We start from the raw sequence: 72,089 nt of genomic DNA, 5'->3' as shown, positions 1-72,089 counted from the left end.
AAAAAGGGGAGAAATAATGTAGTTCACACTACAAATACATATGGTTTTTAGATCATTGTGTAAGGGGGAGTGGTTTCCATGATCGAGATGGAGTATTGACTAAGGGGGAGTGATACATATCACCATAGTATTGTTGTTAAAGTCGTGATGCAGTTGGACTTTGATGTTACATAATGATACTATGACACTGTATAATAATGATCGAGAATCTCGATTTCTCTCATTGTTATAGATACGGATCTTCAACAACGGTGGTGCTAAACTTACAACCTTTGGGATCATTGAAGTACTTGGAAGGACGAAAATTTCAAGGAACGTTGAAGATTAGACTATGTAATAGGAGCCACTAAAGTTTATCTTTTTTATATATTCCATATGTATTAATAGTTTTGTCACTAAAATTGACAAAGGGGGAGATTGTTAGAGCATAGCTCAGTAGACCTTGCATGCGTTGCTATATCAAGCATGTTTGTCAATGTTAGTGATCAAAACTATGAGTCTTGATTTCTAGTCTATTATAGCTAAGTCTCGGACTAGGATAGAAAAGTGTAGTTGAGCTCAAGGACTTCATGGCGATTCATCTTACAACAACGAAGATCTACTCAAGGAACCGTGGAACTTCATCAACAAAAAGGTATGTGGAGACTTGAAATTATCTATCACTCAAAAGTCTACTCTATCTCCTACTCTTGATACAATAGTCGTATAAGTATGATAGTTTTCATACATACACATTTTCTATTTCGAGCCGAGTTTACTCGCCTATCTTTTTCTCGAAATGTGTTGGTAAGATTTTGCTTTAACCACTTTCATATTTACCCGTGACGAAAGTCATGATGATGTTTCAATCTTGAAAATATCTTTGATGACGATAGTCGTGAATAACGATTGTTATAACATTATAGAAGAATGTTTCAATGATTGAAATGTAGAGTTGAGATTACCAACTACGGATATAAGCATATCTAGTGTGTTCGCACATTAGTGTATAAATCCATGTGCTGGAAACCAAGTGTGTGCATATGTGTGCATACGGTATTGGTGAAGGAGACAGGATGGGTACGCGTACCCGTATGCGTACCAGCGGAAGTTTTCAACCGAAAATTTCTGCTGAGTTTGTAGTTTGCAAACTAGTAAACCAGTCACCTTAGGTAAGCATACCCGTACGCATACCCACGGAAGTTTTCGGACCGAAAATTTCTGCTGAGTTTGTAAACTCAATTCCGGTAGCTAAGGTACGCATACCCGTATGCGTACCCAAGCTGGTTATTTCTCAAATCGGTAGTTCATGAACTTAAAACAATAAATTATAAGGAATGCAATCTTTGCCAACCGTGGGTATATTGTTCATGAATTGATTCAAATGGACCAAACCGATTTTGTTTCAATTGTGTCTATGAGTAAAGACCTAAGCAATTGAACAACTCTTCAACTAGTTCTTATGAGTCATTTGAACTAGTTATGAGAAAGATGAATATGGTTAATATGAAAGTGCTCATATGGATAACCATTGGTTAACTATTTGCGAACCAACTAAGTGTACACATTTAGGTACGGTTACTCAAACCTAAATGAATACATTTCATTTGTGTGTGACAAGCTAAGTTTCGATCTAGCGGTTGAAAGATATCAGCTTGAATGAATCAGGTTTTTCATCTAACAGTGAATATTGAATGCTTTGTTACTAAGGTAACTTGGATTGCAAACCCTAATTTGAAAACTATATAAAGGAGACATCTAGCAACTGGAAAAACTAATCCCCTCACCTCCTATGTGATACTAGTTGGTTTTGCTAGAGTCGATTCTCCTTTAACCTTAGGTTTCTTCTTGAGACCCTGTAGGTTAACGACTGAAAGACTTCATTGGGATTGTGAAGCCATACGAAACTACTTCTCTTGTAGTTGAGCAATCCGATCTTGTCATTTTCTATCCTACGAGTTCAATTGAATAATTGACTTGAGATTATATCTCCGATAGGGCAAGATAAAAAGAAATCACAAACATCTTCATCTCATCGTTTGTGATTACGCAATATCTAGTTTCGCTACCGTACGATTTAGATTATTGTGAGGTGATTGATAATACTAGGCTGTTCTTCGGGAATATAAGTCTGAGTTATCAATTAGTTCCTGTTCACCTTGATTTATCAAAAGACGGAACAAAAACTCATATTATCTGTGGGAGACAGATTTATCTATTATCGTAGACTTTTATGTGTTATACAAATTTGTTTATTAAAGTCTTCGACTTTGGGTCGTAACAACTCTTAGTTGTGGGTGATATCATCTAAGGGAATCAAGTGCGTAGTATCCTGCTGGGATCAGAGACGTAAGGAGCGCAACTATACCTTGAATCAGTGTGAGATTGATTAGGGTTCAACTACATTCCAGACCGAATTTAGTTTGTAGTAGGCTAGTGTCTGTAGCGGCTTAATACATTGTGGTGTTCGATATGGACTAGGTCCCGGGGTTTTTCTGCATTTGTGGTCTCCTCGTTAACAAAACTTCTGGTGTCTGTGTTATTTCTATTCCACATTATATTTTGTTATATAATTGAAATATCACAGGTTGTGTGTTGTATCGATCAATTGTGAAATCCAACCTTTGGTTGTTGATTGGAAATTGATTGATCCTTGGATATTGGTCTTTGGTACCATACAAGTTTATATCTCTTGTATTTGATAAAGACTCACATATTTCTATTTGTTTGAGTATAAATAAAATCGAGAGATAGAGATATTAACTCCTTGATATACTTTTTATTAAGATTGAGTCTGACTGTCTAGTTGATTTTCTTAAAAGTATATTAGAGTTAGTCCATACAGATTGCTAATAAAAATATTGGGTGAGGTTGTTACACCCCCGCATTTTCAATTGGTATCAGAGCAGGCAAACACGTTCAAGACCTCAAAAGTCTGTGTTTGTAGCGATATGACTCTATGGACAATAGTAATATCTCTGACTTCGCAAAACCAGATCAGAATCCTTTTGATACAGTTCAGAGTTCTGAGACTTCCAAGAATTCTATCATATCTTTGCCTCTGTCAGAAACTGATGTCAACTGGGAAAATCGCCTACATGTACAACTGGATGAACTTTCAGATGAAAGTGACTCAGACGAGGGACCAAGTATTGATGAAGAAGTCTCACAATATATCATACTCTTTGACGATATCATAAGAAAAAGGATATACTGCGCCTACCTGGCAGAATATTTGTTTCCTCTCTGTCGTGAAAACATGAAACTAAAAAAAGTCTTTAAAGGATATGATAGTGGTTATAAACTCTTACAATCAATCCTTAAAGATAAAGATGAAGAAGTCATTCAAAGATTGCTGAATGTGAAAAACTTCAGAAGAGTTTTCGTGATTTGAAAGAAAGACTTGCTGAATCCGAGGCAATGTATGACTCTCAACGAAAATACTTTAACGACAGAGAATGCCTTTTTCTTGCCAAAGAAAAACAATTTAAGGATGATCTATCTACAACTGTCAGCAAGGTAAAAACATTATAAGAGAATCTGAAGAGATTCAACACTGGCTCCACAAAATTATCTTCCATGTTAGGAGCATGTAAAGAACATCTTGATACACGTGGTCTGGGCTATAAAGGAATAGACGCTCCAAATACTGGGAAAATCAATTTTGTCAGTGCTAATAACAAGTTGCTATGTGAAAAATCACCTATTACAGCTGATGTCCCTGTAAACAAAGATAATCATTCTTCGAAAACAAGGCATAGGAGAACCGTGAAAAACACTACCTTCAACTGTTACTATTGTGGAAACAAGGGTCATGTTGAACGAAAATGTCGTTTTCGGATAAGGAACGAGAAACTTCATAACATTCTTATATGGATGTCTAAGGAAGTAATCAAGCCTGTTTCTCTCCATACTGAGAACATCCTTGTCTCAAAACCGGAAGTGTACTGGGATAAGTCTTTTCTTAATAAGATGTATGATACGAACTCCTTCTACGATCGTAGAGGAAAGAATGTCATATGGACTACTAAGACAGTTGATGTTCCAGTAAAAAGAAAAAGACGTCAAAGGAAAAAGAATGGTTCAATTGAGGAAGGAATATCTTCTAGCAAAAATTACGTTATGACCAAAATATCAGATTTCGATCATATTCACATCAACAATCATGCCTCAGATTTAAGAACTAGTGTGAATAATCTCAAGCGGAAAATCAAAAAATTAAGGAAGAAAGCATCTTCAGGTATGTCTTGTTCTCCTTTTAATAATTCTTTTGAGATTAATCCTGCTAATTCTCTTTGTGATTCAGTGAAGAAAGACGATGATGAGCTACATGATCTGTATACAGCTTGACCAATTTTTACTGTACATTCTCGTTCCAATCTTATGAGAATGCACATAGAAGTAAAGATGCAACTCGTCTTGACAAAAATAGTTGTTGTATTTTTCGTTTGGTTCTTTAATTCCTTCTAAGTAGAATTCTACTCTAGACTTCTTTTCATAATGAAGCATAGTTGATTCATAAGAACTCTTGAGAAAACCATGACTTGTTAAAACACTGAACTTTTCAGTGCTCCTTCCTGTTTTTTAAAGATCATTTACAAAGTCTTTACAAGACCCCTTTTCCTAGATGGTTTTTGAACTTGGTTCATAACTGTGAACGTTTGCGTACCTGGCCCATTACCGACTTTTATTCGTGAACCCTAGGGTCCTAGGGTTTTCCTATATGTATCTCATACATACATATATGTATATATACCATGAAATTTTTTCTTGGTATCTACTAGTTCGGTAACGGAAATAGTCTCCTAAGAGATAATGGTGCAAACTATGGAAGGGTGCAAGAAGGAAGTTGAGAATGAAAGAAACAAGTTTGCTGAGTTTTATGAGAATCATGTTCTTATAAATTGCTATCATGCAATTAATCATTTAGACAGGAAACCAGTTCAACTGTCACAACAATTGGTTGGAAATCTTCTTCAAGATTTTAAGGTCCTAAAAGAACAGTTCGTGATCGCTAAAAAGAATCTCGAGTTCATGAGGATCAAGCTGAAGGAAGCCAATGGGGAACTTGTTTGTGTTCGAAATCTTATAGCACGACTTGGATAGATGTGTTATTTTTGTCTAGTAAAACTTCTTAAGAGAATTTTTATTCTTGTTTTTGATTAAGAAGGATAACTAGGGTTTGGAATAGCCATTATTGTGAGTACACATAACTATGTCCAACGTTTTCATCTTCATGTTTTTAGATTTATTTATTTAAATTCTAAAGTTGGATTGGAAGATGATTTTTGCAGTATTAATCTTTATGGTTTTTTATATATTGCAATATGCTATGGGATATGTGTGTTTGCGTCCGTGAACTATTATTGTCCCATACGATGTCAAAAGTTATCTCGTTTATATGTCGATATGCATGTATTGATACAAGATCGATGAACTTTTGACAAACAAAAGTTAAGCCTATTATATCATTTATTGATGGAAGATAGGTTAAAATATTTTGTTTACGAGGATTATGTCTATTGTATGTCATTGTGCAAATAATGATGGGAAATAGAATGAATCCTTGTATATTCCGCAGTATTGATCTTCCCTGATCCATATTTTATGTATATACTGTGCGGCTCCATAAGTCTTCTTGTGTGAGCATTTCCAACTAAACTAATCATAGATTCGTTTGTTGTTATTTTGGTTGTGTATTCCGATTAAATTAATCATGAGTTCTCTTGTGATCAGTTTAATTGATATTTTTGGATACAAAATCATTTCCTTATGGTTTTTGGTGTCCAAATAAATCCTTCTTTTCTTGTAAAAGTAAGGTCGCTCTTGTTGTTATTTCGGGAATGACTTTAAATGGGGGAGAGTTCTTTTGAACTTGTGCTTAATTTCCACATCTTTGTGGGGAGTGCGGCTGTGGAATATTTGAGGAGTTATCTTGTATCTTTATAAACTCCATGATGAATGCATTTAGCTTCGGCTTTATGATTGCACTAAACAAAGTTAATATGTACTTTTCTTTGGTCTTGAAGTGTCTCCATGAAAATTTCATTAGGATCCCGTTTTCATACCTTTGCCAATTTTATTGACAAAAAGGGGGAGAATTAATATGTAGTTCACACTACAAATACATATGGTTTTCGGATCATTATGTAAGGGGGAGTGGTTTTTATGTTAAGACGAAGTATTGACTAAGGGGGAGTGATACATATCACCATAGTATTGTTGTCGAGGTTGTGATATGAGAACTTTGATGCTGTGTAATAATACTATGATACTATATGACAATGATCTAGAGCTTTGTTTTCTCATTGTTATGGCTACGGAACTTCAACAACTATGATGCTGAACTGAACATCTATGGAATCATGGGAGTACTTGGAAAAGACGAAGTTTTCGAGTAATGTTGAAGCACAAAGGAGATCAAGCATGTGGACAAGAAGCTACAAAGTTTTATCTATTTTGTAATTCATATGTACTGATAGTTTTGTCACTAAAATTGACAAAGGGGGAGATTGTTAGAGCATTGCTCGGTCGAACTCGCATGTGTTGCTATCTCAAGCATGTTTGTCAATATTAGTGATCAAAACTATATGTCTTGCTTTCTAGTTTAATTATGACTAAGTCTCGGTCTAAGATAGTTAAGTGTAGTTGAGCTCCAGACTCCATGGCGATCATCTTACGAAGACGAAGAACTACTCGAGGAACCAGTGGAACTTCATCCGACTAAAAAGGTATGTGGAGACTTAAACTTATCTATCACTCAAAAGTCTACTCTATCTCCTACTCTTGAGACAATAGTCGTATAAGTATGATAGTTTTCATGCATACACATTTGCTATTTCGAGCTGAGCTTACTCGCCTATCTTTTTCTCGAAATATGTGTTGGTAAGCTTTTGCTTTAACCACTTTCATCTTTACCCGTGACAAAAGTCATGATGACGTTTCAATCTTGAAAATAACTTTGATGACAATAGTCGTGAATAACGATTGTTATAACATTATAGAAGAATGTTTCAATGATTGAAATGTAGAGTTGAGATTACCAACTATAGATATAAGCATATATAGTGCGTTCGCACATTAGTGTATAAATCCATGTGCCGGAAACCAAGTGTGTGCATATGTGTGCATACGATATTGGTGAAGGAGACAGGTTGGGTACGCGTACCAGCGGAAGTTTTCAACCGAAAATTTCTGCTGAGTTTGTAGTTTGCAAACTAGTAAACCAGTCACCTTAGGTACACATACCCGTACACGTACCCACGGAAGTTTTCGAACCAAAAATTTCTGCTTAGTTTGTAAACTCAATTCCGGTAGCTAAGGTACCATACCCGTACGCGTACCCAAGCTTGTTATTTCTCAAATCGGTAGTTCATGAACTTAAAACAATAAATTATAAGGAATGCAATGTTTGCAAACCGTGGGTATATTGTTCATGAATTGATTCAAATGGATCAAACCGATTTTGTTTCAATTGTGTCTATGAATAAAGACCTAAGCAATTGAACAACTCTTCAACTAGTTCTTATGAGTCATTTGAACTAGTTATGAGAAAGATGAATATGGTTAATATGAAAGTGCTCATATGGCTAACCATTAGTTAACTATTTGCGAACCAACTAAGTGTACACGTTTAGGTACGGTTACTCAAACCTAAATGAATACATTTCATTTGTGTGTGACAAGCTAAGTTTCGATATAACGGTTGAAAGATATTAGCTTGAATGAATCAGGTTTTTCATCTAACGGTGAATATTGAATGCTTTGTTACTAAGGTAACTTGGATTGCAAACCCTGATTTGAAAACTCTATAAAGGAGACATCTAGCAACTGGAAAAACTAATCCCCACACCTCCCGTGTGATACCAGTTGGTTTTGCTCAAGTCGACTCTCCTTTAACCTTAGGTTTCTTCTCGAGACCCTGCAGGTTAACGACTGAAAGACTTCATTGGGATTGTGAAGCCAGACGAAACTACTTCTCTTGTAGTTGGGCGATCCGATCTTTCCATTTTCTATCGTATGAGTTCAATTGAATAATTGACTTGAGATTATATCTCCGATAGGGAAAGATAAAAAGAAATCACAAATATCTTCGTCTCATCGTTTTTGATTCCGCAATATCTAGTTTCGCTACCATACGATTTAGATTATTGTGAGGTGATTGATAATACTAGGATGTTATTCGGGAATATAAGTCCGGGTTATCAATTAGTTCCTGTTCACCTTGATCTATCAAAAGATGGAACAATAACTCATAGGTTTATCTGTGGGAGACAGATTTATCTATTATCATAGACTTTTCTGTGTGATACAGATTTGTTTATTAAAGTCTTCGAATTTGGGTCATAGCAAATCTTAGTTGTGGGTGAGATCAACTAAAGGAATCAAGTTTGTAGTATCCTGCTGGGATCAGAGACGTAAGGAGCGCAACTGTACCTTGAATCAGTATGAGATTGATTAGGGTTCAACTACATTCCAGACCAAAGTTAGTTTGTAGTAGGATAGTGTCTGTAGCGACTTAATACAGTGTGGTGTTCAATCTGGACTAGGTCCCGGGGGTTTTCTGCATTTGCAGTTTCCTCGTTAACAAAATTCCGGTGTCTGTGTTATTTCTTTTCCGCGTTATATTTTGTTATATAATTGAAATATCACAGGTTGTGTGTTAAGATCAATCAATTAGAATATCCAACCTTTGGCTGTTGATTTACATTGATTGACATTTAAACATTTGTCTTTGGTACCGTTCAAGTAACTCCTCTTATATTCAACCAGGCTCGCAGATTTCGATTTGCTGATTGCGGATTGAATTAAGTGTTAGAGATATTAAATTCTTTGATATACTTTATTCTAGGTTGATTCTGACTGTCTAGTTGATTCTCTCGAAAGTGTATTGGAGTAAGTCCTCTCAGATTTCCAAACGAATTGTTGGGTGTGGTTGTTAGACACCCGTATATTTCATCTTTTGCTATTAAACTCGACCAAGTATAGCTGCAAGTTAGGTAAGTTAATTACTGCAGGGTTTCAATAGTTAGGGTTTATCTTTCAATAGTTAGGGTTTATTATGTTAGATCGACAGTTAGGTTTAGATATTCTTTTTAATGACTTTCACTTATATTGTTGTAGGAGGAAGCACCATTGTGAGGGAACTTGCTAAGCGTAATTAACCTAGGTATGGTTTATCTTTCTATTCTAGTTTCATGTTTTGAGTTTAATTTTAGGTCAATACATTGTATCCGAGATTTGGTTGATAATTTATTTTGATTTTTTATGAGTTGGGTGTTTCTTATTTTTGATTTTGAATGGTATTTGGGTCAGATTTGATGTTGATTTGGGTGTAACCTAGAATTTAAACCTAAAAACTCATATTCTCTGCATAAAGTTTGATTTGCTTGGTTAGTTCTGTCAAAATTACAAATTGTTAGCAGTTTAATGTGAGTTTTAGTTTTGTGAAAACTTATTAAGTTATAACTTTACTAAAAATCAGATTAAACTGCAGATTTAGTTTGTAACTTGACAAAATATTTGTATGGGTAGACTTAAAGTAGATTCAGTAATTTTTCATTTGATGTGATCCAGATGTACTGATAGATATGATTGCTGAGTTTTATAAAGATGTTGGATATATATATTGTCTAAATTTTAACATAGATGTTGTCTTTAGGAATCACAATTGTAGGGTATTGAAATGTAATTGATACCTGATAAGAAGTGGATGAAATGTGACAATAAATCAGAGCAGTATATAGAAGGTGTTAGGTCATTCATACAGTTTTCTAGGGAAAAATGTGGTGCAAATGCGTTGTTCTCATGCCCTTGTGGTCGCTGTAAGAACAATAAATGATTGGTGACGCTTACTGAGACTTCATATCATTTGCTGAAGTATGGTATTTATCAGACGTATACAACATTGCCCTTTCATGGGGAAAGCTCAAAAGTAGAAACACATGCACATAGGGATAACTCTACTGAGGAAAATATAGGTGACAATGTAGCTGAGAATGTATCAAATGTAGGGATAATGTAGGAGTTGTTGTTGAGGATGTTGATCCTACTGTAGGTGTAGATGAGAATGTTGGGCTAGATAGTAGGTCTCATGTTGATACTGGAACCAGCAGAAGCAAGAAAAAGAAATTTTTATATGAGCATGCTAGAGCACCTCAACTATTTTTGCCGAATGCAAGGGTTCTTCAGACGATCATTATTGAAATTTCATCTGATTCTTTCGAAAACTCAGAGAAGAAGAAACATTCGGCAAAGGATGTAGAAGTTCTCAATAAGAAGATTATGGAGCAGTTATTGAAGTCTAAATGGGCTTCAAAAGATTGTGTGATTAAGTTATCAAGCTCACCATATTCTTATCAAAACCGATAAATTCTTATCGTTACAACTGTATGATCCTCTTTCCATTGTGTGTGAATGTGATCAGGTTGAGAGATTAGGCTTTAAATGTTTTTCAGAGTTATTACACTGCTGTTCAGTGTGATCTAACTTGGTCAAATTTTAGATATCTAGATGCTTACTTGCTCATGTGAATTCTATAGAATGCTTATTTCTCTGTATCCAGCAACATTTCTCTAGATTTCACCTAATTTTTATGTTCATTCGAAAGATGATGTCAGACTTTTGTGCCCTGTCGTATTAGAAGACCCTTATCACTTTGGTCTTATAAAATTGAACCTCTCTCTTTTTTTCATTGTTTATATTCTATAGTCCATATTACAAACTTTTGCATTTTTACGGGTCCTCATACACATAAAATTGTCATGTTGTTGTGTTTGACAAAACCACATCTCCCTTGGCAGGTGTCACATGCCCATTAATCGCCTAAAATTTTCATGGGATATGACTGGCGATGATTGTGGTTCAGTGAATCATCTTCATCCACAATCACTCAGCCTTGCATACTTGCATCAAAGTACGCATCTGCCTTCACTCATAAGGCATTGCACAACGGAAGTCTTTTCTTCTTTCTCTCTAACTCTTCATGCCCCCATAAGCATAAGAGGTTCTGCCATGCATCAAACCAATTGATCAACTCACACAAATCAGCAACATAATGAACACAAATATTTTTGCAACAAACCCATTTTATTGCACTAAAGGAAGATTACAAAACTCGTCCATCACATGGACCAAAAAAGACCATTCACCCTCTTGGTGAATGCCTAAAACTCTTTCTACATTAGCGGTTCTTTTCTCAAACGAACAACACTAACATTATTGATTCCTAAGCTATTTATACATGCTAGGATCAGGTCGAAACTTCTGTGCAACCGCTTGCACATCCTACAGACAGCCACATGTCCACATGTAGTTTTCCTAACCGCCAATCTCCTTTTCAACTGCCACCTTTTGTGTTGTCATGCAGATTTAAGCCACACTTGTCTTGAACGGTTAGGGACACTCTAATAAGGTTATGAACTCATTTCATAACCCTTCCAACTTGTCTCACACCTTTGACACCTCCTAACCATCACTTGAGCCGTATTGCACATTTGATGTTCCATACTGGATTATGTCTTGCACCAACGTTCAGCTCTCTTGGCCCTGAATATTTATCATTCCAAACTCATGCACGAACAATCCTTATGCTTCAAACATCGAGGCCAGCTCCTTAAGATCACTCTAGTTACTCAGCCGTCATATATGCTTCACTTCGCCAATTAGCTTGACAACAACAATGCAACTCTTGCATTTCCAACTTGTTTGCATTGTTCAAGCTTTGGCCAGCCTTGAACTAATGCATAGACTAATCCTTAGTCTATTCTACATGCTTGCATCGTCCTTGGGTTTGGGTCAACTCAATTCCACGGACATGCCAACATGCCGCTTTGTCTTTCCTTTCTCTCAATGAAGCTTCATTGTGTCGTACAACAAGATTCATTACTTAGAAAAATGTATTTATAATGTAGCGCCACTCTTGCGCTTCATCGGCCCTGCAGGGTTATGCCATCCTTAGCACCTGACAGTTTACGCAGTGTTGCGCCATTCTGGCTTCACACTGACTTGGCCTGCAACTCTGTAATGCGTAATCATTGTGCGTCACTTGCATCCCTGTTATAGACCTCCCCCACCTAATCCGTTCAACGCCCTCGTTGAACGCAACCAAGAATACTCACTATACTTGTTCTCCGGCCTTGTACGCTTCTGAGCCACTCTCAGAATTCAGCAAACTTGCTTGGCCCTCATTCTTGCCAAAAATTTTATGCCTAGTACCAAATGCCATCACTTAGATTTACTGATTTGCCATTGATCCTACTGACTTGCACTGTTGTTGTCACGTTGGCCTACGCTCCAACTCCCACTACAATCGCATATCAATACCCAATTGCTTTTGTGATATATCACGCCATGCATTTTCAAAACTCTTTCTGAAATATCGACAGTACTAATCTTTTGGCTAACCCTAAACCAATGGGCCTCATTCGATTGCATCAGCATCACAAATCTTTTCTCCGAGCTATTCTGTGCCTAAGTGTACACGCCAAACAACCAACATATCACCATGATATGCATAACTTAGCTTACTGCCTTCAATTCCAACTGACATTGCGCTCTTGCAATTCAACAGGCCTTACTGTTGACTAAGTGTTCTTCAATCGTGTGCACCTACGCCAAATCATGCCATGCCTTCAGGTATGCATGGTATGATTCCATACCACTCTGGTATGCGTCACTTGCATCCCTGTTATAGCAGGCGTGCAGCCATCTTCTATGGCATTGTCTTCTTCTTAGGTAACTTCATGAATCATGATCACCTAGTATTTTTTTCCTTTACCACCCGATTCCCAACGTCTGAACTCCATAGTACATTCACATGTCGTTGTTTCCCCACCTCCTTGGCCATCCCACAACATCAGTTTTCATTCCCATAGTACACTCCCAAACCACCCCATTCCCAAAGTCTGAACCCTGAACTCTTCATCCATCCATCCCACCACATCAGTTTCACCTTCTCGCACCTCGTCAACAATCCCCCCTTCACCCAACTTATTTCAAAGGTCCAAGACCAGATCACTCTCAAAAAACCCTAAGCCTGAGTCCAACAGATTCTATCAGTTCCAGAAAACCGACCGCCGTGAGTTTCCCAGAATAGACAAGTTCAATTTCCACTCCCAGGTCGATCGGAGGGTGGTTAACACAACATCCTAACCGTGACTTGGTATTCAAGTTTTCCTAAATTTAGCATACTTATCTTTCCCAAATCCTAGTATTTCAAGGTTTATTATCTTACTCTCCACGTTTTCTCTACCATATAAAAGTAGTAGTGAAATTCACTTGTAAATTTCAGATTTTCTTTCTTACAGAAACCCTAAGACAGTTTTCTCTCTATATATATATCAACTCTCTCCGTAACCTACACAGACAGGCAAAAAAGAACATACAGACTGAAAAAAGTTTTGAAGCAGATGCAGATCAATGGAAGCATATGCTGAAATTTCAGCTCTCTGCAACACAATCAATGGCGACGCATTGTTAATGACAATGGTAAGTTACTAACATCTCTATCCCTAACTTTTTAAGGCACTATTTTTCTAGAATGGGTTTATGATCAATATTCGAACTCTATCAGGTTGCAGCTCTGGGTTTGGTGGCTGCTTTAAGGAAGGTTAGAATGATGAAAAAGAATAATACCAGGCCGATGCCACCAGAAGCAGCAGGTGCATGGCCAGTAGTTGGTCATCTCCGTCTCTTAGGAGGACCAGACCTTCCACACAAAACCTTGGGTGCGATGGCTGACAAGTATGGACCAATATTCGTCATTCGTATCGGTTCAAGTCCAACAGTTGCAATAAGTTCTTCGGAGGCAGCTAGAGAAATTTTCACTACCAATGATAAGATCTGGGCATCAAAACCAACGGTAATAGCAGCCATGAAACACATGGGTTATGATACTGCAATGTATGGGTTTTCACCATATGGACCATATTTTCGTGCAATCAATAAGATAGTGGTGCAACAGCTTCTTTCTAACAGGAGGTTAGAGTCCATAAAACATGTATGGAGCTCTGAGACCAATACATCCATAAAATAACTCTATGAGAAAGTAGTCAATGGTGGTGAGACTTCTGTGGATATGAAGGAGTGGTTTTCTGTTTTTACAATGGGTATGTCTCTTAGGTTGATATCAGGGAAGCGATGTTTTGTTGGAGATGAGGATGAAGTTAGCAGGAGGTATCAGAAAGCACTTTCCAACTTTTTTAGGTTGGTGGCTGTGTTTGTGCCTTCAGATGCAATACCAATTCTTCGCGGGTGGATTGATCTGGGAGGCTATGAAGGTGAGATGAAGAGAACCGGAAAAGATCTTGATAGTATACTCAGTAAAATGTTAGATGAACATAAAATTAAGAGGCAAAAGAGATCAGGAGAAGAGGCGGTGGAAGAGGACTTCATGGATGTGATGCTGTCCATATTTGAAAAGGATCCCAAGTTAATGTCAGACAGTAATTTTGATGCCGATACAATAATCAAGGCTACATGTCAGACTATGATGGTGGCTGGAAGTGACACTCTAATGGTTACTCTAGTGTGGGTTCTATCTTTACTAGTGAACCATCCAGACATCTTGCAGAAGGTCCATGAAGAGATGGACATCCACGTAGGTAGAGAAAGACAAGTCGACGAATCGGATATCAAGAACTTGTTATACCTACAAGCCGCAACCAAAGAAACACTGCGTTTATATCCTCCTGGTCCTATTATGACTAGAGAATCTACTGAGGACTGCACCCTTCTTGGATACCACATTCCAGCAGCGACTCGACTAATAGTGAATATCTCGAAGGTTCAACGTGACCCCCAAGTTTGGACCAGCGCATCAGAGTTTAAACCAGAAAGATTTCTAGCCGGTGGGGAGGTGGATGTTAGCAGAGACCATAGTTTCCAGTTCATGCCATTTGGTGGTGGTAGAAGATCTTGCCCTGGCACATCACTTGCTCTTCAAGTGGTGCACTTGGCATTAGCTCGTCTGATTCATGGTTTTGATTTTAAAACACCGTCAGGCGAGCCGACCGATATGACAGAGAGTCCTGGGCTAACTAATGTCAAAGCAACCCCTCTCGACCTTTTGGTCACCCCACGCCTTTCTCCTAAGCTGTATACGTGCTAAAATCTCCTATTCCTCTTTGGCTCTGTTTAAATGTGTGCAGAACCTAGTGGTTGTGGGTTCGTGCTGGTTTGATTGCCTTGCTTCTGTATAATGGTCGTCAAAAAACATACATCTAATGTTAGATTTAATACCTCTCACTCTCACCACCAAATTATGAGATTATAACAACTACGAATTATGATTTCAAAGTAAGGTTGTTTACAAGTATTTTACTTCATAGTCCATGATTCACCTTCATATCTATTTCTAAGACCACATTGTACCAACAGGAACTTACGACTTACGACACAGGAATATGGTCACACACCTTGGGCCTAATGTACATTTTTTGGGCGTAATGTGTAGGTGCACCATGAAGTCTTAAAACGAAGAAATTGTTTTAGAATCATTTTTTTTTGGGCACCATTCATTTTTGTGGGACCATGAAATGCTTAAACCATTTTCCCGACATCTGTTTCTTAAAGTGAAAAAATGACTAACTTACCCTTCACTCTATTTTTATCTATAACTAGCGTGATAATCACATAAATCTAATCTTATGTATATCTAATATGATAAAAGTTCATTAGCGAAAAAAAATTGTAATCGCTAAACTAAGAGTAATCAAATTTTGATTACTAGCCGAACTTTGTGAAAAAACGCTAGTCGAAATAGCCGAACTTGATAGAAATGAAGAACATGAAGAACCATTCGCATATTTAGGAGGAAAAAAATTCCTACCCGAACTTTCTAGTTTCCTAGCCGAAATTTCTATAAATGTACGTTCGGTTAATATACAAAAATAAAATTTTATCCGAACTTTTTGTAAATATATGTTTTGATTTTATCTTAGGTTTGGCTAGGAATGTGTATATAGTAGTCTCGTCATTGTTGAACATATCTGTAAAACACGAAATGAAAATTCGGCTAGCCGTTCTTGAGTTTTCTAAGCCGAAACTAGTGCACACACCATAAAATTTTGGCCTCCAAAAAAATGGAGTGCCCAAAAGATCGTTTGGTTCTTGTTTTCATAGTGTATTTACATCCATAAGAAATTATTTTAGTAGTTGTTTTCTTTTGCTTTCTCCAATTATGATACTCTATTTCTTTTTTGTTTTAATGAATAGGTTTATGTTTGGTTTTTTAAAAGTAGAAGGGGAGTCAGACGAGGTGTCACACCTCTTCTATTCTCTTCAACATTTCCATTTAGAGCTTCTCCAAAACATTGATAAAGCTGTCAACCTGAAATTATTTACTAGTTTTTCGGTTTCAGACAAGGGTATTGAGATTAATTACCTGCATTGTGTAGATGTTGCTATGCCATTTGTTGATAGCAAGAAGGATGGATATCTTAACTTTTTCTTCGTACATTGTTTTAAGTTTATTGTATGCTTAAAAATTAACTTCCAAGAAAAGACTCATCCTGATAGGTGATGTGCCAGAAATGAACTCATGGGAAACTGAACTTGGTTGTGAAATTGATGTGTTACCTTTCATGTATCCAGGCATTGCTTCTTATGGTTAAATCAAATACATAGCAATACCGAATCCGATTTTGCAAAAATTTGATATTAGACTCTTAGCTTGGAAACAAGATCACTTCCAAAGGGTGAAAATTTGTACTCCCTCCGTTCTAATTTAGTTTCTATACAGGTTTTGTTATCTTGTGCACCCATGCACAAAATTGTTAATCATTGGTGAAAAAGCGGGGGTCTAACAACAACACCCTATATTTCGCTTAGCAATTTGTATGGACAAACTCCAATATACTTTTAAGAGAATCAACTAGACAGTCAGACTCAATCTTATAAAAAGTATATCAAGAGTTATATCTCAATTTCTCGATTCAATACTTACTCAAGCAAATAGAAATTTGCGAGTCTAATTGAACACAAGAGAAATTAACTTGAACGGCACCAAAGACCAATGTTCAAGTATCAATCTATTTCAATCAACAACCAAAGGTTGGATTTACCAATTGATCGATTCAACGCAGAACCTGTGATATTTCAATTATATAACAAAATATAATGCGGAAAAGAAATAACACAGACACCAGAAGTTTTGTTAACGAAGAAACCGCAAATGCAGAAAAACCCCGAGACCTAGTCCAGTTTGAACACACACTGTATTAAGCCGCTACAGACACTAGCCTACTACAAACTAACTTCGGTCTGGACTATAGTTGAACCCCAATTAATCTCACACTGATCCAAGGTACAGTTGCGCTCCTTACGTCTCTGATCCCAGCAGGATACTGCGCACTTGATTCCCTTAGTTGATCTCACCCACAACTAAGAGTTGCTACGACCAAAAGTCGAAGACTTTAATAAACAAATATGTATCACATAAAAAAGTCTACAGGAATAGATAAATTTGTCTCCCACACAAATACCTACGAGTTTTGTTCCATCTTTTGATAAATCAAGGTGAACAGGAACCAATCGATAACCCGGGCTTATATTCCCGAAGAACAGCCTAGAATTATCAATCACCTCACAATAATCTTAATCGACTAGCGAAACAAGATATTGCGGAATCACAAACGATGAGACGAAGATGTTTGTGACTACTTTTCTATCTTGCCTATCGGAGAAATTAATCTCAAGCTAATCTTACGATTGTACTCAAATACGATAGAAACAACAAGATCAGATCAGGCAACTACAGAGAAAATAGTTGGGTCTGGCTTCACAATCCCAATGAAGTCTTCAAGTCGTTAACCTACAGGATCTCGATAGAAACCTAAGATTAAAAGAGAATTGACTCTAACTTATACAACTAGTATCACACATGAGGTGTGGGGATTAGGTTTCCCAGTTGCTAGCGTTCTCTTTTATATAGTCTTCAAATCAGGGTTTGCAATCAATGCTACCTTGGTAACAAAGAATTCAATATTCACCGTTAGATGAGAACCTGATTAGATTCAAGCTAATATCTTTCAATCGTTAGATCGAATCTTAGATTGTTATACACACATGAAATGTAACTTCATTTAGGTTTGAGTAACCGTACCTAAACGTGTACAAGTCATTGGTTCAACGGTAGTTAACCATAGGTTAGCCATATGAGCACTTTCATATAAGCCTTATTCTTCTTTACCACAACTAGTTCAAATGACTCAAATGAACTAGTTAGAGAGATGTTAAATTTCTTAGATATCATATAAGTATACAAGACATAATCGAAACAAAAACAGTTTTGATCCACTCGAATCAATTCATGAACATTATAGCCACGGTTTGTAAAGATTGCATTCTTTAAAATATAAATGTCTTAGTTCACGAATTAAACTGTTTTTAGAAAATAACCTACTTAAATACGCATACTGGTACGCGGACTTAAGTACCCGGATTAAGTTTGTTTTCATTTCACAAACTCCAGCAGAAATTCACGGGATGTGAACTTCCGACAGTACGCATACTGGTACGCGGACTTTAGTTCTGGTTATCCTGAGCAGCAAAGTACGCATACTTTGGTTCAAGGATATTGGACTTACACACATATGAGTTATCTCACAATGTTTATATCCAACCATGGTTATGTATTCTAAACTCTCATTTCAATCATTGAAACATTCATAGAGGACGTTATATAGTTGTTTTTCACAAACTATTTTTCGCCAAATCGATTTCAAGTAATTGAAACTTAATATGACTTTCGTCACTAGTAAAGATGAACTTGGTCAAAGCGAAAGCTCACCAACACATATTTCAAGAAATAGATAAGCGAGATAAACTCAGCTCGAAATAGTACATGTGTATAATCATAGTCTATATAGCAATACGACATTTGTCTCAAGATAGGAGATAAAGTAGACTTTTGAGTGATAGATAAGTTCAAGTCTCCACGTACCTTTTTGTCGATGAAGTTCCACCAGTTCCTTGAGTAGTTCTTCGTCTTTTCATGATGAACACCGTGGAGTCTAGAGCTTAACTACACTTTCTATCCTAGTCCGAGACTTAGCTATTAGTAGACTAGAAATCAAGACTTATAGTTTTGGCAACTAAACTTGACAAATAAGATTGAGATAGCAACACTTGCGAGTTCGACCGAGCAGTGCTCTAACAATCTCTCCCTTTGTCAATTTTAGTGACAAAACTATCAATACATATGGAATACAAAATAAATAAACTTTGCAGCTTCTCTTCCACATGCATGATCTTCTTGGTTCTTCAACATTACTTGAAATCTTCGTCACTTCCACGTACTCCAATGATTCCAAAGGTTGTAAGTTCAACATCATCGTTGTTGAAAGTCCGTAGCCATAACAATGAGAAAACAAAAGCTCACAATCATTTTTACACAATGTCATAGCATTATTACACAACATCAAAGTTCAATTGTATCACAACTTCGACAACAATACTATGGTGATATGTATCACTCCCCCTTAGTCAATACTCCATCTCACATGGAACCCCCCCCCCCCCCCCCCCCCCCACACACACATAATGATCCAAAAACCATATGTATTTGTAGTGTGAGCTACACATTAATTCTCCCCCTTTTTTTTAATAAAATTGGCAAAGGTACGAAAACTAGTTGGATCCTAATGAAATTTCCATAGAGACACTTCATGACCAAAAGAAAGTACATATCAACTTTTTAGATGCAATCATATAGCCAAAGCTAAATGGATTTATCAAGGAGATTATAGAGATACAAGATAACCCTTATAATATTCCACATCTGCACTCCCCACAAAGATTTGGCAATTAAGCACAAGTTCAATTAAGAACTCTCCCCCATAATATGTCATTCCCGAAAGAACAACAAGAGCGACCTTACTTTCACAAGAAAGGAAGGATTTCTTTGGACAACACAAATCACATAAGAATATGAATTTGTATCCAAAATACTCAATTAAATTAATCACAAGAAAACCCATGATTAATTTAATCGGAAATGCTCAACATAAGACAACTTACGGAGCCGCACAGTACATACATAAGAAATATGGATCAGGGAAGATCAATACTGTGGAATAGGCAAAGATTCATTGTATTTCTCATCACCATTTTCATAATGACATAGACATAATATTTGTAAACAAAAGCTCAACCTTTCTTCCATCAATATTCTCATAATGACATAAAAGGCTTAACTTTTGTAAGTAAAAAGTTCATTCAATCTTTTATCAATACTTGCATATCGACATATGAAGGACTTAACTTTTGACCACGTAAGGGACAATCATAGTTCACAGACGCAAACACACGTATCCCATAACAAATTACAATATATAAAACCATAAATATTAATACTACAAAAATCATCTTCCAAACAAACTTTAGAATTTAAGCAAATAAATCTAAAAACATTAAAGATGAAAAAAGTTGGACATAGCTATGTGTAATCACAATAATGGATATTCCAAACTCTAGTTATTATTCCCAAAACACAAGAATGAAATTCCCATAAGAAGATTTCCTAGACAAAATAAAATCAACAAGCTAAAGAACAAGGACATACTCTTAAACCATCAAAACCAAACACGAACTAAAATCAAATAGACGTTTCGGAATCCTCACGAGCCTTGAGGTCTTTGAGCTTGTGATTAACAACATCTACTTCTTATTCAGAGAAGATATCCTCATTGAGAAGACCTTTAACATGTGTCTTTATGAGACCAAGGTCTAACCTTTTTCAACTCAGTTCTTAACACATCAAGACTCTTCAAAGTATCAACGAGCTGCAGTTTTGCAACTTTTGCTTCCTCAAAATATTTAAGAAAATCATGAACCACTTAAGCAGAAACCATATCCTCATTCTCAACATCTTCATGTGTATATGAATAGTAACATGAGGCATTAGGATGATCATCTTCTACTAGGGTTCTTTTCTTCCTTCCCTTGGACTGGAAACCAATACCTCTGTCAAGAAAACCATTTGCATAACCGCTAGAGTTAGAAGAAGACATTCTTGACAAACCACAAAATAACCCAGAGTATACGTACGAGACTCAAGGGTTTTGGTTTTTAAATGGTTTCTTAGGGAAGGTAACTTTTAGGGTTTTTAAAAATTGATTCGTGACAGTAACACGGGTACTCGTACGAACACAATCTTGACCCAACAACAAAGGTAGCAACCGGTCGTGTTTTTTACGACAAGACAGAATTTCTGTTATGTGAAAATTATCACAAGATTTTTTGGCTCAATAAATTTTATATCTCTATAGAGAAATAATCTAGAGCAAACAACATAGTTGCAACAAAAACAAAAGAAGAACAACATCAGACACAACCAAAACTTTAAGCAAAGATATCAGCAGACAATAGTTCAGCTATGGACAATAAGAAAATAACTCAACTAAACAGAAAGCAATTTTGCCAACAGTATACCTGATTATTAACACATCTTACTCAACAGGATTTTTATGAGTAAGTTTTCAATCCTTGTGATTGATTGACACAAGTATGATCTCTAAGCTCATTAAATGAACTGTGTTTACGGTTGGGTCTCGTTTTCCTTTCGAATATAGAAAAGAATTCTTTTTGATGTGATAAATTATCATAAAACTTACTGTCATCATAATACGAGACAAGGTTTGAGTTCTTACCAGAAGAATTTCGACTGGAGGAAGTTGACAGTCTGTTGATGATTTCCTTATAACCTTTAATTATTACCTTTAGGTTATTTCTCATATCATCATTTTTGCTTCCTTTTTTTGAAATCTTGTCCACATCAAAAGTAGCCATATCTCCCTTCTTGACAGAAGTGAATTCCGGATCTATTCTTAGACGATTTTTATTGAGTCGTCTGTTATGTTTCTGAGCATTTGAGGAAATCATTGAACTGACTTTCATGGTAGAATACACAGGGCGAGTACTGAAACCAATTGGTTTAGACGTACGAATGTCAGTTACACCTTTGAGAATTAAGTCTACGGTGTGTTGAAGTCGAACACAGGAATTGTTATTCAAACTAGAGTTTCTCTTTTGCTTAACATGCCCTTTTGAATCACAAAAGAGACATACTTTATGATCACGAGGGTGATTAGATAGTACAAACTTAACATCATCGTTTGAATATTTCTTACTTCCATGTGATGTGGAACAACCTTGGTTAGAGGAAGTTATAGGCACATCTTTTCCGATAGGAATCCGATAGGAAGGGATTCCGATTTTACTTCTGGAACTGGAACTTTCTCAGTTGCAAAAGAAGTATATGGTATAGAGGACTTTTTGGAACATCCTTGAATCGAGAGTTTACTCAAGCTATGTTCAATTTCCAAAGCATCCTTTTTGAGACTTGCCTCAAGTAAGACACGTGAAGACTAAACTTCAGCATTTTTGGAAACATAGTCTCTTACTATACCGAGAAGAACATTGACAATATTTTTCAACCGATTAAATATACTGCTTGGATTATAACAAGATTTAGAATCAGTTCACTCTCTTCAGTTGTTTCCCTTTTATCATCGGAGATAGACTCTTTTGAAGGGTAATCAGAATAACACATGTCAGTGTATATCTGTCTCGTTAGAACACTGGGTTCTTCAATATTTGAGATTGACGAATATTTCTCTTTAATAGACATTGTCGAGACAGAGTTTTTATTTCTGGTGACACGTTTTACAGAGATATTATTGTCATCCATATAGTCAGACCGCTACAAACACAGACTTATAAGGTCTTTAATGTGTTTGCCTGCTCTGATACCAATTGAAAAAGCGGGGGTCTAACAACCACACCCAGTAGGACTCTACACACTTGATTCCCTTAGCTTATCTCATCCACAACTAAGAGTTGCTATGACCCAAATTCGAAGACTTGATAAACAAATCTGATTATATAGATAAATATGTCTCCCACGGATAAACCTATGAGTTTTGTTCCGTATTTTGATAAATCAAGGTGAACATGAACCAATTGATAAACCGGTATTATATTCACGAAGAAAAACCTAGTAATATCAATCATCTCACAATAATCTTAAACGTATCTTAGCGAAACAAGATATTGTGGAATCACAAACAATGAGATGAAGATTTTTGTGACTACTTTTTATCTTTCCTATCGGAGATTAAATCTCAAGCAACTCTTAGAAAAGATAGTAGTCAATCACGATAGAAAATAGCAAGATCTGAACACGCAACTACATAGAAAATAGTTGGTCTAGCTTCACAATCCCAATGAATTCTCTAGTCGTTAACCTACAGGGTTTCGTGAAAAACCTAAGGTTAAAGGAGAATCGACTCTAGACGCAACTAGTATCACACATGAGGTGAGGGGATTAGGTTTCCCAGTTGCTAAAGTTCTCCTTTATATAATCTTCAAATCAGGGTTTGCAATCAATGTTACCTTGGTAACAAAGCATTCAATATTCACCGTTAGATGAAAACTTGATTAGACTCAAGCTAATGTATTTCAACCGTTAGATCGAACTTAGCTTGTTATAAACAAATGAAAAGTGGCTTCAGTTAGATATGAGTAACCGTACCTAAATGTGTGCACCTTTGTTGGATCAACAATAGTTAACCGAAGTTAGCCATATGAACACTTTCATATCAACCTTATTCATCTTAACCATAACTAGTTCAAATGACTCAAATGAAACTAGTTCTAGAGTTGTTCAACTGTTTATATTCTCATAGAAGTATACAAGACACAATTGAAACAAAATCGATTTTCATTCACTCGAATCAATTCATGAACATTATAGACACGGTTTGCAAAAGATTGCATTCCTTATTATATAAATGATTAGTTCATGAAAAAACCGATTTTAGAACATAACCCACTCAAGTATGCAAATGGGTACGCATACCTAAGTAGCCGGACTTGGACTGTGTTTGCCAGTATGCAAACGGGTACGCTGTTGATAGGGTGAAACGTGGGAATAAGGAACTAGCCCTAATCACAGTGGATTAATTGAAAAAATGGGGGTACAACAACCACACCCAATATTTCGCTTAGCAATCTGTATGGACAAACTCCAATATACTTTCTAGAGAATCAACTAGATAGTCAGACTCAATCTAGATAAAAAGTATATCAAAGAGTTTATATCTCAATCTCTCGATTTGATATATACTCAAGCAAATAGAAATCTGCGAGTCTTTATCAAATACTAGAGAGATAACTTGGATGGTACCAAAGACCAATATCCAACTGTCAATCAATTTAAATCAACAACCAAAAGGTAGGATATTCTAATTGATTGAAAAACGCACAACCTGTGATATTTCAATTATATAACAAAATATAATGCGGAAAAGAAATAACACAGACATCAGAATTTTGTTAACGAGGAAACCACAAATGCAGAAAAACCCCGGGACCTAGTCCAGATTGAACACACACTGTATTAAGCCGCTACAGACACTAGCCTATTCCAAACTAACTTCAGTCTGGACTGTAGTTGAAACCCAATCAATCTCACACTGATCCAAGGTACAGTTATGCTCCTACGTCTCTGATCTCAACAGGATGCTACGTACTTGATTCCCTTAGCTGATCTCACCCACAACTAAGAGTTTCTACGACCCAAAGTCGAAGACTTTAATAAAGAAATCTGTATCACACAGAAAAGTCTACGATAATAGATAAATCCGTCTCCCACGAATATACCTACGGTAATACGTATATGCAAGTACGCATACTATGCTTTATCCAATCATGGTTAAGTGTTCTAAACCCCATTTCAATCATTGAAACATTCTCGGAAGACGGGAATAACTGTGTCACACAAACTATTAGCTTCAAAGAAATTTTCAAGTGATTGAATGATCAATACGAAACATTTCGAGTCTACATCAAATGATTGTTTCACACAAATCATGTAAGATGTTACCAGGTGATTTTCACATGATCATCTTTTGACTTTCGTCAAGAATATAAGATGAACTTGGTTAAAGCGAAAGCTTACCAACACATATTTCGAGAAATATGTAAGCGAGTTACACTCAGCTCGAAATATCAAATGTGTATAATTGAAGTCTATATAGCTATACGACTTCTGTATCAAATAAGAGATAGAGTAGATAGAGTTTTGAGTGACAGATGAGTTCAAGTCTCCACATACCTTTTGTTGATGAAGTTCCACAAGGTCCCCTTAGTAGTTCTTCTTCTTCAATCGATGAACGCCGTGAAGTCTAATGCTTAACTACACTTTATATCCTAGTCTGAGACTTTGCTATAAGTAGACTAGAAATCAAGACTTATAGTTTCGACAATTAAACTTGACAACAAGCTTGAGATAGCAACGCTTGCGAGTTCGACCGAGCAGTGCTCTAACAGGTTAGGAGTTATAAACCTCAAACTGATAAAACAAGCAATCTTGGCTAAGTGGTGATGGATATTTGGAGTGGAGAATATTGATATGGATATAGGATATTATATTATCCAAACTTATAAATATCTTCTCGACGCCAACTTATGAAATTTGCATAAAAACTTATTCAACTAGGGCGATTGGAGTAATTTATCAAAATATAAGGGGGGTAATTTTATCAAATGTAGATACTTTGAGCCAAATTTAATAACTAACCAAATTCTAGGCCAGACAACTTTTTTCCCTGGTCCCTATATATATCATCGTAAATAAGTGTGGTTCTAATTACTCGTTCTAGGTCCTCTGTAAAATTTCTTCTACTTATAGTGTTTTATGTTAGAGAACAAATTCTGAAACAAAACATATAACACGTGACCTTTTTTTCTCAATCTGCAATCCGGTATAAATGATTCTTTTTTTCATGATAACTGGTATGGTAACTTGCTTTTATCAGATGTTTAGTCTATTTAAACTGTAACTATAAAGTTTCTAGAGTTGCAGATCATGTTACATCAGATGATAACTGGAAATTGAACTTTAAGAGAATTTTGTGTTGCAACGAAAAAAATAATATTGCTGATGTTATCCTTCATATTGGTTCTTCTACGCCTCTCATCGGTTCTTTACTAGATATAAGAATATAAACTTTGAAAAACTTAGCCACATTTCATTTAAGTCACTACATGCTAAAATAATTGTTGAAGTGGGTATAAATGATTTTTTTAGAGATTTCATTTAGTAATCTGCTATTCCTTCAAAATTTAGCTTGTTAATCTAGTACTACTCGATACATGGAAATTTAAATTTAATTGACATGTTTCTATGTAAAATGATGGAAATGTAAAACTCATGTGTTTTGTGGTAACGATAGAAAAAAACTAATGATGATTTGTTGCTACATTGCAAAGTTTCCACAAAATATAATATACATTAGTGCTTAAGAATTGAACATGGAGGTATACTAAAACTAAGTAGGCAGTAGCTAGCTAAAACTTAGTTTTATCCTATTGTATATCAGTGTCATGAAGAATTGTTTGGGAGCTGATCTCATCTGCTGTTGTATTGTCATTACAATTTTTTGAAAAAAACTCTAGATTTAAAATTGGTAAAGATTTTAACGTAAAAGCTACGGATCTTGTATAAGCTTGAGAATCTCTAGATGGAAATCGAGTTCAATTGTACTTAGCAAGTTCAGGACTCAATTAGGGTATGTTTATATAATTTATGTTGTTTCGCTTCCTTTGCTAGACCCTTTGCACATTCTTCTTGTTTGTCTATTCATTATTTTCATCAAAAAAAGTAGTATTATCATTTAAAGTTACCAACATAGAAAATATGGCTGACAAGTTCATCTTCAGATTTAATCTATGAAAAAATTTCAGCATTCCAAATGGAATCTCCAATTTAGACGATTATGAAATGACAAAAAGCATATTAATGTATACTATTGTGCACTCATGTGCAAAATTAGCATTAATTGATCATTTTATCATAATAGGAGGTATGAGGTGAGTGAAGCATCATTTTAAACCAATATGTTCTTTCATCACTTTTATTTGTTTCATTTATCTTCTCTTCTGCAATGCGGAAACCACATGCTAACAAAAACTACTCTGAACCTTCGTCAGTTGAGTTCTCAACCCCACAGGGAAAGATGCGTGCTCATGATAACGATTTATTGGTCAGATAGTAGTAAACTAGTAGCTATTGTTTCTATGATACAATTATTATTGTGATTAATATTATGTGCTAAATAGTTTAGTTTGTATTAGTATTTTCATTTCCCTTCTTAATTGTCTTATTTTCGAGTTTAATTTTTGCACACTCTTTAAAGTGTCTGCACATGACAAATTAACCTTATTATTGATTCTTTAAAACAAAATAACAAATCTTTATTTATTTAATAAAAAGCAACTATTATTGTTGTAATTTAGTGTTAATCTCAAACTTTAACAATGATATTTCACATTTATTAATTATAAAAATATAGCGTTTTTGGGCTACGAAATAGATAACTAATCGCACCGATATGTCTCCCACCAAAGAACATGTCCATTATTATTCTTTTGATATGATCCCTTGTGATCAGACGACATTGTTTTCTTTGGAACGAAGAATATGCAAACCAACAAAGTTCATATTCTTATTATATTTTTCTTAATATTCGCGTTTTGATTTGGAAATAAGATGATAAGATATGACTTAAAGGAATATATATAGTTCAAGAGATGTGTTCTTAATTAATTAAGCTTCTCTTTAAATATATCCAGTTAGAGAATCTATACCCAACACAAAGAAATTTCAAATCCCATAGACTCGAATAATATAGTGGCTTTCTTTATCAACGCACCAAAACTGTCTGCGTGCTTTTTGTTAAAATTATATCCAATTGAATAGTTTGTATCCAGCATTGTGAATGCAATCTTGATCAAATTGATCGACGCCCTTGGATTTCTGGTTGAGCAACTGTAAAATAGAATTAATCAATTTTGACTGATCGTTAATATTTTATTCAAGACTAATATCAAAATTAAATCGATAACCAATATGATTTTTTATTACGTATACATTATTCAAAGGAGAGTGCATAAAATTGGACTCTTCTGTTTCTCCTCTCCTTATAAGTTTACCTTTTCTTTTTCTCCTTGAGGTCTTGTTGTAAGGAAGTTTATTTAAGCATGATGAAAAAAGCACTAAGACAGTTCCTAACACAGTTCCTACATAAGATTTGTCAATATATACCGTGCTTTATTTTAATTGGTATCATCTAGACGAATTTATTATAAATTATATAATGAAAATAACAAAACATTAAATGAAAAAATCTTATATGTGATACCACACATACCACATATATATGAGAACTTTTAAAATTAACGACAAAGAAATAAAAGATTAATTAATGAAATAAAGTTATTTTAAATAATATTAGAGATGATATTACTAATTAATTATTTGCTTAACTCATCATCTTAGATCAAAAAACAAAAAAATAATAATACACAAGAAATTAGATGAATCAAACTGGTTTCAAAAATTATTTGGTGTTTATTTCAAACTGAGGTATTGATGTGTTAGTAGTTGTTTTTTAGGCCTTAGGGTCAAATAGTTAATTCTTCCCATCACTCGGTATTTCCTATTTCTGCATCTATGTGTAATCGTCATTCAAGTCATTTGAACTTTTCTGATGAGTACAAACATAAAGAGCTTACCAGTTGTACACGGAGTCTCAGGCTGAGGCCAAAATCAATGTATAATCATACATTTTCTTGAAAACTAGAATGTGCTACATCTTGCATCTCCATTGCAATAGTAAGGTTCCACTGCACAACCATTATGTAGCCATTAAGTTCTTGTAATTTTTCAATTCTCAATCGTGCGCGTCCAAGTTATCTCTGAATAAATATTCTTCCCACTGATCCACGTGGATAACTTAATTAGTACAAAAAGACAAAACCACGTACAATATATTTGTTTTATATGTTTTTCCTCTCGTTGATAAAGTTCCTCTTTGTTTCTCTCCTTTCTTCTTTTGTATTCTGCGAGATTCTATTTTCATTTCCTCAACTAAAATTTTAGCATCATGTTTGAAAACGCCGGGGGTACCAAAATACACCACCAACTTTTTCTTAGGCAATCTGTATTGACAAACTCAACACAACTCCGAGAGTAAAAACTCAATCAATAAAGTTCTTAAAGTTATATCTCTCTATCTCTCTCTCTTGTTGTTAGAACGTTTACATAATTGAATCCGTGAACCTAACTACAAAGAGAGTTCTTGGACGGTACCAAAGACCAATGTCCAAGGATCAATCAAGTCTTATCCAGCAAACAAGGTTGGACCTACCTACTGTGATTGATCAACGCACAACCTGTGATATTTCAATTGTAAAGATAAACAATATAATGCAGAAAAAAAAATAACATAGACACCAGAACTTTTGTTAACGAGGAAACCGCAAATATAGAAAAACCCCAGGACCTAGTCTAGATTGAACACCAAAGTCTATTTAGCCGCTACAGGTACAGTCGTGCTCCTTACGCCTCTTGAATCCCAGCAGGACTACGCGCAATTGATTCCCTTAGACGGTCTCACACCAGCTAAGAGTTTCTTCAACTCAATTGAAGAATTTAAACCAAATCTGCCTCCCATAGATTAAACCTATTATTGATTTCCTGATTTACGATCTAAACGGATGATCAGATCAAACGATGGATTCATGTGATGACAATCGATAACAACTTAGACAAAAGTCTGGCTATCCTCAAAATCTGGACTTATGCAACCTGAAGTGCATCCTAGATTATTATTCACCTCACAAGTATAAAACTTGTGAATCAACAAAGTATGAAGAGACTTTGTTTATTACTATCTATCTTGATTGATGGAGCAAGGCTCTACAAACAATCAAGATCAGGATACTCAAGTTATCAAGATAAAAGATAACTAGACCTGGCTTCACGAATCTCAATGAAGTCTTTGTAGTCGCTAAACCCTAAAAGGATTTCTGGAGAGGATGACTCTAGATACAACTAGGACACACCAAAAAGTAGTGTCAGGATTCAAAGATCCAGTTTATAAGATTTCCCCTTATATAGACTTCAAAGCCTAGGTTTCTTTAGGTTTAAGCTAAGATAGCTTTGGAACCAAGCAAACAATATTCACTGTTAGATGAAAGCTTTGAATCTTATTCACGTATACAAGATATACACTATGGTTAGGTAAACCGTGACCGAACCGTGTACAAAGACTATGTTTAACATGGTTAGCCGAAATTAGCCGATTTGAACTTAAAAGCTGAACACTCATTTTTCATGTTCACAATACATTAATATCCAGTCACAATCATGTGATCAAATGAGTCTAGTGTTAATTAGAGAATTTATCAAATGCAAATTACTTCAAGGAAATAATTTAATTGCAATTTAATCATAATCGACATAGTTTTTAAATGTACAAAGTACAATTACTTGAACCGTTCGTGAAACGGCTGAGTCACGGTATGCAGACCAGTTTGCAAACATATATGCAATAACCGAGTTCCGGAGTCAACAGAACTTCTCAGTTCATAAACCGGTTTGCAAACATATATGAAATCACCGAGTTCTGGAGTCAACAGAACTTCTCAGTTCATAAACCGGTTTGCACACTTATGCAATCACCGAGTTCCAGACTCTACAGAACTTTTCAGTTCACGTACTGGTTTGAAAATTTTACAGTAACTCAAAGTTCTGGAGTTTATAGAATTTTTTATTTCACGTACTGGTTTGCAAATTTAGGACATTTTCCGGTTCCGGAGTTCACGGAACATTCAGCTTGCATGCGTACTGGTTTGGGTATGAAACTGGTTCTAGAACATAAAACATTTTTGGCTCGCATATCAGTTTGATTATTTTAACCCGGTTCCCTTACCACAGTTCAACAATGGTTTGTATAAGAGTATACATACCGATTCGGATCACAAAACAAACATATTTTCCCATGATGTGCATACGAATATTCATATCACACAAATATGAAATTCGATATATAACTACTCCGCTACGTCTACGAATACACGTAATACGGCCTCAGACATTTAACAATTTTCTCAGTTTGTAAAACTGATAACACTGTCTTGTATTCCGAATACAGTAGTTCTATATTTCTCTAAATCGATTCGAAACATTCCTGAATAACGTCAATGACACATATCATTGTTCCAAGCTATTTTCTAATGAAAACTTTGAATCATTATTTTATTCCGAACAATAAATCTTTCTCCACCAAATTTGATCAAGTATGAACAAATGTTCATTAAGCTTACTCATTTTATTTCGAGAAAGTCGTAAAATAAATAATTAGTTCTCGACTCGAAATTCTTATCTATGCAAGCTCGTTTAATTAGTTATCTGACAATCATCTCAAAAATAGAAAAGTGAATATAACTTGAGAAATAGGTGGTTTAGTCTTCACTTACCTTTTATTGATGAAGTTATCTAAAATCTTCGGTTAATCTTCTCCTTCAAACTGTAGAACGCAAATGATGACTGGTTCATTTCTCAAGTACACTATCCTAAACCGAGACTTAACTAATTGTAGACTAGAAATCAAGATATAGTTTTGACAACTAAATTTGACAACAAGCTTAATATAACAACACTTGTGAGTTCGAATGAGAAATTCTCTAACAATGTTAATGAAAATCATCTCAGAATTGTGTTAACAACATTGTGGAAACAAAACTAAAGACTGTGAATTGAGTTTTTGTCCCATTTTTTGGTTTGGCCTTTTGGATAATAGAGGTTTACCCCCCAAAAAAAGGTGAATAATCTTGAAGAGAACCCTAAATTTCAATTTTTAGTTGATTACCTGCCTCATTACTTAATTATTATTATTCAAACTGAAAATTAATTTTCCCACAACTTCCTCCTTCTAACCCATTTTTTTTTCTCGTTTCCCTTTTTCAACATCAAAACCATATTTTCAATCACATCAAAAAAATCGAACTCTACGTCTATATTCTAGTTCACTTGTAATTTCTGTCTTCCTTTAATTTTTTTAGTTTGAAAAGTGACCGATTAAGACTCTATTATTCAGAGATTCTTAATGTCAAGACAAAACCTTTATCAATGAATATTGATACATAGTGTAAATCAGGGTTTGTCTTAGATTTTGTATTGCAAAATTAAGATTCAAATTATGATTTTTGGGTTAGTATTAGTTTCTTATTGAAGATGATTAGTTCATAGAAGATTAGTGAATTAACCTTTAGAAACAATTGATTAAACTGCAGAACATTATTCTATCATATGAACAATTCATTTTCTGAGATTTTGAATGGAAACTGATGATCAGAAAACTGGAGATTAAGAATAACTTTTGATGAACAAAAAGTTGGAGAGATAAAAAGAAATATTACTACAAAGAATGAAGTGCGACAAAAATTATCACGTGGACTTCCACGTCGACTAGTGGGAAGGATAGAGTGTTATTCAGAGAGCCGAATAGCATTTCTACTTGGTTTATTTTAAATAAACTTAATGTATGACATGTACATCACCTTTTCACAAGAGAATATGTTTTTTTTTTGAGGAATGAGGAGCATGAAATCCCCAAACTTCATTAATAATAAAATATAATTACATAATATTCAATTACATCCATGAATCAAACACTTGATTAGTACAATAAACTTGAACCGAAAAAAATCGAAAACAAAATTATGTATTAAATATATGTAAACCGACTGGGGAATTAAAATCTTCTACTGGTTTATCACCATTTTGTTGGATATTCTCCGAGAAGATATGATGCTTCCATAAATAAATAATATTCCAAAATTCAACATCGAATTCTATAATCTTTGTTCATCACGTTTGTAGATGGTTGAATAAAAGATTGAACGAAATTGAAGGCCCTCCAGGAGGTATGAGAAACCGTAATGGCACAAACTTGCCATACGTATCACAAATAAAATATATTACGGTGTCAATTGTTATACTGCATCTTGTTTTATTTAAACATATATTACATAAATAATTCTACCAGGATATTAAACTAAATTAAAATACGGACAGAAAATTAGAAGATTGTTTTAAAAATAAATGGAAAAGATGAAGATAACTACCAATGGATGAAGATAATCGTAATGGCACAAACTTGCCATACGTAACACAAATAAAATATATTACAATATCTATTGTTATATTGCATCTTGTTTCATTTAAATGTATATTACATAAATAATTCTACCAGGATATTAAACTAAATTAAAATCGGGGCACAAAATTAGAAGATTGTTTTAAAAAGAAATGTAAAAGATGAAGATAACCACCAATGGATGAAGATAACTACTCTCTGTCGGAGATCACTTTCTATGTAAAAGATAAAGTTGCAGAGCAAAACAAAGAGAAAGAGGGTCAAAAGATAAAATGCAATGAATTACAAGAAAGAATTATTGAGATTACTAGGAAAAGGTGGGTCTTTTAGTCATAACCATGGTTTTTAGACTCTTATGTTGAGTCTAAACACGTTTTATAAATCATGGCGTCCTGTATATTTGAATCGAACTCCATCTGAATCATGCCAAGTAACATTGACTCGTTGGGGTTCAAACCCAAACCCTAACTCGTCGGGCGTCAGTATAATAGAGCTAAGCGTTTCACACGACATTTTTTTTGATGGATAAAGAATTTGGTGTTGAATTCAGGTTAGTGGTATCATTTCCCGTTCCTATACTAGTGCTTAATTAAACCCGACACAATTCTTATATAAAGGTTTTATCTTGAAATTAATAATTGTTGAATAATAGAGTCTTAATCGGGCCATAATTCTTTGATAAAGAGTTTATCTTGCATATTTTTTTTTCATGTTTTTCTCTTTTATTTAGTAATTTGTGTCAAATTATAGTAGTATTGTTGTTTCCACTTTCGATTCTTTAGTTGTTTCCATTTTGTTTTAATTATAGTAATTTTTCAAATTTTGGACTATATGACAAACATCTTGTTTCATTTAATTCCATTGTGTTTGATAAAATTCAAGTGGAAAAACATCTGGACCTGGTGAAATCCAGGGTTCCATGGACATAAGAGTTTCATAAGATTCTTCTACTTCTTCTAAAATATGAAGTATCTTCATTATCCTGATCAAGGATGTTAAATCGTGAATCGCATCGCGTCGCGAATTACTTTTCATTTTTATGAATCGAGTCGTATGTTGAATCGTGAATCGAAGATTCATGGTAAATATCTAAATATACATGTATATTAGAGTTATAGATTAAAAAGTCTAAATATATATTATTTATATTATAAATATAAATAATGAATAATATATAATACAATTTGGCGTCCATATCAGTGTTTGGCACTTAATTAGTCGGACATGGATCTTGAGTTCGACTCTTGTGCTCTTGTGCGAGTCAAAATATCTCCAAAAAGACATTTTTAATAAATCAGAAAGCACATATTTAGACTTGTCTAATTTATGAATCAATGTGAATCGCACATGTCAATAATGTAAATTGTAACATTCACAATAGTTTTGATTAATAGTTGTCATTCGAATCGTTTGTGGAAATTTCGTAGCGAATCGTAAGAGTCGAATCGTAATCCCTAAGATTTTATAAACTATGGTTGTTCAGAAATACATTGACTGATATGTTGGATGAAATTATAGCTATCAACTGGATAAGAAGAAGTACTATTATTTTTTGGAAATGATTGGTAAACAAATTTTCAATATCTTTTCTACTTTGACATCATGACCATGCATCTTCATCTTTCGAATGCATAATTCTTTTTTTAGACTGTCTCTTGTTAGCTATGATGTTGAAGTATTTAGTGTTCATATCCATATTATTGGATAAATGATCTTTACCTTTTTTTATCCAAAAGTTAGACTCTATTTATTGAACATCCCATTTCTTAACTCTATTTGTTGAACCTTAGAAGTATTACCTCCATTGACATCTGAAATTTTACATAATAGTTAGGTTTTTCTTTAGATCAATTATAGTTCTCTGGATATGCCCAACCACATTTTTGTTCCACTTAGCTAGTTGTCTTTTAGTATTAGTAGGCTTGTTAGCAAACATTAAAGCCGCGGAACATTCCAAACATTTTTATAATTTCTATAGCATAATTATCTTTATTTAATAAGAGATGCATACACAACTAGGCCTAGTATTCAATCGGGTAGACAAAACTAGGCCCATTTTTTGCATGTTGCAAAACTAAGCATCCATCCATGTTTCCATCTAAATTTGTCATCTCGGTCAATTCATCGCGAGTTGTGGCGATTTCTCCTCTAATAAGAAGATATAATGATGCACAATTTACTATATTACCCTTATACACGTGTTAGAATGATTGAGCGTCTATCTCATCAATATTAAATCTCTATGAAAATGAACGCCTATATTTAATTCCTCAAATCTTACATATCTAAGACATGTGTATGATCTATTATACGTAAATCTCGAAAATAATCAACGATATAGATGCGATGGAATAAAAAGTTGTGTTGCAAAGCAAATTAATTTATCATCTATCTATGATTATCTCGAAAAATAATCAACAATCTTAGTAAACCACCTTTATAAACCCTAAAATCACAAAGCGAACTTAACATTTTGTCTTCTTCACAGTGCCTCTCTAGGTAAGTCAGCAATATTATGAACTTTTAATTCTCCGAAACCAAAATTCGATTCAATCTTCATCATTAAAACCTAAATTTTGGGTACCAGTTAGCACTTGTTTCAGCAAGATGCAACATGCAAACCTAAAATTTACATCAACTACATCCGTTTTTCAAGAATATTTGATAAGGTTCAATACAAGTTTAATCTCCTACTATACTTTCAAACCATTCAAAAAACTTGATTAATCGATTTTGAATTAGTCTGCAACTTGTAAAAACTGATTTTTTAGAATCTAAAAACCTAAAACTTTGATTTATTTATTAATCTTCTAATTGATTGAAAATCAGAAATTAAATTAGAATTCAACATACTTTAATCTCGATTACCCATCAATTTTATTTAATTTGGGTACCACTTAAAAGTTCGTTATTGGCTAAGAAGAGTGAGAATTGTAATGCTTGTTAGTTGTAAGTTGTTTGACTGAATGATGCAACTATGTAATATTCTCCAGACTGAATTAATATTTCATGTGATAAGAGGAACTAAATTTTGGAATGCACAACAACTGTTTATAAAGTCTTTTCATTTTACCCTAACAGTGACAAAAAAGTGGATAAGTGTCGTTTACCATAATATCAATAAAATGGTCAAAACTGGCCTATTTTTACAAAGTGCAAAAAAACGGGCCTAATTTTGTAACCCTAAAAAAAGATGCATATTTCTATTTTTCTAACAAATTCTCAAAAACTTCCAAATTTTGACTTTAGATTCAAAGTGGTCATACAGATTCATAAGATACAGGTGTGTAACTAAAACCAATTCTCAAAAAACTTCGAATTTTTACCTTTTAAGTCCACATGGACGTTGCGCATGGTTTTTGAGAACATATTAATCTCTAAAAAACCAAGGTGATACTCTTTGAGTTACCCAAACACTAGCTACATTAGTGAGGCTAAATGAAAACCATATCCAGGAAAAATGAAACAAAAATCCCATTTCCATTTAAAATTATTGAATTTAGTTTTCATTATTTTATGTATTTCCAAACCTGCCCATTATTGTATATATTCGTATAAATCTTTCTTCTCCTCTCGTGATTTCATTTCTTTTCACCGTCGCACCACCAGAAAACCACTACCACTTCCAGATCTGATACCAACACTTCATCCTCTTCTTCCTCCTTCATATCAACCAACACCTCCTTCTTTTATTCTCCACTGCCATTTCACATATCCACCAACAACATATCTGCTGCAACCAAACCGGTTACGATGTTCAGATCTGACATCAACACCATCTCCTCCACCTTCACCACCAGCAACATCACCTTCTCCCCCTACTTTTATACCACCAGCACAACCACAACCATCTCCACCAATACCGCCTTCTTGTCTTCTTCCTCCAACCAACCGGAAGCACCTCCTCCTTTTTCTTCGCCACCACAACTAATAATATGAATCAATTGATAGTAATATAATGGAATTTGAATGTTATTCGAAATGATTCAGGTATTTGATTATTTTTACGAACTCAATTAGAGAAACCAAGGTAGTAATGGTGGTGAATTGATCTTATAGTGGAAATGAACCACGGACGGAGATTCAATTTCATTTGGGAAAAATGATAAATTTTAATGGTAATTTGAATTTGGTAAGGAATTAAAAATTATTTCACTGATTTTTTTAATTAAATTTGATACTAAATCTTGTTTTATTGTGAATTTTGTTGTATTTTGAATTGAAAATCAATATTTTTGGTTTCATCTAATTTTGTTTTAACTTTGTTTTCATTTAAGTACTGATACCACATTATGGTGGTGAATGATTGAGTGACCGATGTAGGTGGTCAATATTGAATGAGCAGTTTTGGTGATTCATCAGTAAGTGATGATGGTGGTGAGTGGGTACGTTGTTTCATTCATTTTTTATTAGATTATCTAAGTGCATTTTTAGCATTATACTTTACTTGATAATTTGGCCAAGTTTATGCCTCAGTAGTTTGGAGTTTTCATTGTTGGCGGGTCAGAATTGCGAGTGGAGTTCGAGGAGAATTGAACAAGCAACGTTTTGTGTCTTGTTTGTGAGTTGTGTTAGCTTGTCGTGTTTATATCAAAAACTTATAACACGATGTTATTTAATAGAATCCACCCTAGCAGTATTTAAATTCCACAAACCACAAATGCACGAGACTGTATAGTTTGAGGTGTTGGACATTCTTGTTTTCATTAAACTATTTTAATCATCATCTGGACTTGTACAATACCTCTACTAATTTCTCCTACAGGTACACAACAAGTACACATTTTTTCAGTGGAGATGTTAAAGAGGTATTTGCACGAAACCAATTTTGGTTTTATCTGTTTTTTTTTTGTCATTTTGGTTTCATCTAATTTTTGTTAGTTTTTGGTGTAGTATGGTCACTGTTGAGATGGCTTTAGCATTACTGTAATAAGTTATATTGAAAGGTATCAATGAAATACCCTATTATTTCCAGATGTTCATTATGCTGAGACATCATTGTCAATATATATGGTCGATGGCTATATGAGTTTTATTGTTGGAGGCGATATTCATGGTTTTTAAATTTAAAATGTTTTCTGATATCAATTTGTAATTTTTGTTAGTTTTTCTCGACGAAACCAATTTGTAATTTCTCTTGCAGGTATACAATAAGCCAACATCTGTTCAAAGGAGATACTGAAGAGGCATTTGTAATTTCTCTTGCAGGTATACAACAAGTCCTATCGAGAATCGTATTCAAGACCAATTCATCCGGTTCCCACAGTTGAAAGGCCTGCAACAGTTTCACCCAAGCCTGTTGTTCTTGGACCTAAAGTTTTTCCACAATCAGGTCGCCCAAGTAAGAAGAAAAGGGTTCCTAATACAGGTTCAATTCCTAACAAGAAGATGAGAACTTGTGGTGGCTGCAATTTATTGACTACTCATAACCGAAGGACAAGCCCTACGAAACAGATGTGAAGTCTTATAGTCTAATCTCAGTTTGACTACAATTCATCAACTTTCATTTTTTACAGTTTAGACATGTTAATTTCCTGCTGGTGTTTCATTTAGATTAAGTTTTCCTTTTTTGGTTTCACCTGCAATATGTTGGAACCCTTTTTGGTTTCATCATTTCTACTGTTATTTTGGAATAAAAATAGGTTGGAACCCTTTTTTGGTTTCATCATTTCATCGCTTTTTTAACTGTGCATTATTGAGTTTTCCAAGTATGTCAGAATTGTCTTGGCTTTTTCATTTGCCGTGTTATGAATCATTGCCATGACTTGTTACCGTTGTGTCGAATGCCGATCGCCAAAAAGCGATCCTTGGTGTGTTTCCTATTATTGTCTAATAATTTTTGTTGTAATTAGAATTCTTCCCTGAAACATGAAAATGTTCCATGCCTTGAAATATATTAATATTTTGAGTTTAAACCAAGTCGTCATACGACCCTTTTTATTTTTGGTTTCACCTACAATATGTTGGAACCCTTTATGGTTTCATCATTTTACTGTTACAGTGGAATCAAAATATGCTGGAACCCTTTTTGGTTTCATCAAAAAACAAACATAACATTGCGCGATAATATGGTTTGGGTTAAACACAATTGAAACCATTACAAACATTGTTTACAACTAGTTGACAGTACACTAATTGAAACCATTTATAAACCATTTAAACATTTTATAAACTATTATAAGCATTTAAGTTTACAACTAGTTGACAATACACTAATTTTTATGTCTTCCTTTATGATTCTTTTAGTGGGTTGTCCATCAGGATCTTGTAACGCAACTTTTCTTTGTTTTCCACCTTTTCTGAAATATTCTCTTCATGAGACTTCATTTTTCCTTTCAAGAGGCTCTTCATGTAATAGCAAACATGAAGGCCACAATCTACCCTGAAATTACAAAACAAATTTCTCAATGGTAGCAATTGCAAAAGAAAATTGTTGGTATGAAATTACAAACATTACTGGTAGAACCAACAAGGCAATATTCATGTATTTTTCCTGCAAAACAAAACTGATTTTAGTAGCCAAAACAAGAATAAACTAACACTGTCGTACCAATACTGGTAGAACCAACAAGGGAAGAATGATGAAACCAAAATTGGTTTCATCAAACCTACCAGAATTAACCAACACCACCAAACCGCTATTGGTGGAACCAAACTAGACAAGGAAAGAATGATGAAACCAAAAATGGTTTCATCAAAACAACCACAATTAACCAACACCACCAAAGATTTTAGCAGCCAAAACAAGAATAAACTGGTAAACTGACCATAATTAACCAATTCGACTAGAGAATAATGATGAAACCATTTTTGGTTTCATCAAAACTACCAGAATTAATCAGAGAACCAACAGAGTTTTGGTGCAATCAAATTTGACAAAGTGAAAATAATGCAACCAAAAAAGTTTTCATCAGAACGACTACAATTAACCAACACACCAACAGTTCTGGTGGAACCAAATTTGTCAAAGGGAAAATAATGCGACCAACATAAGAACCATCAATAAGTGAATCATAGATGAACATGATGCAAACCAATTTTGGTTTCATCAAAGAAACTACTGTAAAAAAATCGATTATGAAACTAAACCTAACATAAGAAAACAACAGTTCACCAGATGAAACCTAAACCTAACAAATGAAACCTAGACCAAAACAGAAAACCCAAAAAATTGAAAGATTAAACCTAAGATTCATAAATTGCAGAAACCTAAGATTCATAATCGATTTAGGAGAAACAACATCAAAATGAAATCACTAAAGAACATCTGAAGAACAAGAAATTAGGTGAAACCACTAAATAAAATAAAAATTGGGTTATGATTTACCTTTCAGAGATTGTTTGATCACCACTTTCTTAAGATTTTTCTTCTTCTTTTCATCTTGCTTTTTCTCTTGCTTCTTCGCCGTTTGCTTCTTCGTCATTTATGTCAAAATCAAAATGAAACTTAAACCTAATTTCCTTTCGAGAAAGGTTAGATTTTTTTATTATGAGTTCAAAGAACTTTTTTGTGGAGTAAGAAGAAGAATGAATCAAAAATATTTTCAGATCTAAGGTTGAAGATTTGATGGTTTCTGAGGGAAGAGAAGAGTCGGTTTACTCGAATAGGGAAGAAAACGTACGGTATAAGAAAATAGACGGAATGATGATTTAGACAGTTTAGGTAAAATGGGGTTTATGTGTTGATTTTGTTTTGTTGGGTCTATTTTAGATGGATGGTGACCCCTATGGGGCTGTAACGCGCGCGTTATTTTGAGAATGTAAACTTACCTTTTGTGTGTGGTATGGCACACGGAAGCGATTTGAAAAGAAGGAGAATCCACTCCTTAAAGTAACCGATAAAACACTCCAATCCAGGAGCAAACTCTAATCCAAAAGCTAAAGAAAGTAACAATGGAGTTTAACCCAAATAACAACCAACTGGTTACTAATAATTCAATAGACGATCTCGCAAGCTGAAAAGAAAGCTAACAGTGCAAAGGCTATATATAGCCGGCGAATAGAAAACCCTAAGTCTAGAATCTTCCTAAACGGATAAACTTACAAAAACAAGCTACTTATCCTAATAATTAAAAATACTAAATACTAAATATCTAAGATTTAGTCAAATCTTAGAAACGATGACCCAGCGCCAAATACGTCCCGTATCAAGCTCCCCTACTGCGACGAAATTCGTCTCGAGTTTATATTGAAAATGACAAATTGACAAAAGAGTCTTCGTGTTCCCACATCCTTTAAATCCTTTAAAGCAGCTTGACCTCGAGTTGTGCTTTGGAATTACCAAGTGTTCACAGAACGAACTAGGATTCAGGTAAGAACTTGACTTGTGCTTCCCATATAGCTTAGTTTTTCGTCTGGGGTGTGTAAACTCCAATAACAACTTCTGAACACCAGCGTAACAACACCCATAAGAGACTGGTTGGACTTCAAATGGATCCACATACTCACAGGGAACAAAATAACCAACATCCACTATCACTGACTCATTAGCTGAAACTAACACGCCCCCCTTGTCTGCAACACCGATCTCGACTGACTTCGGGACCAACATCCAGCCAAATGAATTCCTTTGTAAAGCCTTATTAACCATTGCCTCATTTTCGCTGTTTGTCTGCTCTTGCAAGCCCAATTTATCAACTGTTAGGCACAAAGTCTTCGACACTACATCTCCATCTCCTTTTAAAGGTCTAAGACTTGGTATAAAAAATTACTTTCTTCCCTCTCCACATAAATTCATACGAGCCATCTCGACTTCTACGAACAACACCTACATCATGTAACCACGGCCTCCCCAACACGATGTCGCATATATTCATGTCGACTACTTCATGAAAATTTGAGTTTGAATAACACTTATAGAATGACAATGAAAGTCTACAACCACCGATACGAGTAATTGTTCCTCCGTTGTTAAACCACTCAATCTGATCGGCGTTAGAATACCAATCTATTTCGAGATTCAACAAATTTGCCATTTTTGTCGACACCAAATTCTCTTCGCAACTACCATCGATTATAAATTTACATAATCTCCCATCAAATGCTCCAACAAAGTTGGGCAACTTAATATAAAGTTCTCTCATGGGGCTACGACCAGAAGTCTGAATTCAAGAGAATAGTACTCCAACTGGATTGGGTAATATCATGGACGGATAGGGGATCGGATGAATAACGAAGTTAGTGGCCTGTATATTCCACTATCGAAAAGGAAATATAAATGAAACTCAAACTTATAGTTTCTTCTTCATTCACGGAAGAAACATCCTTTCTTGCCACTTGCAAATAATAAAGCTAGGGTTTCTCAAGTATATCCAATTTGATTTAATGAACACTGGAGGGTTTAGGAAATATACTAATTAGCAAAAAAAAGAACAGATAAATAAACTCAACAAATGTTTAAGTTTATGTATTGCCTTAACCAAACAGGACCTTCTCAGTTTTCAACACCGAATTAATCTTGATCTCCAAAACCCTAATAATCGACAGAAGAGTTAGAGATCTTACCAAACATGTGAAGTAAGCGGCTGCGATGATGAACGCACAACCAAATAAGATGAGGAAAGCTGACTTAATGAGCTATATAGTCTGAACCTTGAATCAAGAGAACGATGACAAGAACACGATCCAAATTTCAATTGATCTTTTTTTTGTTTTTTTTATTTTATATAAAACACGATCCAAATTTCAATTGATCTTTTTTTTGTTTTTTTTTATTTTATATAAAGTATCTAGATTTCACGGGAATCCTCAACCGATTCTTCTAAATAAAACCTCACAGATAAAACGCAGGAACGAAGCTCTGAATCCACCTGATGTGGCACACGAAAATGATTTGAAAAGAAGGAGAATCCACTCCTTTAAAGTAATCGATAAACACTCCAAGAAAGTAACAACACTCCAAGAAAGTAACAATGGAGTTTAATCCAAATAACAACCGATTAGTTAATAATAATTAAATTGACGAGCTCGCAAGCTGAAAAGAAAGCCAACAGTGGAAAGGCTATATATATAGCCGGCGAATAGAAAACCCTAAGTCTAGAATCTTCCTAAGCTGATAAACTTAAGAAAAACAAGCTAATTATCATGATAATTAAAAATATTAAATACTAAATATATAAGATTTAGTCAAATCTTAGAAACAATGACCCAGACCCAAATACGTCCCTGTGTGCTACCTGAGAATGATGACAAAACAAAATGTTTGAGTTGGACATATATGAGGCGGCAGAGTCTTAGCCGCATATGCAAACTCCCTGCCGCAGCAGTAAGTTTTTCTCCATTTGCCAAGCTACGTGGCAAGTCTCGTGGGATTTTCCCTTGGTGATGATTGACAGCATTTCGAGCACCATAACTTTGAGTGGCCCAGATAATCATACTAGTTGTACTTGGGCCTATTTAACTAGAAGCAGAAAATCAAAAGTAGGCCCACTTAAAATTTGTAAGCAACTTTCCAAAAAAAAAAAATGATGTTTAACAGTTGGATCAAAGCTCAAACATTTGCACCGCACAAAATGGAGAAAAGAGTCCAAATCTGTTCACACTTCTCCAACAAGTGTATATTTCACATATTTTTCTGATTGGTTGATTATTTAACTGATGGTCTCATTACCCTCCATGTTTAGAATCATGACCCTCGTTATATAACTCCCTAAATTAAATCAAGGGTAGAGATTAAAATGTGAAATATACACTCGTCAAGGAGTGTGCACGAATTCGCACTCCAGAAAATGACTAAATCTTCAAATTTCAATTTTGATGATAAATTACTTGCGTTTTCTTTTACCTAATGAGTTGCACAGAAAACAAAGAATTGTCTACCATTCCGGCTTTGTGCTGCAATAAAGTCAAGATTGGTACTAGTAGTAGCTACATAATGAAATAGTTGTTGATGATAACTATGGTAATGTCGCAGGACGATTAGTAGTATAATGATGTATGCATGTAAACTCTATAGTAATGCATATATAGGCGACGACACACTCCATTACATTATTCGTAAGACACTGCAGAAAACTAAGATATGGTTGAAAGGGAAATTTCACATGACTGAGGTAAGATTTTAAATGGAGTTTCTCTCTCCTCAGAAAAAGCGATCTTCCCTGTGAAAATCTTAGCCTCTTGCTCGTTTCTTTCCCTGTGATTGAATCAGTGTAAGAGTGTGCTAATTGAATTTCTTCGTTTTCAAAGGACGGATCTATGATCCTTCCCCTTTGGGCCGAGATCTATTGGTTAGTAGATATTTCTTTTCGCTTTTTCTTTTCTTTATGCTTTCATTTCATGGCTACAGTTACCTTTGAATCTAAATCATTTGATTCATCTTGGATCAATAAAGGCGGGTTTAAGGTTTTGAAGATTAGAGAAAAGTACAAGGGTCGTCAAAGTTGGATTTTCATAAATCAAGAGGCTTTTACATGAATTCAGTCTATCACTCAAAAGGTTGTCTCTTTCTTAGGTAAAAATCCACAAAAATGGACGCAAAGATTTAATCAGATAGTTTTTCTTATAGAAATGTGCTTTAACAATAAGGGTGAATATCTCAAGATCACAAGATTTGAACTAGATTCAAGATTTAGTTTCATTTGTATTCCATGTGGGAAAGATGGAATGACTTGGAATTCTTTATGGTCTTCTTTAGCTCCTCAATCGAAAACAAAGAATTTTGTTTTGAACTCTAATGACTTTCCAAGTCTAGAAACCAATAACGATACTCATCCCCTGGGAATTATAGTAGAAGCTAAAGGTCCTCATTTCGGATGGAATCGTATCTCTACGGCTTTGAAGAAACACCTTAAGTGGTCAGGGAATATAAATCTCAGGAGCATCAATTCTCACCTTGCATTTTTTGAAGCCAAGATTACTTCAACTTATGATATTTTCAAGGAAGAAAAAGTCCTATCTCTTGGAAAATCTTTATTATCCATAAGGCAATGGAAATTCGAAGAACTAATCAACTATTCAAATAATGGTTGTCATTGGTTGGGTATTAGAGGGTTATCTTTCCTTCACTGGGATAATAAGAATCTTAAGGAAGTTTGTTCTCCTTGGGGAAAAGTCTTAGAGATTCATAAATTATCAAGTGATTTCTCGAAACTAAGCTGTTGCAAAATCAAGGTTCGTGCTGATCTTAGTAAAATCCAAGTTGATGTGTTCTTAAATGGTCGCTGGTTGAGTATCGAATGGATCCATGATTATTCTGATATTTTCTCAAACCAACAGCACATTATCATACCATCAATCAAATAAAAATTGGTGGTTCCTGATCATCATCTCAATCATGATCAGGAAGATATTTCCTTGCATGCAGATCCTACTTACACGCAGTCAATCTTTCAAAATAAAAAAGATCCTCCAGTGCATGCGAAATATCAACCAAAAATTAAAGTCCAGGAATTCATCCTTTTCAAATTCAAATTCTTCTTCTAACCCGACGCTAAAAAGTCTAGAGAAAGTTTGGAGAAAGGTATCCCGTATTCAGCTAGGGGTTCCCCATTGGGTAAAAATGCACAAGTGCTAGAGGATGAAAACTCAAGATCCCTTCTACACAGGAATTAACTCCTTCAAATGGTGATGAAGTGATTATTCCGTAGGTTACAGTTAGAAGTAAAAAATTGGGTCGTCATATGAGCCAGATGGGGGGAGCGTTATCTTCGGGTCTGAGTCCAGATCCGAGTCCCGGCTCTAGATTTTTGAATCTAACTCCTGCTCATGACTCGAGAACTCTGGAAACTATCGATCAAAATATGAGCCAGATGGGGGGGGGGGGGGGGGGGGGGTTACTGTCAGTTCCCATAGAGGACAACAGTTTCAGTCCTAAATCTTTGGATCTAACTCCTGCCCATAATCAACTAGCTTCGAGATCGAGTTTGGTCTTATCTCCAACGTTCACTAGCTCATTGGATACTTCCTCGATTGCTGAACTAGGAGATAGATCTTTATCTCATACACAGTTTTTATCTCCATGAAATTCAAACGGAAAAAAGTCGTTATCTAAGACAGAAGATTCTCACTCCCCATTGGTATTGACTTCTGAAACTCAAAATTTTGAGACCCAACCAGAAAATAGAATCTAGAGTATCATACCATATGGATTTCAACACAAAAATTGGTATCTCTTGTAATTTACCAAACACAATAGAAATGTGTCGTGATCTAATTATCAAGAATGATAAATTTGTTCTTAAATCTGAGGTTCTTCATGATGATGAGGATGGAATGGCTGACTTTGATTCATATTCTGAAATAGAAGAGGATGAAGAAACTATTGAAGCATTCAATACTGCGGCTGAGGATGAATCAACTGAAGTAAATGGTTTTAATCCTCTTAATGTTTCTAGGGTTGTACATTATATGGATGGATCATAAAATAATGTGATGGAACATAAGATGTTTAGGACAAGATGAAAAAATTATTGCAGTCAAAACTGCAATTAGGAAAAACAATGTTACTATTTGCTCAATCCAAGAAACCAAAAAAGAAATTGTGGATGATTCTTTAATTAAAGCTTTGTGGGGAAACATTGGCTGCAATTATCTTAATTTACCTTCAGAAGGTGCACCTCTGGAGGAATTATTGTAATGTGGAAAGATGGTGTGGTGCATATGGAGGATTTCTTAGTGGGAGCTTTTTCTCTAACTATCAAATTCATAAATCTTTTAGATAATTTTGAATGGTTGTTTACCTCAGTTTATGGTGCCTCTGATTATGGTGATTACTCACAATACTGGCAGGAATTGAATGATATTAGGATTTTATTTAATTATCCATGGGTGCTGGGTGGAGATTTTAATTCCAAATTATCTCAAAATGATAGAAATTGTGCAGGTGGTTGTTCTATAAGTAGAAATTTCTTTACAAGTTTTGTAAGTAGGCATGAATCGATTGACTTACCCTTATCTGGAGGTAAGTCCACCTAGACCAATTCACAGAAACCACCTATTCTAGTTAGACTAGATAGATTTCTTGTTTCTGAAGATTGGTTCTCTCATTGCCCTTCTCCATTGCAGTCAAGACTAAAAAGGCCAATTTCAGATCATACGCCTATTCTTCTCTCTTGCAATTGAAATTTGAAGTTCAAATCTCCTTTTAGGTTCGATAATTATCTCTTACTTCATCCTTCTTTCATTCCTAATTTGAAGATTTGGTGGCAGAATTTAACTTTTTCTGGTAATCCTAGCTTCATCTTTGCAAAAAAGTTACAATCTTTAAAGTTCTTCATCAAAACATGGAAAAAGTCTATGGGAGATATGAAGTTGCAGGTTGATCAGCTTGAGGAACTGATAAATTCTTGGGACATAAATGAAGAAGATGTGCACCTTTCTAGTTCTGACTATGAGTCAAGAAATGAAGAAAAATCTAAGCATGCTTCTCTTTCTTTGAATATTTCCAGAAAGTGGGCACAAAGAGCAAAGGACAACTGGGAAAAGAATGCAGAGAAAAATTCCAAATATCTTCATCAACTTGCTTCCTTCAAATATAATTGTAACAACATCAACTGTTTGAATATTAGTGGAAATTTGTGTTATGATAAGGAGAAGATAGCTACTGAAGCAACAAATTTTTATACTTCTTTATTCATGGAAGATTTCCCTATAAGACCAAGCTTTGATAACATTGAATTTCCTTCTATTTCTCTTCAGGAAAGTATTTCTCTTGAGAAGCCTTTTTCTAAGGAGCAAGTTAAGAATATCATATGGCATTTTGGCTTAAACAAAGCACATGGTCCTGATGGCTTCACAATGGAGTTTTTTAAAGCTGCTTGGGAGGTAATTAAATCTGACTTAATTCTTGTTATAAAGGAGTTTGAAACTAGATGCTCTCTTGCTTGGGGAGTTAACTGTACCAATCTTAAGTTGCTTTCTAAAACTAATGGTGCAATTTCTCTTAACAACTTTAAACCTATAAGTTTAATTGGAGGAATACACAAGATTTTATCCAAATTATTGGTTGAGAGATTGAGAGTTGTTTTCCCTTCAATTATCACAAACTTTCAAGGAGCTTTTATTCATGGTATATAAATTAGTGATGGAATTCTAATTGCTGCAAAACTAATTGACTCTAGAATTAGAGAGAATAAGTCTGGTCTGGTTTGCAAAGTTTACTTTGAGAAAGCATTTGACAACATAAACTGGAACTGTGTGGACATTGTGATGCAAATATATGGTTTTGGCAATATCTGGAGAGGATGGATAAAATGGTGCATTACTCAAGCTATATTCTCTATTCTCATAAATGGGGAAGCTACACAAATGTTTAGAAAGCAGAACGGTATAAGGCAGGGTGATCCCATATCTCATATCCCATTTCATCTTTACTATGGTTGCTGAAATCCTAACTAAAATGATTGGTAATGCAGCAGAAAATGATCTTCTCTCTGGCTTCCAAGTAGCCACTAATGGAACTACTGTTAATCATCTACAATTTGCAGATGACTTAATAGTTTTCTTATATGATTCTGAAGAACAAATCACTGCTCTGAAGAACATTTTGTTTGCTTTTCAACTGGTGATTGGGTTAAAAGTGAACTTCAGTAAAAGTGCAGTGATTGGTATTGGTGATGACAACAATGAAGCTCTTTGTACTTCAGTTTTTGGTTGTCAGCTTGTAGATTTTCCAATAAACTATCTGGGAATTCCTTTGGGCAGTAAGTCTAAAAAAAGGCAGTTTGGGATGTAATGATTGCTAAATGCCAACAAAAACTGAGTACCTGGAGGAGGAGATATCTCACAAAAGGTCAGAGACTTCTTTTGATAAACAATGTATTAGCTATTATGCCTATATACTATTTATCTTTGTTTCAAATGCCAATGTCAGTTGTGAAATCTCTAGAGAATATCATGAGAAGGTTCCTTTGGGGTTCTTCAGATACTTCTAAAAAGAGAAGTTGGGTGGCTTGGTCAAAAGCTAATATTTCAAAAACTAATGGTGGCATTGGAATTAAGAAGTTAAAGCTAGTTAATAAGGCCCTTCATTGCAAGTGGATTTGGAGATATGGCAAGGAGAAAGATGCTCTTTGGAGGAAATTAATCTTTGAGAAATTTGGAGGTAACCCACTTTCTTTTTTCCCAAACAACAACTCTAAACCAATAAAACATAGTTTATGGGCAGGAATTTTGAAAGCAAGAGATTATGTTAAAGATAACTCCACTCTAACAGTTCATAATGGAAATAACATTCTTTTCTGGTTGGATAAGTGGGCTGGTGGAGTGATTCTTAAAGACAGATTTCCAAATATTTTCAAAATTTCTAAAGATAGGATGGCTACTATTAGTGAAATGCTTAATTCTCATGGTTCTTGAAGCTTTGATTTTAAGAGAGATCTAAAGGAAGCTGAAGTTGGAGAAATTGCTCATCTTACTCAGCTGCTTGATGGCTTTGCTCAAACTATTCATTCTTGTATGGCTGAAGATACAAGAAAGTGGGATTTTGGAGATGAATTTTCTGTTTCCAACTGTTACTCTTCCCTTGATGTGGATGGTTTCCTATATTTTCCTCATAAACAGATTTGGAATCCTAAGATATCATTGAAGGTATCTTTTCTGGTTTGGACTTTATGTCGTGATGGTGCTCCAACATTGGATACTCTTCTCAGAGCTGGATTAGTTAATGACAGACAGTACATTCTTTGTTCTGCAGAGGAGGAAACTCAAAATCATTTGTTCTTGCAGTGCCCTGAAACTAGAAAACTTTGGAATTATTTTCTGGAGAGCTTTGGTGTTAAATGTGTTTTTCAGAGACTGTGAAGACAAACATTTGGGAATGGAAGAATAGCAAATGCAATGCAATGGTGAAGAAACTATGGTGAATTCTTCCTTTTCCTATATGGTGGAACATCTGGAAGGAGAGAAATTCCAGATTCTGCAACAACAAGAAAAGAAATATATAACATCTAATTATCTCAGTTAAATGCACCTTGTATAATTGGTCTGTGCATACAAAGCTTTTTGAGGGTTATGCTCTTAGTATTTTGATTTGTAGCTGGAATGCTGTTATACACAGCGAACTCTTTATTTTTTCTTGAGATTCTTTCATCACTTTGAGTGAAGCTTATTTTAATATAATTTTACCTTTTCCTTTCAAAAAAAAAATTCACATAACTCGTGTATTTTGCTAGAAACAGACAGAATCTGTAGTCTTGGTCCTAGGATTTGAGATGGTGAATGGGGTTGACGAGGTGCAAGTGAATTTCGGTTGGTAGAAGGTGAAACTAATGCCGTGGGATGACGAGGTAGTGCTTAAGGAACAACATGTAATTGGACGATGGGAATGGAGGAAAGTTTGGATGATGGAAATATGTGCGTAAAAAGAAAAATATGCATTCTACGTATATTAGATAAATAAACCATCCAGATTTTCCACAATTTGACCAAGTTGGATCATACTAAACCGCAAAGTAATAACTCGAAAAACCTCACATAATGGACTTTTAACTTGTTGAAGCCCATTCTACAGATAAAGATACTTCCAAAGTTATCAAATTAACGAAGATATGGAAACTTGTAATAATTAATAATATGTCATGACACAGAGAAACGACTTAATTCCCTGACTTAATTGGTAGGAAAAAGTAATTAGACTTCAAAATAAGAAACCATACCTCAAATTTAGAACCCGATAACTTTCCGGTGCTTTACACTGGAGAGCTTTCATTACAAAGTTGGTTTTGGATCTGAGATTTCAGATTCACCGAGCAAATAACTTCAAGTGCTTTACATTGGAGAATTTTCTTTACAAAGTTTGTTTTCGATATGAGATTTCAGATTCGCTGAGCAAATTTAGGAAATAGTAGTATGTTGTTTTCTTTTGTAATAAAAATATTGTGTTCTTGCAATTTTTAGGTTTTAGATTTATGTTTTCTTGTTTGATTTCAATAAAAAATTTCAATGGCTACTATATGTCATATATGTTATTTCATTACGCTTTTACAACGGTGTATTATTGTCCTTGGGGCTTTCCACTGGGATTCTATGATATAATCAATATATGGATTTGTTATAGCAGAGTTTTTATTCAAATATTGTCTCAACAATCTCATCAATCCATATTAATGGAAGGAAGAACATAAAAAATATATTTTGTTGGACGAAATCTCATGTTGTTATTCATGTGGAAGATTATTCAGGAACTACCGTTACAAAATTCTGAATACCAGACTGATTTTGATACAACTTCTTCTATGATGGACGTGACAAAGGTATCTAATTTGGAAATTAAATTAATTGAGGGGGATGCAATCAATGGTCAACAAGCCGGTTTGGGGAATTATTAAGATATCCTTTGGAGGATCATGTTTCTCTCTTGTAGGATCAAGACCTCTGTTAGTCCCTTCCATATTATTTTATTTTATGTAATATCAGAAAATGTAAATCACATTGTACGCTTGTTGTATCAATATGCAATCTATCATGATCAAATAAGAGGATGTGTCTATCTACCACCTTTTCTATGTAACCCTTCAAACCTCAATTTGAATGAGGTATTCGAATAAATAAAATTTAGGGGATACTCAAAGCCCCTCATTCCTTAAAAAAAAAAGAAAAAAAAATTGATTACAGGGGGTTAGTCAATTGAGACTTATGGAGAAATATAAAGAGTTTTAGAGACTTTTGAAATCTCTTTTTTGTCATTAGAGAGTCTTTCAAAATCTCAAGCAATCTCTGTTATTGGATCGTGACTTTCTTAATGTCTTCAAAAATCTTTGTTATTGGATTTGAAATTTGAAATCAATGATTTATGGTTTTGAGAGATTTGTAGAGACTTTTATTACAAAATATAAAGATTTAAAATCCTAGACAAATAAAGCTCCCACGTTGAACGGTGAGGAAACCGTCGCTTCATATTAGCCGGAATAGGCCTATTTTGAGTTTTGTGAAACGAGCGTTTTGGTGATGACACTTGGAAACGTATAATTATGCAAAAATAAAAGGAAAAAAATTATAATAGAGTATCTACCATATTAGGACTATTTTTTCCAAATTAATATATACAAGGGAAAAAAAACATGTTTCACACATATTTTATGCAAAAAAAAAGGAAGAAAAATATCTGCGAATAAAAAAAGGAAAAATTAAGTATATCTGCGAAAATAAAAGGAAAAATTTAATAATATCCACACATATTTCCTATCTTTTCTCCACTTATTTAATGTATTCTCCCCGCCACACCAAATCAAAATACATCGCCACGAGGCGGGACGAAGCCCCGTGTACACAAAATTGCAGTGGCACGGGGTGGGCCGAAGCCCCGCGCACAACAAGTTGAAAGAAAAAAAATTCCTTGTGCGTAGCGCGGGCACAAATCTAGTATACCATAAAAGGCTAAAACAAAACCTCTCCAAATAAGTGATATTTTGAGAGACTTTTTTCTTTAAGGATTAAATATAAAATTAAAATTAAAACCAATAACCACATTAAAAAAATGATAAAAAATGCTATCTTCTAAAACCAAAAAAGTTCACTAGAGATTCAAATCCATTAAGCTCGTCTCATTTTGAATTTTTTTATTGCCTAAAAATTACAATTTCTATTATCCATGCATGGACTAATACATTTATGTTGAATTATTCATATATTCATTGTGTAAAAAGTAAATACACTACTTGTTTTACGTGTGTAAGTTGAAATTTATATATGTTTTGTTGTCTCTATGAATCACCATGATTCCTAAAAAATCATTCAGATAGTCTCCCAAAATCTCTAAACTCACAGAAAGTCACCCAAAATCTTCTATATAAAAAGTCTCTTAATGTATCTACTAAGCTTAATTGACTAACCCCTATTAGCTGCTAGTGTATCTTATAGGAATCTAACATGCTATAAAGAAAAAAAGTTAACATCCATATTCCTCCAACAACATATGAAATAATTTCTTTTTCTTTTTCTTTTTTGCCTCCAAAAACCTTCCTATGCATCCCTACGTAAATAAAATATTTGCATCCATCTCCTTATCCCAATTAATTGGTACCCCATAGCCTCGTTGAGGAAAATTATCGTCTCACCATAAAATCAGCTAGTGACGGAGCCGGACCTTTTCCCAAGTGGGAACAAATTCATATGGTAAAAGTCTGTATATACTGGCGGGTATGTGGCCCGATTATTTATTTTTTGGCATTTCAATTGAGTTTTTAATTTTAAGTAAGTGAAAATCAAATTATAAAATATTTTAATTAAATTAGACATAGTAATTTAGAGCACTTTTTATTCTACGTCATATATTTGATGTATTTTTGTCAGTGATGCTATTCACCTCATTATTCTCCATTTCCTTATTCTTCTCTCTCCTATCTAAACTCCATATCTGGAAAATGGTGAACATATACCTGAACGTGATATTTGTCCCCGCAAGATATGTAAAGTACAAAAATCATAAGCCTATAATAGTGGGATTTCAGAATCAAGTGGGATTGGTGGACCCATTTGTCCCTATATCCCTCTGTCACTAAAATCAGCAGCTTTATTTAGGCTATCGGAAACATTCGCCATACTCGGGCGCATACAGCCGTTTGTGTGTAACTTGATAAATAACCTGTAGCTGAAAGTTAAACTATATACTTCCACCCCCGGTCCATGATCCTCCGATAGAATTACCATCCTCCCCTCCGCTGTGGCTTTTCATATCGGGTATATTAATTAAATACCACTAGTTCTGACAGCCAATAATTATACCCTTATACAACAATAAATATTCTCCTATCATCTAAAAACCTTATCCATTAAAAAATAGGTTACCTTAATATGCTCACTTATAATATTATTTTTCATTTAAAAACCTTATCCTTAACAAATTTCTTTTTCCATTACTTCACAGCCACCACCACCACCATTCTACCATCACCAGTACCGCCGCCACAACCACTCCACTACCGCCGCCACTTACTAAATAAAACCACCACTAATATTCTACCACCGCCACTGAAATTCCACAACCACCATCATTGACGATGATGTCACTGTTTCCACCGCCGCCATGTCCACCGCCTCCATCAAAATTAGGTGTCAACAACCGAAGTTGATCCAAAATTTAAAAGTTCAAAAATAACTTTACTAATACATATTCCAGTTTTTTTTGTGCGTCAACAATCGAAGTTGATCCCAGTGAATGGAGTCAACAACCAAAATTAATACAAAAGGTGGAATCCAGGAACAATGTTTCCAGATTGTAGTGTCAACAACCAAAGTTGATCCCTTTAAGTAGGATCAACAATTGAAGTTGATCCATTAAGTTGGATCAACAATGGAAGTTGATCCACAAAAAATGGGATCAACAGTCGGAGTTGACACCATTTATATGAGTCTGTTTGCTGTAAAAACCAATAAACCTGGAACCTGCAAACTGACATATCCTTAAGAGCCACAAGAATAACATTCATAAAAATAAATCAGAATGTATGTCGTTACAAATATAACAATTCCAAACCAAAAAGCATTAAAAAAAAAACCTCCAACTAGTATAAAACCTAAAAAAGATGCAAAAAAAGCTGTAGTGAATCAACTTCAACACATCAAGCCCTTTCGTGCTAGAGCAGTGAATCAAAATTTTTTGCAACAACCATCTTTGATACAAAAAAAATTACATATAGGAATGAGTGAACTTGGCGTGAGTCGAACACGCATCATCTGACATCGAGTCAGTCATGGTACCATTGCACCACAAATTCAACATTTGAAGAACTTTACAACTACAAAATCCAACAACACCACCACAACCATTAGTCGAACAACAATACACAAACACAAACCAGCAAGAAATTAAGCTAATTTTTTTAACAAACAAGATTTAAACTACAAGCATGACTATACCAATCCAAGGAAATGTTGTCAACAATAGGAGTCAGTAGTTGATCCCATAAAAAAGGCTCTCTGTAGTTGCAGGAAATCCTACACTTGCAGGAAATCCCACACTACACCCCTCACAAGATTTCAATAACATTCAACTCATTTTATATTAACAATCTTAATTTTATTGATGAATCTTTGAACAATCTTACAAGAAAAGATAAAGGAATCAAGAATAATCACTGCTCTAGATTTTCTCTCTCCTATTTACTTTCTTCTCAATCAGAAAATATCTCTCTCTTCCTTTACAACGGAACGGCTATTTATAGGGAATTACATAGTGGATGACAGCTAATCTGTCCTTTATTTTCGGATATGACTTGCGACATTGTCGCGACCTTACAAATGTTAATCTCACAAACTCTCTAATTTTCGCAGGACCGTCACATTTTTCTCATGATTTAGTTGACGTCGTTTATTATGTCATTTCTGAAATTATTCTGCGACGTTGTTGTGTTGTGTTGCTGATAATTTCGTTAAGGCATTATTGCTGCGAGATTCTGATCCTACATCTTGCCTCTTCTCATATCTTCTCTGTGAAGTAGAGAATGATGTGAGAAATGCCGCAGTTGTCCATCTCTTCATATTCTGCATTTATCACACGTATCCTTTCTTCCATCTATTTCTTGACACGTCTTCTGTAACCGCTCACGTCTTTTCGCATTAATGGTGTTTATTTCTTCGTGTAGTTGCAAGAAATCCTACACTACACCCCTCATATGATTTCATTAACACTCAACTCATTTTTAGATTAACAATCTTAATTTTATTGATCAATCTTTGAACAATCTTACAAGAAAAGATAAAGGAATCAAGAATAACCACTGCTCTAGATTTTCTCTCTCCTATTTACTTGTTTCTTACTCAAAAAAGATCTTCCCTTTCCTTCACAATTGAACGACTATTTATAGGGAAGTACCTAGTGGATGACAGCTAATATGTCCTTTATTTTCGGATATATCTCGCGGCATTCTCGCAACCTTACAAATGTTAATCTCGCAAACTCTCTTATTTTCGCAGAATCATTACATTTTTCTCATGATTTTAGCTGACGTCGTTTATTATGTTGCTTCTAAAATTGTTCTGCGACGTTGTTGTGTTGTGTTGTTGATAATTTTGCTGAGGCATTATTGGTGCGAGATTCTGATCCTACATCTTGCCTCTTCTCATATCTTCTCTGCAAAGTAGAGAATGATGTGAGAAATACCGCAACTGTTCATCTCTTGATATTCTGCATTTATCACACGTATTCTTTCTTCCATCTGTTTCTTGACACGTCTTCTGTAACCGCTGCTTTTCAACCGCTCATGTTTTTTCATCTTAATGGTGTTTATTTCTTCGAGTAAAAAATATTCTTTATATATTCTTCTTACTCTTCTTTTCACTTTCTTTTTACTTTCTCTTCTCTTTTTATTCTCTCATCTCTGCAACTCTATTGTTCTTACGTAAGTTCCGCTACTGTAATCCTTCCTTCTTCAATCTTCTTACTTTTTATTCATTCCCATACTATATATTCAAGTATCCCTCGAAGTGACCATAAACATGAGAAAAACCTAAAAGACGTCCAAAAAGATCTTGCAGAGAAAGGTTTTACACTTTCTACCATTCCTGGTGAAAGTGCCAAATCAATTCTTTCTATCAAACTTTTCTCTGATCAATATTTTGATGATCAATCAATCATAATTTCTCTAGGTCAAATTCTCGCAGGTCTTCCCATTCCTCTTTATGATCCAGATATTCCCTTGTTTTATGAAATTCTCGCTCACTCGGGATTTTCGCGAGCTATCTTTCAATTGAGTGGGGATTGCATCCGTCTGATGTTAGAGTTCGCTAACCGTGGTGCTGGTAAAGGATCTCTGTACTCCAAAGAACTTAGGGATCCTAAATTTGCATACTTTGAGATAATTGCTGAGAAATATACAATAGCGAGCTTCTTTGAAAATTATGAATTGATCTCCTGGAAGAAAGAGAATACTCGCTCGGGTATTCGTTTGAAAAGGAAAGATAACATTGATGAAGCGAAAATACTTATGCAAGACATTGATTAGCATTCTGGTAAGAACACAACTCCTCGCCAATCCAAAGATGATAAATGGTGTGTTTTTCCCTTGATGCTAAAAGGACCTTATATTGCTGGATCAAATATTCTTCCTGAGAATCTCGCTACCTATCAACCTTGGGTATTCTCTTGGCCCGAGAAGGAGAAAGAGGTATGTTTCTTCCAGTTTCACTCACTTTATATTTCTTTATTTGTCTTTATTCTTTTGTTCGCTGACCCTTGCGATATTCTACAGATCCAAAAACTGAAAGATAGTCATAACAGGACTGGGAAGACTAGTACCTTGTTAGCTCTTCGCTCATACACAGATGAGGTAAGAAATTTTCTCTTATGATTTTAAACAGTATACTGTTGCTTCCATTTATTATTTCTATCTGTGTGTGAATATTATTGCTGAAATAGAAGAACCTTCCAATGTTGCGAAGACTGGTGATAAAGGCAAATGTGCTCTTCGCAGGGAAAAATCAACTGCTCCTCCTTCAAAGAAAAGAAAAGTCCGTTCTTCTTCTCCTTCAAATATTCCTTCTCATGAAAACTCCCAGAATGATGATGATGATGAGGATAATGATGATCTTGCTGCAAATGAAGATTTTACATATGAATCTTCTATGGCTAAGCTCTTTGGCCTCTTTTCTGATTCTTTGCAAGGAATGGGAGATAGTCAATTTGGTAACACTTGTAAAGCTCTCGCTACAATTTTCGATGTTCCTTTGTTGGATGGTGATGATTCTCTTCGTGGAGTTTCTAGATCAGTGACTCCCAATTTCCTGCATTCTCTTAATAGTCTGGTATACTTTCATCGTTTTACTTTTTTTATTGTTGTAACTCAAAATCTCTTTCTATATTAATACTTTTTATATTTTCTCGCAGGATGGAAAAGCTTCTTTCGCTGTTGCCTCAGATCTAGAGAGGAGACGCGAAAATCTTGAGAAAAAGAATCTTCAATTTCGCACAAAGAATGAAGAACTAGAAGCTGAAGTCAAATGTCTTCGCGAGAAAAACAGACAACTAGAAATTGATTCTTCTTCGTATAAGAACAAAATCTCTAGTCTTCAGCAAGCTAATAATCAGCTCTATGGTATGTTACTTTTCTCCTTTCCCTTCATTCATTCATCCTGTTGTTTTATCTTATTTAATTGATCCTTTTTGCAGACATTTATGGTCTTTCTGATGAAGCTACCATTCTTCGTTCATTTCCTAATGCCTTGGATAATGATACCCTTCTTGAGCGTCTTAATAAATCTTTAAATAGTTTCTCAAATGATAGAATTTCATCTCTTTCTCTGAATGAACTTAGATCCAAATTTCGCCTCTTAGAAATTGACCATAGATCTAGTTTAGGCTTAGCCAACCGATTTAAGCGTCTCCTTCTTAATTCTAAAGAGAAAATCAATGAGTTGAGAACCAAAATTAGCGGTCTCATAGATGATAAGGATCGCATCTCTGATCAAGGTGCTAAGGCTTTGGCGAAATTCCAAGAGACTCTTCTTGAAGTTCAACTTGAACGAGATGAAGCTAACCGCAAGAACATCGAGCTCTGCGAAAGAGAAAACCAAATTCGTTCTCGTCTTATAAGTAATGAGGATGAATTTGCTTGGGCTGCGAAAATCTTAGATGATGCCAGAAAAGATTTAGGTGTAAATGTTAGTCTCCAAGTTGAGCATACAGCCTTGATTAGAGATATGATTTCTGACAGAGAAGGTTATTAACTGTTCTTCTTACTAATCTTTTGTTTCTTATGAATTTTCATCAAGATTAATTGATTGTCTTTTGCTCGCAGATTCTGAAAGTAGATATCGTGAAAAGATTGAGGAACTTGAAGCTGAAAAAGAGGAACTCGCAAAGAATCTTTCTTCTCGCAACGACAAGTATTCTAGATTAAAGAATCAAATCAAGATCACTGTTGCGAATTTTAAGAATGATGCTATGCATTTTCGCAATCAAACTATCCAAATGGTTTGTGATGACCATAGTATCCCTCATTCTGATTATCCTTGTCTCTTGGAGAGATCCCAAAGAATATTCCCAGTCTGATTATTTCTGATAGCGAAGCTGATGATGAAGAATCTGATGGTGATGAAGGTTCTGATGGTGATGAAGTTGATGACGAGACGAAGAAGGGAACAAGTCTGATGAAGATGATGAAGGATCAACTAAGAAGTAGTCTTTGTTTCTTTCTTTAATCTTCTGTAATACTTGTACATTTATTCCTCCTTTCTGTATATTTGCGAATTCTTTTGGTTCTCCATATTCCTTAATGTATGAGTTTCTTTCATTTTGACCTGCATTCATTAAAACAATTCTTCCTTGCAATACAGTTAATCAATATAATCATTAATTTTTGAATTTTTGTGTAAATCTATCATATGGAGACAAATAACATTTTCTAATTTCATTCATTCCCATACTTGCCTCTGTTATTTGTATCCAAATGAGAGATTTTGCAGATTTTTCTTATTTTGTGCCTCAACTTCGCAGTTGTTTATGTATAATTTCGCAATCTTATGCGAAGTGAATTTTGATTCTTTTCAAAATCTCATTCCTGTGTGGTCTTATTTTGCCTTCCTAATTAAAGGTCTTATTATGCCACCTCTTGTCATTGCGACAAAATCGCAGGACGTTCTTGCACTTTCATGCAAAAACCCATTGATCTTGCCTTAACTTTTTCTTTTGTATTATGGCCTCTTCAGGAATGTTGCGACAATATGACAGGCCTAAATATTCTTGCGAAAATAAAGCCCCATGACATTGCCGTCTTGCGACGAAATCGCAGGACGTCTTCGCACTTTCATGCGAAAACCCATTGATCTCGTCTTATCTTTTTCTTTTGTATTATTGCCTCTTCAGGATTGTTGCACAAATATGACAAGCCTTAATACCCTTGCGAGTAAAAAGCCTCATGACATTTGCGTCTTAAGACACTTATCAGCTCCCTAATGGAGGGTGCCGCCCTTATCTTCCCCCTGGTTGCCCCTTCAAGGAGGCGTACTTCTACCATACAAGGTTAGCTCCTCCCATCCAGTCTTAACAACAACCAGTTGTTTTCGCAGCCTCTTATCCCTTTTACCTATAGGGCTTATGGTTACGAGACTGCACCCTAAGTGGGGTTTTCTTCGGGCCGAGTGCAGTATAAGCCAAGACTTGTCAAGAATGGCAAGGTACGCTTCAAACGCCCCTGGCACTCTTGACTCAACCGTGTACCTCGGCGCCTTGATCAGATTCTGCACTCCTTGGGAGAGTCCTTATTACCTTAGTCGCCCAACCTAAGTCATATGCTTAAGCTGAGAATCCAAGGTGCCTCTCCCGGATGGGCTTTATTGACCCCAAATCTCCATGACTCAGGTTCCGGTGGCGGTGTAGCCTTTCCCTGAGCCATGCAACAGGTACCCCCTTATATGACGTACTTTAGGTCTTACATTTGCCTCTTGCGAAATTGTATTCGCGAACTAGGGTGTACGCCATAAAGGTTCGCCCCTTTCTTTTTGTCATTGTTCTCTGATTGTCTTCTGTAAAATTCATTATCTCTGCGAGATTCTCGCACATCATCATATGTATTTGCATTTCGCAATCTCAATTTTGTCATTCAATAAAATGTATTTTGAGTTGAATTTTACTTATTGCGAGAGTGTCGCAACAAATAATCATTCATACATTTCTTTTTTTATTACCTTTGCCATCCTCTGCTTCTTTTTATTTTCTGCTACTGCTTCCTTGGTAGTGGTATGATTTTTTATTCTGAGCTAGCATTAGTTTCGCAACATCTTTCTTCTTTTCTTTCGATTGCATCCACCATCAACCTCTCACTTCTTTGTGTCTCTTTGATTTTTTGTCGCCAATTTGCCTTCTTGTTAGCTCTTCCTTCGCAGGATTCCACCTCAGTTTCGTAACACCTCTTTCCTTCAACCCAATCTCCTTTTATGATTCCTACACCGCTGGGGTGAGGAAATTTAATACACTGGTGGAAAGTTGAAGCTACACCTAGAATCCCATGTAGCCAAGGTCGACCAATTAACGCATTGTAGGGTGATTCTACATCAACGACATAGAATAGGATTTCATAAGATATTCCCTTCAATGGAATTCGCATAGTAACCTCCCCTTTAGGCTTGTTGGCAGTACCATTAAAACCATATATCTTATATGTTGATGGTATAAGATCATCATCTCCCATAGTTTTATAAGTATGATAAAATAAGATGTTCACAGAGCTTCAAGTATCGATTAGAATCCTATTAATTGCCCATGAATCTTCAGCTTCATCATCCTCATCTTCTTTCGGTTTTGGATTAATTTCTAATTTTACTACCAATGGATTATCATGTACCTCTTCACCTTCGGGGATTTCTTCTGCGGTAAAAAGAAATAATCTGTTTCTGCCATTCCTCTAATGGCGAGATTTTCGCAATATTCATAATTTCTCTTCCATCATTATCTCTTGAGAACACTCTACTCAAAACATTGTCATGAAAATCTTCAATTGTCTTGTATGAATGTACGATAGAGTGACAGAATAGATTCTTTGCTTTTGCACCAACTTCTATGAAGAATGTTTCCTTCTTTTTCATCGTGTTTACTTTGTGATGCTCTGGTGGTGGTGGCAATGGTTGAGATTGTGGGTGCCCTACCAAAAAGTGGTTTAGTTTTCCTTGATCTATCATTCTCAGAATAATTCTTTTTACATTTCTGCAATCATTTGTTGTATGTCCATGAAAATGATGATAAGAACAAAACTCATGACTTCTGTGGTTTGGAGGTGGTTCCGTTCCCATGTTCCATGGTGTTGGTATATTCTCCATCAAAATTATAGCTTCCCATATTTTCTCCACACTTGCATTTAGAGGTGGCATCTTGATTTCTTCCCATACTACCTTGTGACCTCCTTGTCCTCTATTATAGTTTTGTCTTTGACCTCCATAATTTTGTGGTTGATCGAGTCTTTGAATCTTGTTATTTCCACCACGATTGTAGAAATTTCTTTCTCCTTCATACTCCTCTTGATCTCGGCTTCCCATAGCCACCAGTTTCTGTTGATTGTTACCCGTCACCTTCTCTTGTTGTACTTGCGAAGTATTCGCACTGTGTTTATTAGCTTGGGTAATAAGCTTGCATTCGCTGTTTGTGAACTGGTGTTCGCAACTGGGTATGATTCCATTTCATTTTGCCTTTCCTCTAGAGCAATATATTCTTCTTGAAGTTCTCGCAATTCAGTCATTGTGATCGTATTCTTGACTCTGAAAATTTGGATACAATAGGTTGGTTGCAAACATAGCATTGATAAATGATAATATAAGATATCTCTCATCTACACGGCCAGCCATTTCGCTACACATAGTCCTCCATCTTTTAGTTAGGTGCTTCAAACTTTCGCCAATCCTTTGTTTTAATCCAAACACGTCTTCAATACCAGGTCGCGAAGAATTATTACTATATGCCCCAGGAATGTAGTCTGCAAATGATTGAAGGATGTTATTGTATTCTTTGGTAGACCTTCGAACCATTTTAACGCCTCCCCTGTTAAGCTGGATGCGAAATACTTGCAATAAACATCATGATTTTCCCATTGCAACATGCACCTCACGTAGGCTTTAATGTGTTGAATTGCACAAGTTGTTCCATCAAAAATGCTGGTTAATGCGGGCAAATTGCATTTCGGTGGTATTCCTCCTATTGTACTTCCCTTGTAAATGGAGTTTTCGCAGCTTCTTCTATAGCTTCATCCAATTGTCTTCTGCCTACTTCTCCTCTATTATTTAGCATTCCTCTCATTTCTTCTAATCTTTCAAGATTTGTTTATTTACACCTGAATTTTGATCCATTGGTCTTTTTAATTTCGCCTCTTCTTCTGCGTTCATGTCTTTCTTCTCTCGCGAAATTTTGCATTTCTTCTTCATTATCCTCATCTCGTCTTCTGCGAGTCTCTTTCATCTCTATCTTGAATTCGCATATGCTTGATGTCTCTCCTTTCCCCTTCATGATTTTGTTCATTTCTTATTAATTCCATTCGCTGTCTTTCAGCCATCCTCTGTATTCTATCATACTCTTCATTGATATTACCGTTATTCCGGTTTTGTGTACGCCTTCTTTCTCGATTGTCGTGATTGTTCTGGCGAATTGTCTCCTGAAGCTCTGTTCTTCCATTTCCGCTCTCAATCTTTCACGTTCGCAAATTAAACGTGCTTGTTCAGCATAATGTCTTTCAATTTCTTCTTCAATCGTTTTGATTTCTTTGAGTTTCTCTTTCATGTAAAATTCTCCTTCCTTCCTCTCGATTTCCTTCGCCATCTTGATCATTTCGTCCCTGACGTTGTCCATTCTCTTGATTTCTACCATTTTGCCTATCATCAAAAGTTTCATTTTGTGGAACGTAACGATCATCAGTTCTTTCTCTATTTTCGCGATATTCTTCATTAGGATTTGATATTTCTTCTTGAATATTGTTTCCAGCATTAATTGTGGGTGAGTTTCGCCTCATTTCTCTTCTAGTCGCTTGAATATGATTTTGTAATACTTCTCGATCTTCTACTCTGTAGTCTCATATTTTCCATCCTCAATTCGTGATTTTGCCTTGTTAAATTTGCACGTTCTTCTGCCTCAGCTCTTCTTTCTTCGTGTATTCTTCGTCTCAACGTTTCTAACGCTCCAATTTCCTCATCTCCATGAATTATTCCTTCATCTGCTTCTTGATTTCTCTCTACCTGTCTATGGTTTCTGGTTTGTTGCTCTTCTTCTACTTCTTCTGCTGAATTTGATTGCCAAGTGTGTATACTCACCCTATCATAATCTGTATTCCTCCTTGTACTAGTGTTTTTGAACTGGTGGTTGAATTTTATTTTCTATTATTTCTCATTCTAGTAGATTCTCCCATTTCACTTCTTTCTCTTCCAGCAATTCTCTTGCTTCTTCTAATAGTGTTGTTCTGATGTATTTCTTCTTCTAGCCATTTCTTCAATGTTAACGAATTGCAAGAAATTATGTAAAATTCTTAATCAATCACTCCAAATCTTCACAAATCTCAATATTAATCTTCAATTTTTTCTAGAATAATCTTCAATGTCCCTGTTTCTAGCGCCATTATGTAGTTGCAGGAAATCCTACACTACACCCCTCATATGATTTCATTAACATCAACTCATTTTAGATTAACAATCTTAATTTTATTGATGAATCTTTGAACAATCTTACAAGAAAAGATAAAGGAATCAAGAATAACCACTGCTCTAGATTTTCTCTCTCCTATTTACTTGTTTCTTACTCAAAAAAGATCTTCCCTTTCCTTCACAATTGAACGACAATTTATTGGGAAGTACCTAGTGGATGACAGCTAATTTGTCTTTTATTTTCGGATATGTCTCGCGACATTCTCGCAACCTTACAAATGTTAATCTCGCAAACTCTTTTATTTTCGCAGAATCATTACATTTTTCTCGTGATTTTAGCTGACGTCGTTTATTATGTTGCTTCTAAAATTGTTCTGCGACGCTGTTGTGTTGTGTTGTTGATAATTTCGATGTGGCATTATTGCTGCGAGATTCTGATCCTACACTTCGAGTAAAAAAAAAATCTTCTTTATATATTCTTCTTACTTTTCTTTCAATTTTCTTTTTACTTTCTCTTCTCTTTTTACTTTCTCATATCTGCAACTCTATTGTTCTTCCGTAAGTTCTGCTACTGTAATTCTTCTCTCTTTAATCTTCTTACTTTTTATCCATTCCCATACTCTATATTCAGATATGCCTCCAAGTGGCCACAAACATGAGAAAAACTTAAAATACGTCCAAAAAGATTTTGCTGAGAAAGGTTTCACACTTTCCACCATTCCTGGTGAAAGTGCCAAGTCAATTCTTTCTATCAAACGTTTCCCTCATCAACATTGTGATGATCAATCAATCATAATTTCGCCAGGTCAAATTCTCGTAGGTCTCCCCATTCCTCTTTAGAACCCAGATATTCCTCTGTTCTATGAAATTCTCGCTCACTCGGGATTTTCGCGAGCTATCTTCCAATGGAGTGGGGATTGCATCCGTCTGATGCTGGAATTCGCTAACTGTGGTGCTGATAAAGGATCTCTTTACTCCAAAGAACTTAGGGATCCTAAATTCGCAGACTTGGAGATAATTGCTGAAAATACACAGTAGCGAGTTTCTTTGAAAATTATGAATTGATCTCCATGAAGAAAGAGAATACTCGCTGGGGTATTCGTTTGAAAAGGAAAGATAACATTGATGAAGCTAAAATACTCATGCAAGACATTGATTGGCATTCTGGTAAGAACACAACTCCTCGCCAATCCAAAGATGATAAATGGTGTGTTTTTCCCTTGATGCTAAAGGACCTTACATTGGGGTCAAATGTTCTTCCTGAGAATCTCGCTACTATCAACCTTGGGTATTCTCTTGGCCCGAGAAGGAAAGAGGTATGTTTCTTCCAGTTTTGCTCACTTTACATTTTTTATTTCTTTATTTTTTGTTCGCTGATCTTGCGAAATTCTACAGATCCAGAAACTGAAAGATAGTATCAACAGGACTGGGAAGGCTAGTACCTTGTTAGCTCTTCGCTCATACACAGATGAGGTAAGAAATATTCTCTTATGATTTAAACAGTATATTTGCTCTATTTCTTATTTCTATCTGTGTGTGAAGATTATTGCTGAAATAGAAAGCCTGCCAATGTTGCGAAGACTGGTGATAAAGGAAAGGTGCTCTTCGCAGGGAAAAACCAACTGCTCCTCCTTCAAAGAAGAGAAAAATCCGTTCTTCCTCTCCTTCAAATATTCCTTCTCATGAAAATCCGAGTGATGAGGATGATGAGGATAATGATGACCTTGCTGCAAATGAAGATTCTCCATCTGAATCTTCTATGGCTAAGCTCTCTGGCCTCTTTTCTGATTCTTGCAAGGAATGGGAGATAGTCAATTCGCTAATACCTGCAAATCTCTCGCTACAATTTGCGATGTTCCTTTTTGGATGGTGATAATTCTCTTCGCGGAGTTTCTAGATCGTGACTCCCAACTTCATGCTCTTAATAGTCTGGTATGCTTTCCTTTTACTTCTTCATTATGTAACTCAAAATCTCTTTCTATTTTAATACTTTTTATATTTTCTCGCAGGCTGGAAAAGCCTTTCGTGTTGCCTCAGATCTGGAGAGGAGACGCGAAATTCTTGAAAAGAAGAATCTTCAATTTCGTACAAAGAATGAGGAACTGGAAGCTGAAGTCAAATGTCTTCGCGAGAAGAACAAACAACTAGAAATTGATTCTTCTTCGTACAAGAACAAAATCTCTAGTCTTCAGCAAGCTAATAATCAACTCTATGGTATGTTATTTTCTCCTTTCCCTTCATTCATTCATCCTGTTGTTTTATCTTATTTAATTGATCCTTTTTGCAGACATTTATGGTCTTTCTGATGAAGCTACCATTCTTCGTTCATTTCCTAATGCCTTGGATAATGATACCCTTCTTGAGCGTCTTAATAAATCTTTAAATAGTTTCTCAAATGATAAAATTTCATCTCTTTCTCTGAATGAACTAGATCCAAATTTCGCCTCTTAAAATTGACCATAGATCTAGTTTAGGCTTAGCCAACCGATTTAAGCGTCTCTTCTTAATTCTAAAGAGAAAATCAATGAGCTAAGAACCAAAATTAGCGGTCTCATAGATGATAAGGATCGCATCTCTGATCAAGGTGCTAAGGCTTTGGCGAAATTCCAAGAGACCCTTCTTGAAGTTCAACTTGAACGAGATGAAGCTAACCGCAAGAATACGAGCTCTGCGAAAGAGAAAACCAAATTCGTTCTCGTCTCTTATAAATAATGAGGATGAATTCGCTTGGGCTGCGAAAATCTTAGACGATGCCAGAAAAGATTTAGGTGTAAATGTTAGTCTCCAAGTTGAGCATACAGCCTTGATTAGAGATATGATTTCTGACAGAGAAGGTTATTAACTGTTCTTCTTCACTAATCTTTTGTTTCTTATGAATTTTCATCAAGTTATTAATTGATTGCCTTTTGCTCGATTTGAAAGTAGATATCGCAAAGAATTGAGGAACTTGAAGCTGAAAAAGGGAACTCGCAAAGAATCTTTCTTCTCGCAACGACAAGTATTCTAGATTAAAGAATCAAATCAAGATCACTGTTGCGAACTTTAAGAACGATGCTATGCATTTTCGCAATCAAACTATTCAAATGGTTTGTGATGACCATAGTATTCCTCATTCTGATTATCCTTGTCTCTTGGAGGAGATCCCAAAGAACATTCCAGTCTGATATTCTGATAGCGAAGCTGATGATGAAGAATCTGATGGTGATGAAGGTTCTGATGGAGATGAAAGTTCTGATGCAGACGAAGAAGGGAACAAGTCTGATGAAGATGATGAAGGATAAACTAAAAAGTAGTCTTTGTTTCTTTCTTTGATCTTCTGTAATACTTGTACATTTATTCCTCCTTTCTGTATATTTGGGAATTCTTTTGGTTCTCCATATTCCTTAATATATGAGTTTCTTTCATTTTGACCTGCATTCATTAAAAAAATTCTTCCTTGCAATATGGTTAATCAATATAATCATTAATTTTTTAATTTTTGCGTAAATCTATCATGTGGAGACAAATAACATTTTCTAATTTCATTCATTCCCATACTTGCCTCTGTTATTTGTATTCAAATGAGAGATTTTGCAGATTTTTCTTATTTTGTGCCTCAACTTCGCATTTGTTTATGTATAATTTCGCAATCATATGCAAAGTGAATTTTGATTCTTTTAAAAATCTCATCCCTGTGTGGTCTTATTTTTCCTTCCTAGTTAAAGGTCTTATTATGCCACCTCTTGTCATTGCGACAAAATCGCAGGACGTCCTTGCACTTTCATGCAAAAACCCATTGATCTTGCCTTAACTTTTTTCTTTTGTATTATGGCCTCTTCAGGAATGTTGCGACAATATAACATGCCTAAATATTCTTGAGAAAATAAAGCCCCATTACGTTGCCGTCTTGCGACGAAATCGCAGGACCTCTTCGCACTTTCATGCGAAAACTCATTGATCTCGTCTTATCTTTTTCTTTAGTATTATTGCCTCTTCAGGATTGTTGCACAAATATGACAAGCCTTAATACCCTTGCGAGTAAAAAGCCTCATGACATTTGCGTCTTAAGACACTTATCAGCTCCCCCCTGGTTGCCCCTTCAAGGAGGCGTACTTCTACTATACAAGGTTAGTTCCTCTCATCCAGCCTTAACAACAACCAGTTGTTTTCGCAGCCTCTTATCCCTTTTACCTATAGGGTTTATGGTTACGAGACTACACCCTAAGTGGGGTTTTCTTCGGGTCGAGTGCAGTATAAGCCAAGACTTGTCAAGAATGGCAAGGTACGCTGCAGATGCCCCTGGCACTCTTGACTCAACCGTGTACCTCGACGCCTTGATCAGATTCCGCACTCCTTGGGAGAGTCCTTATTACCTTAGTCGCCCAACCTAAGTCATATGCTTAAGCTGGGAATCCAAGGTGCCTCTCCCGAATGGGCTTTATTGACCACAAATCTCCATGACTCAGGTTCCGGTGGCGGTGTAGCCTTTCCCTGAGCCATGCAACAGGTACCCCCTTATATGACGTACTTTAGGACTTACATTTGCCTCTTGCAAAATTGTATTCGTGAACTAGGGTGTACGCTATAAAGGTTCGCCCCTTTCTCTTTTGTCATTGTTCTCTGATTATCGTTTGTAGAATTCATTATCTCTGCGAGATTCTTGCACATCATCATATTGTATTTGCATTTCGCAATCTCAATTTTGTCATTCAATAAAATGTATTTTTGAGAATTTTATTTATTGCGAGAGTGTCGCAACAAATCAATCATTCATACATTACCTTTGTTATCCTCTGCTTCTTTGTTATTTTCTGCTACTGCTTCCTTGGTAGTGCTATGTTCACCATTTTTTATTCTGAGCTAGCATTTGTTTCGCAACATCTCTTCTTCTTTTATTTCGATTGCATCCACCATCAACCTCTCACTTCTTTGTGTCTCTTTGATTTTGTGTCGCCAATTTTCCTTCTTGTTTGCTCTTCCTTCGCAGGATTCTACCTCAGTTTCGTAACACCTCTTTCCTTCAACCCAATCTCCCTTTATGATTCCTACATCGCTGGGGTGAGGGAATTTGATGCACTGGTGGAAAGTTGAAGCTACACCTAGAATCCTATGTAGCCAAGGTCACCCAATTAATGCATTGTAGGGTGATTCTACATCAACGACACAGAATAGGATTTCAGAAAATATTCCCTTTAATGGAATTCGCATAATAACCTCCCCTTTAGGCTTGTTGGCAGTACCATTAAAACCATATATCTTATATGTTGATGGTATAAGATCATCATCTCTTCCTCCCATAGTTTTATAAGTATGATAAAATAAGATGTTCACAGAACTTCCAGTATCGATTAGAATCCTATTAATTGCCTATGAATCTTCAGCTTCATCATCCTAATCTTCTTTTGGTTTTGGATTAATTTCTAATTTTACTACCAATGGATTATCATGTACCTCTTCACCTTCGGGGATTTCTTCTGCGGTAAAAGAAATATTTTGTTTCTGCCATTCCTCTAGTGGCAAGATTTTCGCAATATTCATAATTTCTCTTCCATCATTATCTCTTGCGAACACTCTACTCAAAACATTGTCATGAAAATCTTCAATTGTCTTGTATGAATGTACGATAGAATGACAGAATAGATTCTTTGCTTTTGCACCAACTTCTATGAAGAATGTTTCCTTCTTTTTCATCGTGTTTACTTTGTGATGTTCTGGTGGTGGTGGCAATGGTTGAGATTGTGGGTGCCCTACCAAAAAGTGGTTTAGTTTTCCTTGATATATCATTCTCAGAATAATTCTTTTTACATTTCTGCAATTATTTGTAGTATGTCCATGAAAATGATGATAAGAACAAAACTCATGACTTCTGTGGTTTGGAGGTGGTTCCGTTCCCATGTTCCATGGTGTTGGTATATTCTCCATCAAAATTATAGCTTCCCATATTTTCTCCACACTTGCATTTAGAGGTGGCATCTTGATTTCTTCCCATACTATCTTTAGACCTCCTTGTCCTCTATTATAGTTTTGCTTTTGACCTCCATAAGTTTCTTGTGGCTGATCGAGTCTTTGAATCTTGTTATTTCCACCACGATTGTAGAAATTTCTTTCTCTTTCATAATCCTCTTGATCTCGGCTTCCCATAGACACTAGTTTCTGCTGATTGTTGCCCGTCACCTTCTCTTGTTGTACTTGTGAATTGTTCGCCTCTGTGTTTATTAGTTTGGGTAATAAGCTTTCATTCGCTGTTTGTGAACTGGTGTTCGCAACTGGGTATGATTCCATTTCATTTTGCCTTTCCTCTAGAGTAATATATTCTTCTTGAAGTTCTCACAATTCAGTCATTGTGATCGTATTCTTGACTCTGAAAATTTTGATATACAATAGGTTGGTTGCAAACATAGCATTGATAAATGATAAGATAAGATATCTTTCATCTACACGGCCAGCCATTTTGCTACACATAGTCCTCCATCTTTTAGTTAGGTGCTTCAAACTTTCGCCAATCCTTTGTTTTAATCCAAACATGCCTTCAATACCAGGTCGCGAAGAATTACTACTTATATATGCCCCCAGGAATGTAGTCTGCAAATGATTGAAGGATGTTATTGTATTCATTGGTAGACCTTCGAACCATTTTAACGCCTCCCCTGTTAAGCTGGATGCGAAATACTTGCATAATACGGCATCATGATTTTCCCATTGCAACATGCACCTCACGTAGGCTTTAATGTGTTGAATTGCACAAGTTGTTCCATTAAAAATGTGGGTTAATGCGGGAAAATTGCATTTCGGTGGTATTCCTCCCAATTGTACTTCCCTTGTAAATGGAGTTTTTACAGCTTCTTCTATAGCTTCATCTAATTGTCTTCTGCCTACTTCTCCTCTATTATTTTGCATTCCTCTCATTTTTTCTAATTCTTTTAAGGTTTGTTTATTTACACCTGAATTTTGATCCATTGGTGTTTTTAATTTCTCCTTCCTTCTTCTGCGTTCATATCTTTCTTCTACCGCGAAATTTTGCATTTCTTCTTCATCATCTTCATCTCGTCTTCTTCTGCGATTCTCATCCTCATCTCTATCTTGAATTCACATTTGATAATGTCTCTCATTTTCCCCTCCATGATTTTGTTCATTTCTTATCAATTCCATTCGCTTTCTTTCAGCTATCCTCTGTACTCTATCATACTCTTCATTGATATTACCGTTATTCCGGTTTTGTGTACGCCTTCTTTCTCGATTGTCTCCTGAAGCTCTTGTTCTTCCATTTCCGCTCTCAATCTTTCACGTTCGCAAATTAAGCGTGCTTGTTCAGCATAATGTCTTTCAATTTCTTCTTCAATCGTTTGTTGATTTCTTTGAGCTTCTCTCTCATGTAAAATTCTCCTTCCTTCCTCTCGATTCCTTTCGCCATCTTGATTATATTGTCCCTGACGTTGTCCATTCTCTTGATTTCTATCATTTTGCCTATCATCAAAAGTTTCATTTTTTGGAATGTAACGATCATCAGTTATTTCTCTATTTTCGTGATGTTCTTCATTAGGATTTGATATTTCTTCTTGAATATTATTTCCGGCATTAATTTTGGGTGAGTTTCGCCTCATCTCTCTTCTAGTCGATCTTGAATATGATTTTGTAATACTTCTCGATCTTCTACTCTGCAGTCTCATATTTTCCATCCTCAATTCGTGATTTTGCCTTGTTAGATTCGCACGTTTTTCTGCCTCAGCTCTTCTTTCTTCATGTATTCTTCGTCTCAACGTTTCTAACGCTCCAATTTCTTCATCTCCATGAATTATTCCATCATCTGCTTCTTGATTTCTCTCTACCTGTCTATGGTTTCTGGTTTGCTGCTCTTCTTCTAGTGCTTCTGCTGAATTTGATTGTCAAGTGTGTATACTCACCCTATCATAATCTGTATTCCTTCCTTGTATTAGTGTTTGTTGAACTGGTGGTTGAATTTGATTTTCTCCATTATTTCTCATTCTAGTAGATTCTCCCATTTCACTTCTTTCCCTTCCAGCAATTCTCTTGCTTCTTCTAACAGTAGTTGGTTGTTCTGATGTATTTCTTCTTCTAGCCATTTCTTCAATGTTAATGAATTGCAAGAGATTATGTAAAGTTCTTAATCAATCACTC

General features: G+C 35.3%; 3 protein-coding genes across 3 annotated transcripts; all 3 read left to right on the top strand.

The window, feature by feature from the left end:
- The first annotated feature begins 13,398 nt into the window (after positions 1-13,398).
- Positions 13,399-14,397, top strand: LOC113296201 (cytochrome P450 82C2-like). Its single transcript, XM_026544527.1, has 4 exons — positions 13,399-13,467; positions 13,553-13,959; positions 14,101-14,258; positions 14,330-14,397. The coding sequence occupies exons 1-4, from the start codon at positions 13,399-13,401 to the stop codon at positions 14,395-14,397; spliced, it is 702 nt and encodes a 233-aa protein (XP_026400312.1).
- Positions 14,398-14,408: 11 nt separating this feature from the next.
- Positions 14,409-15,088, top strand: LOC113296199 (cytochrome P450 82C4-like). Its single transcript, XM_026544526.1, has one exon. The coding sequence runs from the start codon at positions 14,414-14,416 to the stop codon at positions 15,086-15,088; it is 675 nt and encodes a 224-aa protein (XP_026400311.1). The 5' UTR covers positions 14,409-14,413.
- Positions 15,089-47,222: 32,134 nt separating this feature from the next.
- LOC113296197 lies at positions 47,223-49,727 on the top strand. The gene is made up of 4 exons (XM_026544523.1): positions 47,223-47,994; positions 48,341-48,628; positions 48,799-49,168; positions 49,286-49,727. The coding sequence occupies exons 1-4, from the start codon at positions 47,223-47,225 to the stop codon at positions 49,725-49,727; spliced, it is 1,872 nt and encodes a 623-aa protein (XP_026400308.1).
- The last annotated feature ends 22,362 nt before the right edge of the window (positions 49,728-72,089 follow it).

Source organism: Papaver somniferum, chromosome 7 (assembly GCF_003573695.1).
Source record: "Papaver somniferum cultivar HN1 chromosome 7, ASM357369v1, whole genome shotgun sequence".
In the NCBI taxonomy this organism is placed as follows: domain Eukaryota; kingdom Viridiplantae; phylum Streptophyta; class Magnoliopsida; order Ranunculales; family Papaveraceae; genus Papaver; species Papaver somniferum.
The sequence above is the reverse complement of the archived record's forward strand: the minus strand, read 5'-3'. Positions and strand labels throughout refer to the sequence as shown.

What these genes read in the sequence shown, in the direction of transcription:
- LOC113296201 (XM_026544527.1), top strand. Translation starts at nt 13,399, where the DNA reads ATGGAAGCATATGCTGAAATTTCAGCTCTCTGCAACACAATCAATGGC. An exon ending in CAGCTTCTTTCTAACAGGAG is followed by an intron (nt 13,960 to 14,100) that starts GTTAGAGTCCAT and finishes TATGTCTCTTAG; the next exon opens with GTTGATATCAGGGAAGCGAT. An exon ending in TGATCTGGGAGGCTATGAAG is followed by an intron (nt 14,259 to 14,329) that starts GTGAGATGAAGA and finishes CATAAAATTAAG; the next exon opens with AGGCAAAAGAGATCAGGAGA.
- LOC113296199 (XM_026544526.1), top strand. Translation starts at nt 14,414, where the DNA reads ATGTCAGACAGTAATTTTGATGCCGATACAATAATCAAGGCTACATGT.
- LOC113296197 (XM_026544523.1), top strand. Translation starts at nt 47,223, where the DNA reads ATGGGAGATATGAAGTTGCAGGTTGATCAGCTTGAGGAACTGATAAAT. An exon ending in TCTGGGAATTCCTTTGGGCA is followed by an intron (nt 48,629 to 48,798) that starts GTAAGTCTAAAA and finishes TGCCAATGTCAG; the next exon opens with TTGTGAAATCTCTAGAGAAT. An exon ending in GGAAATAACATTCTTTTCTG is followed by an intron (nt 49,169 to 49,285) that starts GTTGGATAAGTG and finishes TGGTTCTTGAAG; the next exon opens with CTTTGATTTTAAGAGAGATC.